We start from the raw sequence: 63,499 nt of genomic DNA, 5'->3' as shown, positions 1-63,499 counted from the left end.
TAACCTAACCTAACCTAACCTAACCTAACCTAACCTAACCTAACCTAACCTAACCTAACCTAACCTAACCTAACCTAACCTAACCTAACCTAACCTAACCTAACCTAACCTAACCTAACCTAACCTAACCTAACCTAACCTAACCTAACCTAACCTAACCTAACCTAACCTAACCTAACCTAACCTAACCTAACCTAACCTAACCTAACCTAACCTAACCTAACCTAACCTAACCTAACCTAACCTAACCTAACCTAACCTAACCTAACCTAACCTAACCTAACCTAACCTAACCTAACCTAACCTAACCTAACCTAACCTAACCTAACCTAACCTAACCTAACCTAACCTAACCTAACCTAACCTAACCTAACCTAACCTAACCTAACCTAACCTAACCTAACCTAACCTAACCTAACCTAACCTAACCTAACCTAACCTAACCTAACCTAACCTAACCTAACCTAACCTAACCTAACCTAACCTAACCTAACCTAACCTAACCTAACCTAACCTAACCTAACCTAACCTAACCTAACCTAACCTAACCTAACCTAACCTAACCTAACCTAACCTAACCTAACCTAACCTAACCTAACCTAACCTAACCTAACCTAACCTAACCTAACCTAACCTAACCTAACCTAACCTAACCTAACCTAACCTAACCTAACCTAACCTAACCTAACCTAACCTAACCTAACCTAACCTAACCTAACCTAACCTAACCTAACCTAACCTAACCTAACCTAACCTAACCTAACCTAACCTAACCTAACCTAACCTAACCTAACCTAACCTAACCTAACCTAACCTAACCTAACCTAACCTAACCTAACCTAACCTAACCTAACCTAACCTAACCTAACCTAACCTAACCTAACCTAACCTAACCTAACCTAACCTAACCTAACCTAACCTAACCTAACCTAACCTAACCTAACCTAACCTAACCTAACCTAACCTAACCTAACCTAACCTAACCTAACCTAACCTAACCTAACCTAACCTAACCTAACCTAACCTAACCTAACCTAACCTAACCTAACCTAACCTAACCTAACCTAACCTAACCTAACCTAACCTAACCTAACCTAACCTAACCTAACCTAACCTAACCTAACCTAACCTAACCTAACCTAACCTAACCTAACCTAACCTAACCTAACCTAACCTAACCTAACCTAACCTAACCTAACCTAACCTAACCTAACCTAACCTAACCTAACCTAACCTAACCTAACCTAACCTAACCTAACCTAACCTAACCTAACCTAACCTAACCTAACCTAACCTAACCTAACCTAACCTAACCTAACCTAACCTAACCTAACCTAACCTAACCTAACCTAACCTAACCTAACCTAACCTAACCTAACCTAACCTAACCTAACCTAACCTAACCTAACCTAACCTAACCTAACCTAACCTAACCTAACCTAACCTAACCTAACCTAACCTAACCTAACCTAACCTAACCTAACCTAACCTAACCTAACCTAACCTAACCTAACCTAACCTAACCTAACCTAACCTAACCTAACCTAACCTAACCTAACCTAACCTAACCTAACCTAACCTAACCTAACCTAACCTAACCTAACCTAACCTAACCTAACCTAACCTAACCTAACCTAACCTAACCTAACCTAACCTAACCTAACCTAACCTAACCTAACCTAACCTAACCTAACCTAACCTAACCTAACCTAACCTAACCTAACCTAACCTAACCTAACCTAACCTAACCTAACCTAACCTAACCTAACCTAACCTAACCTAACCTAACCTAACCTAACCTAACCTAACCTAACCTAACCTAACCTAACCTAACCTAACCTAACCTAACCTAACCTAACCTAACCTAACCTAACCTAACCTAACCTAACCTAACCTAACCTAACCTAACCTAACCTAACCTAACCTAACCTAACCTAACCTAACCTAACCTAACCTAACCTAACCTAACCTAACCTAACCTAACCTAACCTAACCTAACCTAACCTTTTTTTTTTTTTTTTTTTTTTTTTTTTTTTGTTGACGGAGTGGGGAATGCGTTTACGCATCCCTCCCCGGCCGTGGGGCAAGGCCATAATGGGGAGGGTATGTGGGACTCCCTCTTTCGATTCCCTCTCCTAGCGAGAAGGAGCGAAAGAGAATACCCACTAAACCCCACTCCGTTGTCCCCCTCTCAGACGTTGTATGGGGGCATCATGGGCTCGCGCATTCATTCCTCCATGATGCCCCCCGTCTTTTCCCGGCGTCCCCAGGGAACCCGCACTTTGGGAGGGGAGAATCAATGACCATTCTGATTCTCCCCCCAGACGTAGGGCCTAAATATCCATATTTTGTCCCTCACAGGCCCGTTGGTCGATGTTACTCACTGGAGGGGCTCTTTGGGTCTTCGGAAGAGCCTCTTTGCCTTTTGCTGGTGGGGGCGTACAGGAAAAGCCACCCATTATGTGTCCCGCTGGGCGTTTGGCCGCATGACATACCGAGCAGAAGGCAGTCTCCGCCTTGCAGTCCACCCTCTTGTGGTCCGGCCTGCTACACCGGAAGCAGAGCCCGCTCCTGTCTACTGGCGACGGGCATAGTGCTCTGGTGTGCCCCGTGCCCATGCACCTGAAGCACCTCATCGGTGTTGGGTCCAGCGCCACTACCAGAGCCGAGGACCATCCTATTTGAAGTCGACCCGCTGCGGTGACCCTCTTGGCTGCCGTTATAGGGCACTGTGCCAGAGTCGACGTTGTCCCATTATATTGGGCCCTAATCGATCCCACCTTAACCTCATTTATTGAGCACTCTCCCAGTTTAGCGATTGCTCCCGCGATCGCTTCCTGAGTGGCTGCCTCATCTAGGCCCGAAATGCGTAAGTCCGCCATTTTGGTGGGCCTGTATACTCGGGCTTCCTCTCCGATCACCTCCGTCATTTTTCGGCAGAGTTCGTCAGCCGCCCTACCATTGTCGGACCCGGACACCTCAAGTATCCTGGCCCCAGCAGCTGTTTTGCGGACCTTGACGTGCTCTACACCCACATCAGCAAGCTTCACCGATTTGGTGACCTTGTACAAAATTGAGGCGTATGTCGCCTCAGACTCCGGCTTCAAGGCCATCACGATCGCGGCCGTGGCGGGCACAACCAGCTTCCGTGGGCCTGCTGGTGCCGGTTTCCGAGCCGGGGCGGCAGGGGGGGAAGGGGGCTTGGCGGATTTGCCATTGCCCTTCCTGACAACCTGCGTCCAAGACTCAGCAGGCTCCTGCGTTTTTGTTGCCGGCTGCGAGGGTGGAGAGGCACTAGGCTCCTTCACCGTCTTCTGCCTAGGAGCAGAGTTAGCCCTCTTCTTGGTCGCTGGTGCCGAAGGCTGGGCCACAGGGGTTACCTTAGGCTGCCTTATGGGCGGCGCACCTGTCACTGCCTTTGAGGGCGGCGCCCCAGAGAGAGGTTCCGGCTGGTTCGCAATCGTCTTATTCCTGTCCGCAGCGAGAGGAGGGCGGGGGACCGGCTCAGGGAAATGGCCCGTGCGGGCCGAGATCATGTTTCCCATGGTAATTGTAAGGTCCCGCTTCAGGTCCTCCTTTAATTCCTTGAGGGCCTCTTTGAGGGCCTCAGAAAAGTCCGTCGCCTGGTCGCATTGGGCCGTCGGGGCCTGTGAGGGCTGGATCGTCCTCTCAGAGAAGGCTCTACGAAGGGCCTTCATCTCGGACTGACATTGGGCCAGTTGCTCCCGCATTCGGTTATTATCCTCCTTCAAGGCCCGCAACTCCTCGTCCTCTACTCTATCCGCCAGGACGTCAGTCGCCGCCAGGATGTCCCGGCAGGCCTGGTTCAGTTTGCCCCAGACTTGTCCATTTAGGTTGCCGGATTTTCCGGCAGCCTCTAGGATAATATGGGTCGCCTCCCGCACTATTTCTATGTAGTCCGTCCCTGTGTATAGGGGCGGGCTGCATTCTGTCATTTCTTGACTTGGAGAAGGGGACGGGCTCACCATCCACGGCTCCTTATCCCCCTTCTTTTTGTTGTCCCCCTGGGACCTTCTCAGGAGTAAAGGGGGGACCACTCCCTTTCCCTTTCCCTCCTGGCTGTCCAGCACCTCCAAGAGCAAGTCCTCCTTATAGGCCTTCAGTCTGGCCTTGGCTGCTGCCAGGCCGGTAAAGTGGCCTATGGAGGCTTTCTTCGCCATGGCCTTGGCCCTACCCCTCAGCGAGGTGCTAACTTTAGGCCCGCTCCCAACGTGAGTCTCATAATCCAGGACCCGGTTTCCCTCATGGGGCCTCTTCTTGGAGGCGGCCTCAGCCCTGTACTGGCCCTCCATAGGTTCCTCCCAGTCGGGCGAGGTCGAAGAACCCGCCCCTGAAGCCCCTTTATGGGGCCCAGTGATTGGAGCCATCTCCGGGTTCAACCCCTGCGCGGGGTTATCCATACAAATACTACGCGAAGACCACCCCTTATGGGTGGAATTCGCCTAAAAAAGGTGAAAAACCAAAACACCTAACCTAACCTAACTATTTTGGTCAAGTGCGAGTCGCAGCAGAACCAAAACAGCAAAAACAAACTTAAAATTATTTTATGCGACGGGCTGTAGCGTCACTCCTGGTTGAGCTACAGATCTCGAACCAAGGTCAAAAAATAGTTCTAAGTATGTGCTATTTACCACTAATTTTTAAAACTAAAAATATTTAATATTTTACAATTTATTAAATTTCCAACACGAAAACCAACTTATGTTTGCGTTTACCGACGCCTGATAAACAGGAATAGCAATCCTTTAAAAAATTAATAACTACTAAACTACACCCTCTAAAAATATAATTCAAACGGATTTGAATTCCCTACAACTAGCTTAATCTAACTAACCTACTACAAAGAATTTATTTACACAAAAACAGAAGATATGATTTTTTGAAAGTGAAATCTCCTAACGTCGTCAACCGCAAATGGGGTAAACTTTTTGCCGAACTCGTGAGATTTGAACTCCAATATCTCCCGAACCAGAGGTCGGATCGATATGGGGTAAAAAGCTCCGTGTAGAGCAAAAAGCCGACCCAATTACAAAATTAACAGACGTAGGAGAAACACAAAGAAAGAGAAGATGTGAATTTTTCAAAGTGAAAAAGCGCCTGAAGAAAAAAGTGAATTTATATGTAAAGTGAAAGAAATTAAAAATACTATAGAAATCTAGGGAAAGGCTGGGAAAGAACAACGGTATAAAATAGAACTCAATTAGCTTTATCTCGCCACAAAAATTCGCAAAATTCCCTCAATTCTACCTCTCAAATTTACCTCAACCTAACCTAACCTAACCTAACCTAACCTAACCTAACCTAACCTAACCTAACCTAACCTAACCTAACCTAACCTAACCTAACCTAACCTAACCTAACCTAACCTAACCTAACCTAACCTAACCTAACCTAACCTAACCTAACCTAACCTAACCTAACCTAACCTAACCTAACCTAACCTAACCTAACCTAACCTAACCTAACCTAACCTAACCTAACCTAACCTAACCTAACCTAACCTAACCTAACCTAACCTAACCTAACCTAACCTAACCTAACCTAACCTTTTTTTTTTTTTTTTTTTTTTTTTGTTGACGGAGTGGGGAATGCGTTTACGCATCCCTCCCCGGCCGTGGGGCAAGGCCATAATGGGGGAGGGTATGTGGGACTCCCTCCTTCGACTCCCTCTCCTAGCGAGAAGGAGCGAAAGAGAATACCCACTAAACCCCACTCCGTTGTCCCCCTCTCAGACGTTGTATGGGGGCATCATGGGCTCGCGCATTCATTCCTCCATGATGCCCCCCGTCTTTTCCCGGCGTCCCCAGGGAACCCGCACTTTGGGAGGGGAGAATCAATGACCAATCTGATTCTCCCCCCAGACGTGTAGGGCCTAAATATCCATATTTTGTCCCTCACAGGCCCGTTGGTCGATGTTACTCACTGGAGGGGCTCTTTGGGTCTTCAGAAGAGCCTCTTTGCCTTTTGCTGGTGGGGGCGTACAGGAGAAGCCACCCATTATGTGTCCCGCTGGGCGTTTGGCCGCATGACATACCGAGCAGAAGGCAGTCTCCGCCTTGCAGTCCACCCTCTTGTGGTCCGGCCTGCTACACCGGAAGCAGAGACCGCTCCTATCTACTGGCGACGGGCATAGTGCTCTAGTGTGCCCCGTGCCCATGCACCTGAAGCACCTCATCGGTGTTGGGTCCAGCGCCACTACCAGAGCCGAGGACCATCCTATTTGAAGTCGACCCGCTGCGGTGACCCTCTTGGCTGCCGTTATAGGGCACTGTGCCAGAGTCGACGTTGTCCCATTATATTGGGCCCTAATCGATCCCACCTTAACCTCATTTATTGAGCACTCTCCCAGTTTAGCGATTGCTCCCGCGATCGCTTCCTGAGTGGCTGCCTCATCTAGGCCCGAAATGCGTAAGTCCGCCATTTTGGTGGGCCTGTATACTCGGGCTTCCTCTCCGATCACCTCCGTCATTTTTCGGCAGAGTTCGTCAGCCGCCCTACCATTGTCGGACCCGGACACCTCAAGTATCCTGGCCCCAGCAGCTGTTTTGCGGACCTTGACGTGCTCTACACCCACATCAGCAAGCTTCACCGATTTGGTGACCTTATACAAAATTGAGGCGTATGTCGCCTCAGACTCCGGCTTCAAGGCCATCACGATCGCGGCCGTGGCGGGCACAACCAGCTTCCGCGGGCCCGCTGGTGCCGGTTTCCGAGCCGGGGCGGCAGGGGGGGAAGGGGGCTTGGCGGATTTGCCATTGCCCCTCCTGACAACCTGCGTCCAAGACTCAGCAGGCGCTTGTGTGTTTGTTGCCGGCTGCGAGGGTGGAGAGGCACTAGGCTCCTTCACCGTCTTCTGCCTAGGAGCAGAGTTAGCCCTCTTCTTGGTCGCTGGTGCCGAAGGCTGGGCCACAGGGGCCTTAGGCTGCCTTGTGGGCGGCGCACCTGTCACTGCCCTTGAGGGCGGCGCCCCAGATTGAGGTTCCGGCTGGTTCGCGGTCGTCTTATTCCTGTCCGCAGCGAGAGGAGGGCGGGGGACCGGCTCAGGGAAATAGCCCGTGCGGGCCGAGATCATGTTTCCCATGGTAATTGTAAGGTCCCGCTTCAGATCCTCCTTCAATTCCTTGAGGGCCTCTTTGAGGGCCTCAGAGAAGTCCGTCGCCTGGCCGCATTGGGCCGTCGGGGCCTGTGGGGGCTGGATCGTCCTCTCAGATAAGGCTCTACGAAGGGCCTTCATCTCGGTCTGACATTGGGCAAGTTGCTCCCGCATTAGGTTATTGTCCGCCTTTAAGGCCCGCAACTCCTCGTCCTCTACTCTATCCGCCAGGACGTCAGTGGCCGCCAGGATGTCCCGGCAGGCCTGGTTCAGTTTTCCCCAGACTTGTCCATTTAGGTTGCCGGATTTTCCGGCAGCCTCTAGGACAATATGGGTCGCCTCCCGCACTATTTCTATGTAGTCCGTCCCTGTGTATAGGGGCGGGCTGCTTTCTGTCATTTCTTGACTTGGAGAAGGGGACGGGCTCACCATCCACGGCTCCTTATCCCCCTTCTTTTTGCTGTCCCCCTGGGACCTTCTCAGGAGTAAAGGGGGGACCACTCCCTTTTCCTTTCCCTCCTGGCTGTCCAACACCTCCAAGAGCAAGTCCTCCTTATAGGCCTTCAGTCTGGCCTTGGCTGCTGCCAGGCCGGTAAAGTGGCCTATGGAGGCTTTCTTCACCATGGCCTTGGCCCTACCCCTCAGCGCGGTGCTAACTTTAGGCCCGCTCCCAACGTGAGTCTCATACTCCAGGACCCGGTTTCCCTCATGGGGCCTCTTCTTGGAGGCGGCCTCAGCCCTGTCCTGACCCTCCATAGGTTCCTCCCAGTCGGGCGAGGTCGAAGAACCCGCCCCTGAAGCCCCTTTATGGGGCCCAGTGATTGGAGCCATCTCCGGATTCAACCCCTGCGCGGGGTTATCCATATAATTACTACGCGAAGACCACCCCTTATGGGTGGAATTCGCCTAAAAAAGGTGAAAAACCAAAACACCTAACCTAACCTAACTATTTTGGTCAAGTGCGAGTCGCAGCAGAACCAAAACAGCAAAAACAAACTTAAAATTATTTTATGCGACGGGCTGTAGCGTCACTCCTGGTTGAGCTACAAATCTCGAACCAAGGTCAAAAAATAGTTCTAAGTATGTGCTATTTACCACTAATTTTTAAAACTAAAAATATTAAATATTTTACAATTTACAAAATTTCTAAGACGAAAACCAACTTATGCTTGCGTTTACCGACGCCTGATAAACAGGAATAGCAATCCTTTAAAAAATTAATAACTACTAAACTAAGCCCTCTAAAAATATAATTCAAACGGATTTGAATTCCCTACAACTAGCTTAATCTAACTAACCTACTACAAAGAATTTATTTACACAAGAACAGAAGATATGATTTTTTGAAAGTGAAATCTCCTAACGTCGTCAACCGCAAATGGGGTAAACCTTTTACCGAACTCGTGAACTTTGAACTCCAATATCTCCGGAACCAGAGGTCGGATCGATATGGGGTAAAAAGCTCCGTGTAGAGCAAAAAGCCGACCCAATTACAAAATTAACAGACGTAGGAAAAACACAAAGAAAAAGAAGATGTGAATTTTTCAAAGTGAAAAAGCGCCTGAAGAAAAAAGTGAATTTATATGTAAAGTGAAAGAAATTAAAAATACTATAGAAATCTAGGGAAAGGCTGGGAAAGAACAACGGTATAAAATAGAACTCAATTAGCTTTATCTCGCCACAAAAATTCGCAAAATTCCCTCAATTCTACCTCTCAACCTAACCTAACCTAACCTAACCTAACCTAACCTAACCTAACCTAACCTAACCTAACCTAACCTAACCTTTTTTTTTTTTTTTTTTTTTTTTTTTTTTTTTTTTTTTTTTTTTTTTTTTTTTGTTGACGGAGTGGGGAATGCGTTTACGCATCCCTCCCCGGCCGTGGGGCAAGGCCATAATGGGGAGGGTATGTGGGACTCCCTCTTTCGATTCCCTCTCCTAGCGAGAAGGAGCGAAAGAGAATACCCACTAAACCCCACTCCGTTGTCCCCCTCTCAGACGTTGTATGGGGGCATCATGGGCTCGCGCATTCATTCCTCCATGATGCCCCCCGTCTTTTCCCGGCGTCCCCAGGGAACCCGCACTTTGGGAGGGGAGAATCAATGACCATTCTGATTCTCCCCCCAGACGTAGGGCCTAAATATCCATATTTTGTCCCTCACAGGCCCGTTGGTCGATGTTACTCACTGGAGGGGCTCTTTGGGTCTTCGGAAGAGCCTCTTTGCCTTTTGCTGGTGGGGGCGTACAGGAAAAGCCACCCATTATGTGTCCCGCTGGGCGTTTGGCCGCATGACATACCGAGCAGAAGGCAGTCTCCGCCTTGCAGTCCACCCTCTTGTGGTCCGGCCTGCTACACCGGAAGCAGAGCCCGCTCCTGTCTACTGGCGACGGGCATAGTGCTCTGGTGTGCCCCGTGCCCATGCACCTGAAGCACCTCATCGGTGTTGGGTCCAGCGCCACTACCAGAGCCGAGGACCATCCTATTTGAAGTCGACCCGCTGCGGTGACCCTCTTGGCTGCCGTTATAGGGCACTGTGCCAGAGTCGACGTTGTCCCATTATATTGGGCCCTAATCGATCCCACCTTAACCTCATTTATTGAGCACTCTCCCAGTTTAGCGATTGCTCCCGCGATCGCTTCCTGAGTGGCTGCCTCATCTAGGCCCGAAATGCGTAAGTCCGCCATTTTGGTGGGCCTGTATACTCGGGCTTCCTCTCAACCTAACCTAACCTAACCTAACCTAACCTAACCTAACCTAACCTAACCTAACCTAACCTAACCTAACCTAACCTAACCTAACCTAACCTAACCTTTTTTTTTTTTTTTTTTTTTTTTTTTTTTTTTTGTTGACGGAGTGGGGAATGCGTTTACGCATCCCTCCCCGGCCGTGGGGCAAGGCCATAATGGGGAGGGTATGTGGGACTCCCTCTTTCGATTCCCTCTCCTAGCGAGAAGGAGCGAAAGAGAATACCCACTAAACCCCACTCCGTTGTCCCCCTCTCAGACGTTGTATGGGGGCATCATGGGCTCGCGCATTCATTCCTCCATGATGCCCCCCGTCTTTTCCCGGCGTCCCCAGGGAACCCGCACTTTGGGAGGGGAGAATCAATGACCATTCTGATTCTCCCCCCAGACGTAGGGCCTAAATATCCATATTTTGTCCCTCACAGGCCCGTTGGTCGATGTTATTCACTGAAGAGGCTCTTTGGGTCTTCGGAAGAGCCTCTTTGCCTTTTGCTGGTGGGGGCGTACAAGAAAAGCCACCCATTATGTGTCCCGCTGGGCGTTTGGCCGCATGACATACCGAGCAGAAGGCAGTCTCCGCCTTGCAGTCCACCCTCTTGTGGTCCGGCCTGCTACACCGGAAGCAGAGACCGCTCCTATCTACTGGCGACGGGCATAGTGCTCTGGTGTGCCCCGTGCCCATACACCTGAAGCACCTCATCGGTGTTGGGTCCAGCGCCACTACTAGAGCCGAGGACCATCCTATTTGAAGTCGACCCGCTGCGGTGACCCTCTTGGCTGCCGTTATAGGGCACTGTGCCAGAGTCGACGCTGTCCCATTATATTGGGCCCTAATCGATCCCACCTTAACTTCATTTATTGAGCACTCTCCCAATTTAGCGATTGCTCCCGCGATCTCTTCCTGAGTGGCTGCCTCATCTAGGCCCGAAATGCGTAAGTCCGCCATTTTGGTGGGCCTGTATACTCGGGCTTCCTCTCCGATCACCTCCGTCATTTTTCGGCAGAGTTCGTCAGCCGCCCTACCATTGTCGGACCCGGACACCTCAAGTATCCTGGCTCCAGCAGCTGTTTTGCGGACCTTGACGTGCTCTACACCCACATCAGCAAGCTTCACCGATTTGGTGACCTTAAACAAAATTGAGGCGTATGTCGCCTCAGACTCCGGCTTCAAGGCCATCACGATCGCGGCCGTGGCGGGCACAACCAGCTTCCGCGGGCCCGCTGGTGCCGGTTTCCGAGCCGGGGCGGCAGGGGGGGAAGGGGGCTTGGCGGATTTGCCATTGCCCCTCCTGACAACCTGCGTCCAAGACTCAGCAGGCGCTTGTGTGTTTGTTGCCGGCTGCGAGGGTGGAGAGGCACTAGGCTCCTTCACCGTCTTCTGCCTAGGAGCAGAGTTAGCCCTCTTCTTGGTCGCTGGTGCCGAAGGCTGGGCCACAGGGGCCTTAGGCTGCCTTGTGGGCGGCGCACCTGTCACTGCCCTTGAGGGCGGCGCCCCAGATTGAGGTTCCGGCTGGTTCGCGGTCGTCTTATTCCTGTCCGCAGCGAGAGGAGGGCGGGGGACCGGCTCAGGGAAATAGCCCGTGCGGGCCGAGATCATGTTTCCCATAGTAATTGTAAGGTCCCGCTTCAGGTCCTCCTTCAATTCCTTGAGGGCCTCTTTGAGGGCCTCAGAGAAGTCCGTCGCCTGGTCGCATTGGGCCGTCGGGGCCTGTGGGGGCTGGATCGTCCTCTCAGATAAGGCTCTACGAAGGGCCTTCATCTCGGTCTGACATTGGGCAAGTTGCTCCCGCATTAGGTTATTGTCTGCCTTTAAGGCCCGCAACTCCTCGTCCTCTACTCTATCCGCCAGGACGTCAGTGGCCGCCAGGATGTCCCGGCAGGCCTGGTTCAGTTTGCCCCAGACTTGTCCATTTAGGTTGCCGGATTTTCCGGCAGCCTCTAGGACAATATGGGTCGCCTCCCGCACTATTTCTATGTAGTCCGTCCCTGTGTATAGGGGCGGGCTGCTTTCTGTCATTTCTTGACTTGGAGAAGGGGACGGGCTCACCATCCACGGCTCCTTATCCCCCTTCTTTTTGTTGTCCCCCTGGGACCTTCTCAGGAGTAAAGGGGGGACCACTCCCTTTCCCTTTCCCTCCTGGCTGTCCAGCACCTCTAAGAGCAAGTCCTCCTTATAGGCCTTCAGTCTGGCCTTGGCTGCTGCCAGGCCGGTAAAGTGGCCTATGGAGGCTTTCTTCGCCATGGCCTTGGCCCTACCCCTCAGCGAGGTGCTAACTTTAGGCCCGCTCCCAACGTGAGTCTCATAATCCAGGACCCGGTTTCCCTCATGGGGCCTCTTCTTGGGCGCGGCCTCAGCCCTGTCCTGGCCCTCCATAGGTTCCTCCCAGTCGGGCGAGGTCGAAGAACCCGCCCCTGAAGCCCCTTTATGGGGCCCAGTCATTGGAGCCACCTCCGGGTTTAACCCCTGCGCGGGGTTATCCATATAAATACTACGCGAAGACCACCCCTAATGGGTGGAATTCGCCTAAAAAAGGTGAAAAACCAAAACACCTAACCTAACCTAACTATTTTGGTCAAGTGCGAGTCGCAGCAGAACCAAAACAGCAAAAACAAACTTAAAATTATTTTATGCGACGGGCTGTAGCGTCACTCCTGGTTGAGCTACAAATCTCGAACCAAGGTCAAAAAATAGTTCTAAGTATGTGCTATTTACCACTAATTTTTAAAACTAAAAATATTAAATATTTTACAATTTACAAAATTTCTAAGACGAAAACCAACTTATGTTTGCGTTTACCGACGCCTGATAAACAGGAATAGCAATCCTTTAAAAAATTAATAACTACTAAACTAAGCCCTCTAAAAATATAATTCAAACGGATTTGAATTCCCTACAACTAGCTTAATCTAACTAACCTACTACAAAGAATTTATTTACACAAGAACAGAAGATATGATTTTTTGAAAGTGAAATCTCCTAACGTCGTCAACCGCAAATGGGGTAAACTCTTTACCGAACTCGTGAAATTTGAACTCCAATATCTCCCGAACCAGAGGTCGGATCGATATGGGGTAAAAAGCTCCGTGTAGAGCAAAAAGCCGACCCAATTACAAAATTAACAGACGTAGGAGAAACACAAAGAAAAAGAAGATGTGAATTTTTCAAAGTGAAAAAGCGCCTGAAGAAAAAAGTGAATTTATATGTAAAGTGAAAGAAATTAAAAATACTATAGAAATCTAGGGAAAGGCTGGGAAAGAACAACGGTATAAAATAGAACTCAATTAGCTTTATCTCGCCACAAAAATTCGCAAAATTCCCTCAATTCTACCTCAACCTAACCTAACCTAACCTAACCTAACCTAACCTAACCTAACCTAACCTAACCTAACCTAACCTAACCTAACCTAACCTAACCTAACCTAACCTAACCTAACCTAACCTAACCTAACCTAACCTAACCTAACCTAACCTAACCTAACCTAACCTAACCTCAACCTAACCTAACCTAACCTAACCTAACCAACCTAACTCAAAACCTAACCAACCTAACTCCGAACCTTACCTAGCCACTCTCATGGACAAATGACCAGGTATGTCGAAGAAAAATCTTAACACCGCGATCTATCTTTTAGCAATTCAGAGATTAGTGCCATCTATCGTACCTAACATCATCGACTTACGACTGAAGTGAAAACGTCTTTAGCTGAATATACTTTTTAGGGTTCCGTAGCCAAATGGCAAAAAACGGAACCCTTATGGATTCGTCATGTCTGTCTGTCTGTCTGTCCGTCTGTACGTCCGTATGTCACAGCCACTTTTTTCCGAAACTATAAGAACTATACTGTTTAAACTTTGTACGTAGATGTATTCTGTGAACCGCATTAAGATTTTCACACAAAAATAGAAAAAAAAAACAAATTTTGGGGGTTCCCCATACTTAGAACTGAAACTCATTTTTTTTTTTCATCAATCCCATACGTGTGGGGTATCTATGGATAGGTCTTCAAAATGATATTGAGGTTTCTGTCATTTTTTTCTAAACTGAATAGTTTGCGCGAGAGACACTTCCAAAGTGGTAAAATGTGTGTCCCCCCCTGTAACTTCTAAAATAAGAGAATGATTTAACAAAAAAAAATATATGATGTACATTACCAAGTAAACTACCACCGAAAATTGGTTTGAACGAGATCTAGTAAGTAGTTTTTTTTAATAGGTCATAAATCACCTAAATACGGAACCCTTCATGGGCGAGTCCGACTCGCACTTGGCCGCTTTTATTACATAAGTAATTATTGAGTTAGTAACCATCGCGGTAACCGAAGACGATATGATATATGAAGACAATATACATAAATTGCAGTATCGGGTGATGAAACTAAAGAATAATCCATACCTCCAGAGCCCTCCAGTGGCGAGTAGAGAAACAAAAGCCGTACTGCCCAGGGATTCTAGTAGGATCCTTAATGTATGGGCAATTAGGTCGTGTATACATATTTTCGGCAATTTGTCCGTATAGATAATTTTGGACGTGACTTTTCCCGGTTTTCAGTGCTTACGGCCGATTTATATCAATAATTCTGCGCCAACTCGAGCTAAATAAACAAAGAGGCACGGCCGTACCATCCTTTTCTCGAAGCGATTCAGGCCATTTTTGACGTCCTGTAATAATTGTGTGCTGGCTGAAGCTAGAACCCTGAATTTTCAGTGACATATAGGGCTTAACATGCTTTAGATATAATCTCAAAAACATTCAATTTTAACTTGTAGTTTAAGAATTATTGTACGTCAAAATTCCTTAATTTCAACACTGACACACTCACGATCATCATAATTCTAAGGTACTTCTAGCATACCCACAAGCTTCTAATTTTAAACATAAGTAATCAACCCATATCTTATTAAGCCATAGAAACCCTAAAAATATCGCAATATTTTTCACGTTTATAAGATTTAAGAATTGCATAAGTATATGTTTGTAGTCACATATAAATATATGCTATTACAAAGTTACTGTTGCAGTTCCTACAAATAGTAGGTAAAGTAAAGGTCTGTGATGTACGATGTGAGCATGAAGATGTGTATAGTTATTTTTAATGTCTATGTCTCGTTAAATTTTCTATGTCTATGTCTATGTCTATATATGTATAGTATGAGTATGGTATGGGTAATTGGGTATGAGTATTGTATGAGTACAAGTATAGTTTGGTATGGCCATAAGTATTGTATATGTAGGTAGGTATGAGTACGAGTATAGTGCGGGATGGGTATGAGTATGAGCTTTGAGAAAAGTGGTAGTAGACGTACAAGAAGTAGTACCCGAAAAGAAGGACTACCTACCTACAAAAAGAGATGAGATCCCATCAAAAACGTTACATGTAAACAGATGCAAGTCTCGCAACGCAATTCTTCTACTACAAAAAAGTTTTGAAATGTTATGTGAAACCAAGTCGGTTATTTCAGTCAGAGCCAGGGTATGGATGCCCAATTTCTGACTTAGGTACCTACCCTTCATAGGTAAAACATACTCCAGCGTCACGGCGCCTCGGCCCAGGGTTTGGGGGGGGGGGAGGAAGTCAGGGGACAAATAAAACTATTCTTAAGTTTGTAACCCTCATAGAGTTTATTAATTTGTTCTTAGAACACAACATTATACTATCCCGCGCGCTAGGCGCGCTCCTCGGGCGGTGCCGGCGTCGCACCCACAGCCATGCAGGGTCGACGGGGGTCGGAGGGGGTTGCGGGGGGCGGCAATGGCGTCTCTTATCACAATAATAATTATATACATCACTCCTGTCGCTTATTTATTTAAATCATTACAAAATATCAATCATTTTACACGATTTTATCCATTAAGGGGCCCACTGATTAACAGTCCGCCGGACGATATCGGCCTGTCAGTTAGAACAAAAAGTTGACAGTTCCGAACAACTGACAGGCCGATACCGTCCGGCGGACTGGTAATCAGTGGGCCCCTTAATATATAATTAATCCATCACTGTCTTTTACAATACATAAATCTGTTAAAAAAATACATAATTCCATCTGGTATTTATTCGATAGGTACTTTACAGGTACTTGTAGATATAGTTTAGTTGTAATGGTCCGGCGCCTGTCGGTCGGAGTCCTGTCGGAGCTGCTGAGGGAGGGGGTGCGGGAGCGCGGGGGGGGGGGGGGTAAGGGGAGGGGCGGCGCGGCGCCGGCGTTGCCCTCTGTAGGCCGCTTAAAGCTTTACAACTTAACTTTACACTATTAACATTAAATCCTAAGTTGTACTTTGTTTATTTACAAAATAAATAATTTACGTTACGATATCATATCACACTTTAAGAACGTTTACACCGCACCAGCGACGCGACGTCTCGGCTCAACGTACCATAATATTCCATTTCATTCAACTCAAAGTTGTCCTTAATTATATAATAGACAATTTTAACTTTTAATCACCAGGCTGTTATTAGGGATCTTGCAATTAATTGTGTTCGTCATTCACGATGAAATGTTTAAATGTTTTACAAACGATTCGTGGTGGACTGACGGTTAAAAGAGTAACTGACGTTACTGCGTATACATAGTATACTATATTATGAACTGTACGATTGAAAATTGTGTAAAAATATTTTAAACGCCTATTAAATTAATGAAATTAAATATTTTAAAACCTAAACAAAAATATTTAATTATAAACGTCAGTTTTTAAAAAGTAAAACTACTTTATACCTTGAGTTTAAACAAAGTATTTTACTTATAACCAACTTGGTTCGTATTGAATTAGTGACAATTATCCATAAGTCCCGCGGGAACAATATAGGCCATTACCCTTCAGTACACCTGCATGAAATAAGATTTTATCCGAGCAAATGTGATGAAAAATAAGGAACATAAAGCAACATCAGATATTTAATAATAATAACATTAAAACTATGTTTACGAAATAAATTAAAACCATGGAAGTGGAACCCTAAAAATGTAATTTTACATTCCTTGGTGTTTCGTATAGCTTATTCACGTATAAGATATCCACATTATTATAAAGTGTATTTCAGAGTGCGCGTAGTTACCTACGCGCGGGCGTTGAGCCGTTGCCGGGTGCGGGTGCGGGCAAACCTCCGCTACAACGATCACACGAGCCATATTCAGGTACGTAACGTGTATTAAGTCCTACTCAAATTAGATAGGTGTGATATCATACGTGTCTAAAATATGCCACGAGGCCGCACTACGTGCGATGCATACGACGATAGTAAATAGAGGATATTTAGCGACCGCCAGCTGCAAAGTACCACATTCTAGCAAAATAGCAACGCTATAGCCAGTGCCGGCCCGAGCCCTTGAACAGGGTAGAGCGAAATCGGGTTTTGGCGCCCTTTGTTGAAGTTTTCAAGCGTATTTTCCACACTCGCCACACTCGCGTCTTTTAAAAAACTTATATTTTCTCATTTGCCATTTTGGCGCCCCCCTTGCCATCCGGCGCCTAGAGCGGCCGCTCCACTCGCTCTACCCTAGATCCGGCCCTGGCTATAGCTATAGTATTGAAATGCATTATTTGTCGGTTTGCTTAGAATCCAAAGTAACTCCCAAATATGTGTTGTTTATTAAAAATCGGAAAAACGAACTAGCAAATATTCTGTGGATTCTTTAGAAGTGGTGGTCGCTACGTAAATTTATTTTAATATATTTATGATAGAATGAGACTTGTATTAGTTACGAGCTAGAATCACAAGGTGGCGCAAGGCGCGTTACTGTCTAAGTACGACCAGTCCGGTCCGGGGCCGAGGCGCGACCTCGTCCGTCGGCCGGCCGGACTCCTCCGCCTTAACACTTCTAACAAAATATATATAGCTATGAATATAGTCTCTACTAGTCTAGTCTGTCGCCCCGCGGGGCGGGCCGGGCCCGCGCCGCGGGCGCACGATTTTACATCGACGCTATCACGTGTCGATCGGTTCGGAGCTCACTCTAGGAAACGTATTTACAATATCTAAGAAATAATTTAAAAATGTAGTAACAATATATGTCTCATCGTCTAAATATCACTCACATCTGTCAATTTAATCTCAAAAATATAGTCATCAGCCGAGTAGGGCGTACACGGCGGCGGCTAGCCAGCTTACGGCTACACCTGGCCCTGCGGCAGCGTCTTGCGCGGCTGCAGGCGCTCGTCGGCGGCCAGCAGGCGGTCCAGCTCCTCGTCCTCGTAGAAGGTGACGAAGTGCTCCGGCTTGGCCACGGCCTCGAACAGCGAGCACACCGACGGCTTCACGTTGTAGAAGTACAGCGGCTGGCGGCGCTCGTGGAAGTCGGCCGTCAGCTGCTGGATGGACTTGGCGGCCGTGAAGTCGGCGCTGTAGATGTGCGTGCACTCGAGCACCACGGGCAGCGGGCCCGCGCCGGCCTCGCACGAGCGGCCGCCTGAGCCCGCGCACTTGGTCACCAGCTTCTTCACGTAGTCCACGGACGGGAACATCAGGCACCGGTCCGGCGTGATCATCAGGTACTCCACGCCGCGCTCCGTCTGCAAACACGATATTCAACTGTCATTACGGGTGTCCGAACGCAAGGAGATTTGTTTCGTACTTTCAAATTTGGCACCTCAACCCTATCAATATAAAACGTAACTTAATCTCAAAACTTTTACATAATGTAGGTTAGGTACGGAGCCCAGAAAACTGTCTCGAACCTGACGCAACTCGTCTCGTTATATATCTCGTGCTCACCTTTAGCATCTCGACGGAGAACTTGGGGCGCGCGGCGTGGTAGAGGATGAAGATGATGTTGATGATGACGCCGGTGAGGATGCCCATCTCCACCGGCAGCGTCAGGCACAGCACGAACGTGCCGATGCCCGGGATCAGGTCCAGCTCTGAAACAGAGTAAAGGAAATTAACTTCTTGTCTTGTCTGTATATTTATGATAAGGATCGATCCTGACCGATTTTTTTCTGAGATTGATTTATTATGCTCTATACATAGGTACAACAGCATGGCTCAAAAATATGTTGACTAAGAATTTTTACGAATATTTTCAGTTCAAATATATTTATTTCTCTAAGATTATAAATCACTTATACGAGAAACAAACAAAGTTTTAGTAATAATAACATAAATTACAGGTAATCCATAAACGAGCATAACATTTTTTTTAATAGAAATGGATGTCGGTATTTTTAAATTCACTTAATTATAACAACTTAGTTGAGCACTCGTAACATGTTGGTTAGCGACAGCATAGCCGATAGGGCCAGGCCACATGTCAGCGGTGCGACGCCGCCGCCGCCGCGCGGCGCGGCACCGCAGAAATCTGCGGCGCCGCAAACCGCTCTGCGGCGACGCCCGCCGCAACGCAAAATTTTGCGGTGCCGCGCTGCGGCGCCGCAAAGCGGTGAGTTTCGCCGCGCGCGGCGCCGCGCGCGGCGCCGCGCGCGGTGCCGCAAAGCGGTGAGTTTCGCCGCGCGCGGTGCCGCCGAGCGGCGTGCGGCGCCGCAGATTTCTGCGGTGCCGCGCCGGTATTTTCTTTTGAAATGATTTGCATCTTCATTCATTATACGAAGATATGGGTTCACCCAAAATTTTCTTTTCAATTGTTTTTTTATTTCTGCGCCTTCTTAATAGCGCTGGCAGTACACCGAAAAATTCAGTAAAATGCTGCAAATGATGTTAAAGGTATGAAAATCGGTACGATTGATCTTTAGGACATTTGAAACAATTTGACCCGAAGCACCATTAAATAAAAAAAAAACGAGATGAGTTATCTTTTTTTGTATGGAATTTAAAAAAACTGTTTTGAAACCTATCGTGTGTGGTATTAAACGAAAGGGCTTTCTGAGCCGATTCCAAAAATATCATATCATTACATTTCAGTCATTTTTTTTAATTATAATAAAAATAATTTTGTAAATTGGCAGCAATGCACTTAGTACTCATCTGTCAGAGATGACAATTAAAATTAGGTTGGCAACAATGTATTTCATACAATATTTTTTAAGTGGTGATTACACGAAGTATCGTAAAAGTATCAAAAGGATACTGCGTGTATGCACAAATACTTTTTTGGGGAATAGACTAAAGACTTGTCTTGACAACTATAACATAGGAGTTTAACGGTGTGTGTACGACCTTTTAAATGACAAATAAAGGTACGGGAGTAGAAAAAAATTAAAACAAATATACTAAATGTAAATATTTTCAAAATTGCTTTATTAGAATTAGATATGAGGATATTAGGTATAATTTGAGTTATATTTAACAAAAATAGTAGTTTATGTGACTGCTACATAATGAGAGGCATCAAAATACGAGTGTGGGTTTAAGAAACGAACGTTAGTGAGATCTACATACCGTAGGTAGAAGTCCACTAGATGACATGAAAAATATTTGTTAAATTTACAATTTTATTTCAAAGTAAGTGTTTGCTCGTAGAAAAAGTATTGTATGCAACGTTGTTTAACTAAGTCAAAAAATACTCGTGGCGTCTTTATTAACAATGTTCGGCTTCGCCTCAAATTGTTACTCACGCCACTCGCCTTTTTTGACCCCTCTTAAACAACGGTTGCATAAAATACTATTTATTATAATTGAAAAAAAATGACTCAAATGTAATGATGTGATATATTTTTGGAATAGGCTCAGAAAGCCCTTTCGTTTAATACTACACACGATAGGTTTCTAAACAATTTTTTTTTAAATTTCATACAAAAAAAAGATGACGTCATAACTCCTCTCGTTTTTTTTTTATTTGTTGGTGCTTCGGGTCAAATTGTTTCAAATGTCCTAAAGATCAATCGTACCGATTTTCATACCTTTAACACCATTTGCAGCGTTTTTTGGCGAACCGCTATCGCTATAACAACAGCAAGAGCAGAACACGTGTGAAGGGATCCATGTCTGATTAAACAACTGGTAGTCGAATTTTATTCTTTACTATGCAGCGTGGCATCGCACGCGGCGCCGCACGCCGCTTGGCGGCACCGCGCGCGGCGGAACTCACCGCTTTGCGGCACCGCGCGCGGCGAAACGCACCGCTTTGCGGCACCGCGCGCGGCGCCGCGCACCGCTTTGCGGCGCCGCAGCGCGGCACCGCAGAATTTTGCGTTGCGGCGGGCGTCGCCGCAGATTTCTGCGGTGCCGCGCCGCGCGGCGGCGGCGGCGCCGCACCGCTGACATGTGGCCGGGCCCATAGCGCGCGGCGAGCATGCATTGAACCGGTTGTAGCAACTATTATAAGGCGGGATGCATACTAGGCATAAGTGCATTGTTATGAATGTTATGATACTTGTAAATTATATAGTTTAAGATGGCTTATACGTTATTAATAATATTTTAATAGTCATTGTTAATATTTTAATTAGTAGGTTATATTATTAATGGTAATTAGGTATATACGATAAATATTATTATTGTAATTTTACTTGATTAGGTATTTAAATATATATTTTTGCTTGATTTTTTATTGCATTCATGATTATTATGTTAAGTATGTCTCAAGTATTATTAGATTTTAGTTTAGTTTTTTTTTCTATATAAGTATATTTATGAATACCTAGGAAACGAGGCCTCATCTAGTCATCTTACATGGGGCATTTAAAAATGTGGCATTTAAGTTACTTTTTGAAAATAGTAACTGACTTAGAATTCGTTATATCCTTTGGTAGATTATTATCAGGGGGCACGGCAGTGCCCCCGCCAAGTCGAGCAAAACAAAGAGGCACGGCCGTACCAGCCTTTTCTCGAAGCGATTCAGGCCATTTTCGACGTCCTGTAAATTTGTGCTGGCTGAAGCTAGAACCCTGAATTTTCAGTGACATATAGGGCTTGACATGCTTTAGATATATTCTCAAAAACATTAAATCTGAACTTGTAGTTTCAGAATTATTGTACGTCAAAGTTCCTTAGTTTCGACACTGACACACTCATTCACTCACCTACGATCATAATAATTCTAAGGTACAAATTTTAAACATAAGTAGTTTTCAGCTTATCAAGCCATAGAAAATCTAAAAATATTGCAATATCAGTCACGTTTTAAAGATCTAAGAACTGCATAAATAAGTTTGTAATCCCATATAAATATATGCTATTACAAAGTTACTGTTGCAGTTCCTACAAATAGTAGGTACTAGGTATAGTAAAGGTACACTAGTTACGATGTACGATGTGAGTATGAATGAAGATGTGTTTAGTTAAGATATGTATACATAGTATGGGTATGAGTACCCGAAAAGAAGGACTGCCTACAAAAAGAGATGAGATCCCATCAAAAACATTACATGTAAAAAGGTGCAAGTCTCGCAACGCTTCTACTACAATAATGTTTTGAGATGTAATGTGAAACCAATTTGGTTATTTTAATCAGTGCCAGGGGGTGTTAAAACCGTATCAATAAGATATATATCTTTAATTTGTAATACATATAATGACTTGGCAATCGCACATAATTCTTTACTCGTACCGTACTCGTATATATATATATATGTGTAGTGCTCACACTGCAATTAGCGCTAGCGTTATGTTCAATTAGAATTATTTTTAATAGGTGACGATGATCCTTATGTCATTATGCAGCTGTGCGATGGCCAAGTCATTATGTATATGTATTACAAATTAAAGATAATATCTTATTGATACGGTTTTAACACCCCCTGGCACTGATTAAAATAACCGACTTGGTTTTACATTACATCTCAAAACATTTTTGTAGTAGAAGCGTTGCGAAGACTTGCACCTTTTTTACATGTAATGTTTTTGATGGGATACAAGTACTTATTATGAAAGGTTAAGAAACCGGGACGGTTGTAATACAGAAAACTGAGTTTCCCATGGGTATGCTTATTGCTTATTTTTTAATATGATAAAAAATTGCTTTGCACGTTCGAATAAGTCCTTGCCAAAAACAACTTATGCCCAAAATAAAGCACCAGATAACTTTTTTAAAGATATATTATATACCTATACATATAGGAGGCGAATCCCCTGATGGTTATAAACTTTTTCTACTCGTCGACTGCAATGCTTGAATTAAGACTTCGTATACTAAAGTGAAATCGCATACTTTTTTCACTATGGGACCCCAACTCAACTATAATATTCATTTCGATACAGTTTAGTCAACTATAATGAAATTGACCAATCACAGCTCGCCTCGGTCAAGAGGACTAAACAAAACGATAGCTCAAATTAATTATTTTAGGTTGTATAGTAGAAACAATTGCTTCATAAGTCAGAAACGTGCATGTGACACCCTTCATATAGGTCAATCGAGAAAAAAGCTCTCTAAAAATTGAATTTAGCGCGGAGCAAGTACCAGGGCCTCATGAGTTACGAGAAGGTGTCGTTGACCAACCGGCCGCGGGGCGCGGGGCGCGGGGGCCGGGTCGCGTACGAGTATGAAGGTATCGCGGCTGCTCGCGCATCTTAGCTGTATACTTTTGGTTTTTTTACCTACATATATGATTCTTCTACTAGTTTTAAGTATTTTTTTTGTTGACTCGTAGAAAAAGTATTGTATACAATAGTGATATAATCAAGCTTTTCAATCTCGTAACCTTACTTAGGCAACGAAGCTTCTGAAAAGCTCTCCATTATATCACGATTGTATAAAATACTATTAATTACCGTCGCTTAAGTGAGTAGGTACGCTTATTCTTTTTTAATGGATTTAGAAAGCAAATATGAGCTTTGTGTGTGTGATAGATTAAACCTGTACTGGCTGTACTCACTTTTAGCTCTCCACATGGGCTTGACGACGTGATACTCCACCATGAAGACGATGGCGGAGATGATGACGGCCGCCAGCGCCGCCTTCGGGATGAACTCGAAGTACTGCGTGAAGAACTGCAGCGCTAGGATCACCATGATGCCTGCGGGAAGGAATACACGTGTGAGTGAGGTCAGCATGCAGACGGATGCACGCGTTAGGGTCGCGCTACTTATAAGTACAGACGTTACGGGCACACGTACCGGTGTAGAGGCCGTTGAAGGGCGTGCGCACGCCGGAGCCGTTGGAGACGACGGAGCGTGCGAGCGAGCCGCCGCCCGGGTACGCGCCCATGAACGAGTTGGCGATGTTGGACGTGCCGATGGCGATCATCTCCTGCGTGGCGTCGATGGTCTTGCCGTCCGAGAACACCTTGCAGATGGCGATGTCCTCCAGCAGCACGATGAGCGGGATCACGATGATGCCGGAGCCCATCTCCGCGATCATGTCGAGGAAGTCGGCGGTGGAGTTGTCGGCGCGCACGTAGCTCACCGGCGGCAGCGCCGGCACCGGCACGCCGGACGGGATCGAGCCTGCACACGCACACAAGGCGGGTTACATCGAGTCATACGGGTCAACAATAGGGACCGGTTGCACCACGCACAGTCGGAACCGATAAACCCGGACGTTGTTATCACGGGGTACCTGTTAAACACTCCAAGGAAGCAAGTTTTAACGAACTAAGATTACAGACTGTGTGGTGCAACCGGCCGTGTGGATAGGTGAATAGGCCAACACTACCGACTGTCGCAGCGAGATGAATGGAATAAGAGAGTCGGATCTACTGTCGCTACGCTACTCTACTGTAAATATGGTGGTCATGATGGTGACATGAGGCTGATCAGGTGATTTACTAACCGCCTCTCACGTTATCAGCTGACAGCATAAAAAGAAACATAACATCAGTTATTGTGATTGTTGGTTGTCCTATACCTATAAACTATAAAAAACTTAGGTAATGTTCTTATACTTCTTATGATGAAGCGGGCCAAGACGCATATTATGTCAAAATATTTTTCGATCGAGTGAACTTTAAGTAATCGCATTTTAACGGTATGAGACTATTGACTCGTCCAAAAGGTTAAGTAGCAGTGTTAGTGCTATACATGGACACGATTACGTGAAGTTCACGGCAGACAATAGAATCGATGATATAGGCCACCAAACGAAGGAATTACAGCGGAAATAATACATGTGTAAGCCAATTTTAGCATGGGTGTGGGGGTGAAGCTAACGGGTAGGGGGGGGGGGGTTTTGAGGTCCCTTTTTATAGTTTTTCGTAGATAACTCTTAAACGGTGGCACGTAGCAAAAAATGTTCTATCACGTAACGTAAGTAATCTACATAAAATTTTCTACAAAAAAGATTCAGTGCACTTTTTCGCTAGGATCAATATTTTAAAATGTATTAAACTGGGAAAGTTACGTATAATTTGTTCTAGGGTCGTTTTTTTTTAGTTTTCCGTAAATAACTCGTAAACGGTATAGTGTTGAGTCGCTCACTCGTGAGGCACCTCATTTGTACCACTCATTTTGTTAATTTGTCGCAGTACTTCGTACCGCAAAAATGTCTTACTTCACTCCTCTATTCATTTTACTTGATTCTAAAATTATCTTTCTCCTAAAAGTTCTATTCTTAACCTCCAGAATTGCACTCCAATTAAATGTTACTATTTATTTATTTATAAAGGAAGTGATGAATACATAAATATGTATATACATTAAATATTTTTGTCGCCGTTGGAATTAATGGAATAGTCGACGCTGAAAATATGCTAGTACCTCACCTCATTTGAAGTAAGACATTGTAACACCTCATTTTAGTAAATGAGGTACTCATACAAACTCATTTTAAATTGATGTCCTACCCATCACTAAAACGGTAGCCCACAGCAAAAAAATATCTTTTACATAAATAATCTATTTGAGATTCCTTATAAAATAAATGATACGTTCCTTCGCTAGGATCAATATTTAAAAAAATATTTAAAGGGGGAAAGGGTATACGCCTGACAAGCCTGGTTTAAATATTGATTCTAGAAAAAAAATTGAATAACCTTTATGTAGGAAATTTTATGTTAATTATTAATGTTATAAAACATTTTTTGCTATTGGCTATCGTTTACGAGTTATTTACGAAATACTAAAAAAGGGGATCTTCGAATTAATATTCTACCTTTAATATTGATCCTAGCGAAAAAAAGCGGCCAAGTGCGAGTCGGACTCGCCCATGAAGGGTTCCGTATTTAGGCGATTTATGACGTATTAAAAAAAAACTACTTACTAGATCTCGTTCAAACCAATTTTCAGTGGAAGTTTACATGGTAATGTACATCATATATTTTTTTAGTTTTATCATTCTCTTATTTTAGAAGTTACAGGGGGGGAGGCACATTTTACCACTTTGGAAGTCTCTCGCGCAAACTATTCAGTTTAGAAAAAAATGATATTAGAAACCTCAATATCATTTTTGAAGACCTATCCATAGATACCCCACACGTATGGGTTTGATGAAAAACATTTTTTTGAGTTTCAGTTCGAAGTATGGGGAACCCCAAAAATTTATTGCCGTTGTGATGGTTCCCTGTGAAAGCCCCACGAATGGTTCCGGACCTATAAGGTTACTTACAGATTCGGCTCTGGCAAGTTCATCTGCATTTTCATTGTCTATGAATCCCTCATGCCCTGGGATCCATACCAGTTGCACTCTATTTTGCCTTCCAAGCTGGTTTAGAACCTAATAGTTACTCAACGATACGTTGTTGGTTAACGTTATGTCATGTCCCATATTTTTTAAATAACCTTATACATTTTTATTATAGTTGATGGCTTATAGGCAAAAAGCCTTGGCCCTCGAACGCCAATCGTTGCAATTAGTCTATCGCTATCATCCAAACAAACTTCCACAATTCAATGTTGCCATTGTGTAAACTTTATTAGTGACATTTGCTATACTCAAAACAGTTAACACAGCTTCCTTTGCGTTATGAAAAAAATTTCTGCACATCGTAGGTGGAAACGCTGTCTATATTACAACTATAGATATCTCTCGGTGATCGGCTTAACTATCCTAATGCTGTATCGCTGCTCAAAAAGTGAGTACTACTAACGCCATCTATCGGCAAGTAGTGTTTTAGGGCAATCGTTTTCATTAGGAGCGGTAGGGAGATACGTGGTCGGAGTGGTCGCCGGTTCGCGCGGAGTTGGACGCGGACGGCGCGGCGCGGCGGACACTCACCCATGAGGCGCACGGGCGCGGCGCCGTGTGTGGAGACGAACCAGAAGCCGAGCGCGCCGGACGCCACAACGACGACGGCGTTGCGGCACGTGCCCAGCAGCCAGCAGCAGCGCGTCACCCAGCGCTGCCGTGCGTTCGGCGCCTCGCCGCCCAGCTGTACCATGCCGATGCGCTGCCGGAGACAACCAACTGTTACACCATTACGTTTACAACTTCTGTAGTCTTCAATATAACAACTTAGACACTCGTATACTAAACTTTTAAACTACGTAGATAAGGTCGCTGCGGGCAAGACCGTCTACAAGGCAAGTCCGTCAACACGTTATAACTTTTGAATTTGAAGGCGTATGCCGCTTTGGAGTCTATAGTCGATTAATCAGTTTTGCGCGTTAGTTCCCTCACTCTAAAACAGCTGGCGCTGTGACAACCAATTTCAGAGCAATCCGCTTAAATAAGTCATTCACGTATTTTGAACTCGAAGTCATAGTTCGACAGCCGTTCGAATTTTTTTTTAATAGTTTTTGAAAAGATTGTGCATCAGAAATTACCTGTACCTACGTAAGTAGCATAAGAACTAGTTATCTTTATTCTGTGTTTAAAATATCAGAAATTGGCTTAGTTTTGTAATTATACGTTCCACCATTTATCACATTAAAATTTGACTAAGTTGGAAAGTTCGTCTATTATGTACCTACAAGGCAAGTCCGTCATATGGACTTTCGTTAAATCAGAGATTAACCAACTGTTTTTGCGAATTTAATAATTATAACGATTTGATAAGGTATCGACAAATCCTCCTGACATTGCGCATGATGTTAGTTTCCTAAATTTTCATCTCAGTAAATTAAATGAAATGAATAAAGTACGTTTTAAAATATTGGTCTTTTATTTCGGAAATCCTAAAAAATAATTACGTGTAATTATTAGGCATAAAAGGTTTACCACCCCATTTTCGAAGTATAGCCGGACTTGCCTTTATATTAGAAAAATGGCGTTTATTTCGAATCTGAACCCTATATTAACAAGTTGAAAGTACACTTTTCATTGTCTTGATTCATTCTTTTTAGGAATTCGACTACGAACATATACTCACCCATAGATTGGCTGATATCATTACTAGACTTAAACTACAAGGGAAGTCGGTCTACTCGCCGATTTTTTAAAAATACTAATGTTTTTGCTTAATTTTTGATTAAAATGATCTGTCACTATGGCTAAACTATTAATTATTAAATTCTTCATCGTATGCGATTACAAACGGTAACGTAGGTGAATAATTAACGCAACTAGATCACTCCAAAGTAAAAAAAAAAAGTAGCCGGTCTTGCCCGCAGGGACCTTACTATATATACAGACATAAAAACTTTGAAAGAACTTTTTTTAAAGTCCAAAGAGCAGATTTTTACTTACAAGATAACAACATCAATCAATCAATCATTTATTGCACCATGGTTACAACAAGAGATATTACAACATTTATACAAGTAAGTACCTCATGGACCCTAAAAGGGTATGACAAACATTTCCTTAAACTAAGATTTATAATATTTACATATGTCATGCAATAAAGCACAAAAAGTAGCATCGTATTAAACATACCTAATAAATGAACAAACAGCCATAAAAGAGAATTGAAAAATATAAATATTTTAAGGGTGCATACAGATTACGCCATCTAGCGACCAATAGATAGTATCACAGTACTATCTGTCCGTTGCTAGATGGCGTAAGCTGTACACGTTTTTCCTTCAAGCACATTGTGTTTTTATAACTGACCGAAGCGTAGCGAAGGTCTACGTTTTGACTCGGGCATTTTGCTTTTGTATGTCCGGATGTTCTCCTCTACAGGTCGCAATTCTTAACCGATTTTCGTGAAATTTTGTGACCGAATTTTATGTCTAAATAAATTTTTTTTGTCGATCCGGTTTTTGGAATTTTTTCAAAATGGCGGAGTCGTGATAGCTCCCGCCTAAACAAATAGTCGCTAAATTTCGTCAGCTTTAGTAAGAACTATAATGGCGTATTTTGCAAACGTTCGCTTTTTTTGTTTGCATCGGCAGGTCCCTGGTTCCATCCCCAGTAATTGTATACTGCTACATAACTTTTTGTATTTTTTTTATACTTAAATTTCGTATAGTTGTTTTTTATTTTATTTTTTATTTTGAAAAAATTAAACATTTCGTATTTTTTGTTTATCAAGCGCGGGTTAAGCGTATTCGTTTAATTTTTGTTTGTAGCTTTATGTAGTTTTTAATTTTGTGTACATGTACTATACCTATATTTTAATAAATATTTTTGCCATACATTTATTCAGTTTTAAGCTCTGCTCGCGAGGTCTACAGCTCACAGAGCCACTAGTTATTAAACAAATTCGTTTCATGCATATTTCGTACCTACATAATTTATATACAACAGCGTTATCTAATTTCTAATTGTATCCTTTTATTAACTGTTAGAGTGTGTACGGACAGAGAAGAGTCGTAGAATGTAACTACTTTAAACAACACATATAGTTATAAAAGGATTTTTAATACAAATAACATACTTAAATTTAAAGCGGCTCTACATGATATAGAATGGAAAAACATTTTAGTTCAGAACGATAACATAAACGCTAACTATAATATATTCCATTACCATATACTTACATTATTGAATAGATTCTTTCCACGAAAAAACACTAAATGTAATACTAAAAAGAAAAAGAATTGGCTTACAAAGGGTCTCAAAATATCGTGCGCTCATAAAAGGCAGTTAAAAATTATGGTTAATCAAAATAATGATATAGTATTAAAAAATCATTTCAAGTTATATTCCAAAATACTCCAAAAATGCATAACAAAATCAAAACGGCTTAATTATATACAAGAAATGGAAGAATCTTCAAACAAAACTAAGACAATGTGGCAAGTAATCAAAAATATAACCGGCAAAAACACACAAACACAACATACAAATATAGAGCTATTACTTAACAACACAAAGATTGAATACCCACAAGCGATAGCTAATGCTTTTAGTGATTATTATACCTCTGTAGGCCACAGCGCAGGGCCTAGAAACCCGCTAGGGCGCCCATGTCCCAAGCCTTCTGTCAACTCAATATTCCTCCATCCTGTTACCGAACAAGAAGTCCAAAAAGTTATTCAGAACCTCCCTAACAAACATAGCTGTGGATATGATGAAATTCCACCCAGTCTGATAAAAACCTGTAATAGCGAGTTAACACCACCTATTACATTTCTCATCAATCAATCATTCAACGAATGCTCTTTTCCAGAGAAATTAAAAATAGCAGCAATTAAACCTATCCTCAAAAAAGGCGGGAAAAAATCCGATCTCACAAATTACAGACCTATCGCGCTCTTACCGTCCATATCGAAAATATTTGAAAAATGCATGGCAGACAGAATCTATAATTTTTTAGAAAAATATCACCTACTAGAAGAAAATCAGTTCGGTTTCCGTCAGAAACGTTCAACCACCCTAGCAGTCTACACATACATCCAAAATATATTAGAATATCTCAAAAACAAAAATTATGCCATTGGCCTTCTGCTAGATTTGTCCAAAGCTTACGACAGAGTATCCCATCCAATACTACTTAACAAATTATACGAAATAGGTATCCGAGGCAATGCTTACAACTGGTTAAAATCATACCTTGAAAACAGACAACAATTCGTGCAAATTGACCACTACCATAATGATTCCGGGCAGCTCCAAAAAATCCAGTCAAAGTGGCAAACTGTCAACAGCTCAATTCCACAAGGCAGCGTACTGGGATGTGTGCTCTTCTTAATATACATAAACGACCTCCCAAAAATTACTAACCATAAATGCGTAGTATTTGCCGACGATATCTCACTCTTATTTAAACACGATAATGACCCAAACAATAACTTTTCACATATAAAGGAAACCTTCTTCGACATATCACAATGGCTACAAGACCATAACTTAATTATAAATACAGCAAAAACAAAGACTATACAATTTAGACCACACCAAAAACGACCGACTGACTTGACACCACTATTACAAGATTTAAACATAATAGAAGAGACTGAATGTACCCTGCTAGGACTAACTATTGATACCCACCTAGACTGGAAAAAACACGTAGCCAAAGTCAAAGCAAAATTATCTTCCTTCCTATACGCGTTCAGCATTTTAAAATCAAACACACATATCCATTGCGCCCTGTCCGCTTACTACGCATATGCACAGTCTTGGCTCAGTTATGGTTTGCTATTGTGGGGCCATAGCAGCGACGCCCACGACCTATTTATAATGCAAAAAAAATGCATCCGTATATTGGTAAATATTCCACAGACCGACAGTTGCAAACCCCATTTTCAGGAACTTCAATTATTGACTCTCCCCTCTCTGTATATCCTGGAAATAACTTCATTTGTCAAAAATAATTTACACCTATTTGAATTTAACAAGAGTGCGCGTCGCAAAGATAATCTCATCCTCCCAGAACCAATCTTAGATATTTATAAAAAAGGACCGTACTACCGAGCAATAAATATATATAATAAACTACCTACTGAAATAAAAAACATACAAATAAATCATTTATTTACACAAAAACTCAAGTCCGTTCTATTGCAAAAATCATACTATACCATCGAAGAATTTATGCAGGATGATCTATTATGATAATATTTGTAAACAAAGTTCCTAAACATAGAAAATAATAATATGTAGCAAGTAGCAAGCAAAGTATGTTTAAGTGTACTAAATATTATATTTAGTTAATGTAGTCTTAAGGATAATTGCCATACCCTACCAGGGTGCCATGTGATCTGTTTCTTATTGTAACATCTATTATATTGTACCATGGTTTGCAATAAACGATATACGATATACGATGTATTGGATCCCATACATTTCACGACTATTCTCTTTCCGCACTCTAAACCGGGAGGGATTGAAGAATAGTGAATGTATCGCGGTATACGCGGTATCGTTTTATAGTAATGAAATGCGACTCACCCGCATAGAGAGCAGCAGTGCGATGCAGACGAAGCCTAGGATGGGGTCCCAGAGCGCGGCGCCGTGCAGGTTCTTAAACACTGAGATCCACTGCTGCAGGAACGTGGTGCCCGTCATGCTGATCGCGAACAGGTCCTTGACCTGGCTGGTGGCGATCATCAACGCCACGGCCGAGGTGAAGCCCGACGAGACCGGGCCCGACACGAAGTCGATCAGGAAGCCGAGCCCCAGCACGCCCATCAGCAGCTCCACGAGCCCCGACAGCATGGTCAGCAGGATCGCCTTCTCGATCACGCCACCCGCCACCTGCCACGTGAGCAGCGAGGCGATGGCGGTGGGCCCGGCCGGCACGGCGCGGCAGCCGCCCAGCACGATGTACACGAAGCAGCCGACGAACGAGCCGTAGAGGCCGTGCTGCGGCGGCAGGCCGGCGATGTTGGAGTAGGCGAGCGACTGCGGGATGACGGTGAGGCCGACGCTGACGCCGGCGATGAGGTCGCCGAACGCGTCCTGGGTGGAGTAGCGCGGCAGCCAGCGCGTCACGGGCACGCGCTTGTGCAGCGTCTTGCGGTTGAGGCGCCGGCGCAGGGCGGCGCGCCAGCCGCCCGAGCACTTCTCGGACCCCGCGTTCACTGTATAAACATCAAATAATATATATAGCTGTAATAAGTGTATTTCCATTGGGGAATATCAAATAATTTGGGTGAAAGCCAACAATAGTAGCACAGTTAGGTAAGTAGTTAGAGTCGGACCAAAAAAAGTCTGCAGCGGATTTGATAGCCAGTGCAAGTGTCATTTATACGTCATAATTTCATAGAAGTTTGACGTTTAAAATAACACTTGCACTGCGTGGGCTATCAAATCCGCGGCAGACTATTCTGGGTCTCACTCTAGAAGAGAGCTCTTAGACCACATTACATTACAGTTGTAATATTATTAACAAACGAATAAGTCATCATTACATTATAGTGCTTGATGGGAGATGAGTAGATGACCCACAGTGGAAAGGGTTTTTTACTACGGCAAAAATATGTTTGGTGCCATACATTGCATAAATGCCATAAAACCCGGATTTAAGGAGTGACTTCGGCGACCGTAACCAAGGCAACAATAAGTGACAACAAAAAGTTGATTCATCCACTTATCACAACACATACTCGTAATTATATACGCGCCCCCCGCGCGAGCGATCGCCCCCTGTCACCTCGAAGTCACGTCAGCGTGCATATGTTGACGTCGCCGGTCAGCCTGTCGCAGCTAACCGGGTCAACCCGCCTGTCAAGGCGAATGAAGCACGGGCTCCACTTAAGGAGAAGTCCTCCCGCACCGATGTGGATAAGGAGGGATTCACACTGGTGGAAAGGAAACGCAAAGCGCGCAGGGCGCCTCGTAAGATTCTGTGTGGCACTGCGGAGCCGGTTAATTCTGGCCTACGAGTTGCGACACCGAGTAAGGCGCTTTACGTGTCACGCCTACATTACTCCGCCGTGTCCGAAGAGGTGGTGGAGTACGTCCGCCGGAAGACTGGCTACACGCTGAGGGTGCACCAGCTACAGTCGCGTCACTATGTGCACTTCAGTTCATTTGTGGTGCGCGTGCCGCGGCCGCTGCAGGACACCATCGCAAGCGCGGACTTCTGGCCGAAGGGTGTGGTGTTTCGGCGGTTTCGGGGCAACCTGCCGAACCCCACGCCGAATCAGACGACGCTACGGAGCCACGCTGTTACGTCGTCGCCCAAATCTAATATTTAGTTAATTTCATTTTTATGTATATTGTTTTTCTTTGTATCTTTATATTTTGTAGTTTCACAGTGCCTTGGTTTTATACTGTAATGCTGTGTTACTTATTTGATCAATAAATAAAAATAAAAATAATGCATACTAATATTATAAATGCGAAAGTGTGTGTCTGTCTATTACCTCTTCACACTTAAACCGCTGAACCGATTTAGTTGAAATATGGCATATAGACACTTTGAGTTCCGGGAAAGGACATAGGATACTTTTTATCCCAGAACTCACGCCTCAAGGGGGTGAAAAGGGGGGTGGAACTTTGTATGGGAAATCAATAACTGCTGAACCGATTTAGATGAAACTTGGTATGCGGATAGTATGAGCTGTGGGGAGGGATATAGAATAGTTTTTATACCCGAAATCATCCCTTTAGGGTGTAAAAATGGGGTGAAAATTTATAGAGTGCACCAATTTGGGGATGAAATGAAGGATGCATAAAAAGCAGATTTGTTTAAAAAGTAAGGTACCCAAATTACTTATTCCACGCAGATGAAGTCGCGGGCAAAAGCTAAAAAAAGTAAAGTAAAAGTAAAGTAAATTCTTTATTTGCATTAAATGTGGTTAACAGTAGGTTAGTATTTAATAACCGAAGAAAATCAGAAGCTGACTACATTTTGAAACATGTTAAATCAGCAAGTGGCCGAGGTTGTATGTAGAAGAGGTTATTTTCCTTTACCTTCTAACATCTGACTGTGCTTATCAAACATTTTATAGCACGTAAGTAACATTTATCACATCAATATTAACTATATTTTGCAATTAGGTACCAGGACTGTTAGTACCTACAGATCTGGATGTGGTAATGAACAAAATGTTGGTTGTTAATATACAACTTACTATCCTGATCCCGACTGTACTGTGAGACGAGTACGTGGTGTCTGCAGTTTGGTAACCTCTCATTATACGCCGGTCGCTCGTTGCACTTCCCGCGTCGCAAACAAAACATGTTCTAATCAACTTCAGTTTCACCGAACAATTATCCAAACGCGATCTAATCTTGGCAATAAATTCAGTTAACGTGCACGTTCAGTCAGCCTCGAAATTGACTAAGCATTGTATAGGTACCTATCGTATTTAAATTAAGTAGTGTTACCTAGGTACCTAAAAATAGCGCGAGTGTAAAAGCGTATCAACTTGTGTACTGGCTGCACAACTGGCTGCCATTGCTTAGCGAGTCGGACTTTCAGGGATCCGATAACAAACGAAACTGAGTTTGGTGACAAACCTCTTTGAGTAGTTTTTGAAGTGAAAACTTCTTTAGCGGCGCTGGGCACTTTTTGAGGTGGGGAAAAAAATGATAAACTCGAGACAGCGTAAGGCGATCACGTGAGTAAAAGTGACATTTCTTGCCCGAATTGAGCTGCATAAGAGAACTAGTTGAAATCTAAACTACAACGTACCTATCTAGTAGGTACTTATATATCGTATCGTTCTCTAGTCTAGAACGGATCTTGTTTTCCGAATACCGCGGCATATAATGAAACACCTTAAGTGTAATTACTAAGAAGGTATATTCTCTAAATACCTATATACATGTTAGGTTGCACTGACACAAGCAATATGCGTTTATGTTGCAGTAAACCAATATGTTACTACGAAACACTGAAAGTGGCTAATTGCCATATTACAGGGAGGAGCAGTATATGTTTTATCAACTGATCTGACTCGGCCGATTGTGAGTCTCGCCTGCACCCGGTTAGCTATTGCAATCACATTCCATATCAGTAAAAGTTGCAAGGTCGTGGTCGGAGGCTGCGCGCTGTGGAGTGTGGACACCGCGGCGCTGCAGGGCAGGCGAGAGGCGCTCGGCGCGGCGTGTCAAGCGTGTACATGTACGTAGCACGGCCCTGAACTTGACCACCGCCGTAATGTACTTACGGCCACGCGACAAGGCGCAACGCTCCCGGCTCGTGTTGCCGCTTGACCGGAGTGCGGCCTCCGGCCACTCGGGTCGGACTGATATCGGCGATTAGGCGGTGAAAGGTGACAGGAGCCGAGACGACTGACGCGGTGGTGTAAGTTTACCATTAAGCACGCGGCCGTACCGACGATAGCTGTTGTATATGTTGTTGATGTACTCACGTATGTAATCGTTGCTGGCGGTCTTGTCGTCGGGGGCGGGCAGCGAGCCCGAGGAGGCGTTGTGTTTGCGTCGCGGAATCATCCTGGAACAGACACCCACCATATAAGTAATGGTACATATTTTAATAAGTAAGTAATACAAGAAATTATTTAAAACATATTAGTTAAAACAAATCATCCAGTCTAATAATGATGTTTCAACACACATAGATCACTAGATAAGTTTTGCAATAGACAAATAAGTATGAAACAAAAAGGTGGCCTGTTACATATACTTTTTAAAACTATATTTCCATAGACAATGATTGGCCGGAAACTATAGCTGGTCAAGCAAATCTTGTCAGTAAAAAAAGGTGCGAAATTCAAATTGTCTATGGGACGATACCTATCCCTTCGCGCCTACATTTTTCAAATTTGCCACCTTTTTGTACATACTGACAAGATCTGCTTGACCAAGTTTATTTAATTTATTTTTAAATCGACCTATTATTTATTTATTTATTTAGAAATTTAATTCAGGCAACAATGCCCATATTACAAATACCTTACAGACTAACATACATATGTATTATAAACTTAAAACTAAACACTAGTTATTTAGTCGATAAAACGGCGTGGCTCCGTTGCATCGGCTGCTCCTGTGTCGGATTCGGCAGTTTGCCCCGGAACCTCCGAAACACGACACCCTTCGGCCAAAATTATTATTTATATGTATTATGGTAGTAATTTATTTATTTATTTAAACTTTATCGCACAAAAGAACAACTAAATGTATAAAAGGCGAACTTAACGCCATGAGGCATTCTTTACCAGAAGCAGAAAAGATTGTAGGCGGTGAATTCGAGTTGTCAAGCGGACCCCATCAGGCTCCCATGAGCCGTGGCAAGATAGGTACCGGGATAACGCGAGGAAAAAGAAGATATATCACATAATTCTTTAATAAATATAGCATTAATACATCTAATACCTTTAAACGAGCAATTCTTGCATATTTATTTATTTATATATATATATATTTCGGGGATCTCGGAAACGGCTCCAACGATTTCGATGAAATTTGGTATATAGGGGTTTTCGGGGGCGAAAACTCGATCTAGCTAGGTTTTATCTCTGGGAAAACGCAAATTTTCGAGATTTTATATGTTTTCCGAGCAAAGCTCGGTCTCCCAGATATTAAATATAAATTAATAATACATATATATATATATACCTACTCATACATACATATAAAATATATAGATATTATAGGACTTGTCAGACAGATACTTAATACCACCAAAGAAAGTAATGGTGGTACAGTCACCAGCAGAAATAGGTATATGATGATTGTGGGCAGCCGTGCAAAAATATCTGATGCTCCATTGGAGCCATAAGTATATGACGACACTACCTCGTAAAAATATGTGATGCTTTGTGGCCGGTAAAAATATCGTTAGAAAGTCTGTATCCGCATAATCGGATCGGGTCGCTTAAAAATATTTATTTGATTACTCATAAAAATCAAAATTATGTTATTACTCTCATCTGGCATAATATCTCTCCACTGTGAAAGATTGGATGGACGTCGAACCGCCTATATATCTATTGATATATTGATATAATATCCTAAAATGATAAAATATATATATTTGAGATCCTTACAATGAGCTCTTTCATTTGATATGTAACACGATATAGTTTGAAAAACTTTATTTTTTAATTTTCTATTACCCCCCAAAAATGGTCTCCATATTTAAAATTCATTTATTTACGTTACACATCCATCTTTGGGTCACAAACTTACATATGTGTGGCAAATTTCAAATTAATTGGTCCAGTAGTTTCGGAGAAAATAGGCTGTGACAGACGGACGGACAGACAAACGAGTGATCTAATAGGATCAGGTTGGGTTCCGTGTTTTCCTTTTGAGGTACGGAACCCTAAAAAACGTTACGCAGCGGTGTGGTCGGACCTTAACACGAACCACGCCACGTAACGTGGAGTTATTCTGTGTCAATGTCAGTGGCAGCTATCGCTATCTCCGTAATTACCATCAGTCGAGTCGAGTAGAGTCGCGTCGTTAAGCCTGCAGGTGCGACGTCGACAGAACTAATTACCGGTGTGAGGGTGGAGTCACTTCACTACTCGCTCGTCGCTTACGATTCTATTAGCGGAATGAGAATCAACAATAATTAAACGCCAGCTTAGCGCCGCCGCCAGGAACTTCCCGCCTCCCTTCACTATGTAATAAATTTGTACCATGTTATACTTACATTGTGTTCAATTAAATTTTAGGATACAAGTGTTTAGTAATTTGCATTCTTGAATACATTTCAGGTACCTAAGTATCGTTTTCTTTGTTGGATCTGGACTAAAATAATTAGGGATTCCGTTTTAATAATTATTCGAATGTGAACCTAGTTGCTGGGTATGAATATGAAGAGTAGAGACATTTGTTAAATAAATCGATGATTGCTTAAATGTACGTACCTAAATACTAATAATTTTTGTATAGAAAATAAAAACAGCTGTAAGGCCTGTAAGGACCGATGGAGTAAGAGAAACATAGTTTGTTTTGTTCGTAGCAAGAGAAATAGTATGATTAAGTACCTGTTCCCTGCAAGTGCGTTACTCTTGCCTCGGTGTTTCTCTTATCCTATCTAACTCTAAATTAATCTACAAGACTTCTTTATGTGATAATATGAATTTCCCCAACTCGATGAAATGCTAAATACGCATATATCCTGTTATTCCAGTAGGTATATTAATATACTGGAAGAGATCCCATACAGGGATAAGTTCGCCTTTGTTGTATCTAGACACGCGGTAGCGTGTCCAGCCAAGTTCAAAGAAAAAGGAACTGGCGGCGCAGCAACCGTGTGTAATATTACACGAACCATTTCGAGCTACTTTTGACCCCTTCGCAACTTGAAACCTACTTAACCTACACACATGAAATTTGGCACATGTATTCAAGTCCCTTAGCTTGTCCAAAATACACAATTTCATAAACATAGCTCAAACAGTTATTGATGAATTAACGTTTAAAAACCGGCATTTTTGTGACTGACTGACATATAGATCAAAAACCTAACCCACTTCCAGATGACCTAGAAACTTGATATTTGGCATCAAGGTAGACTGTTAGGTGCATATAGAGGGAAAAATCTGAAAACTGGAAATTATTGATATTTCGATGGAAAAAAAATAATTAATACTTATAGACCAAAAACCTAACCCACTTCTAGATCACTTAGAAACTTGATATTTGGCATCAAGGTAGACTATTAGGTGCATATAGAGGAAAAAATCTGAAAACTGGAAATTATTAATATTTCGATGGAAAAATAAATAAATAATACTTATAGACCAAAAACCTAACCCACTTCTAGATGACTTAGAAACTTGATATTTGACATCAAGGTAGACTATTAGGTGCATCTAGAGGAAAAAATCTGAAAACTGGAAATTATTGATATTTCGATGGAAAAAAAATGAATACTTATAGACCAAAACCTAACCCACTTCTAGATCACTTAGAAACTTGATATTTGGCATGAAGGTAGACTATAAGGCGTATACAAAAGAAAAAATGTGAAAACTGAAACTTTTTGACAATTAACCGCGCGTTAGCGAGGGTCTCCTTTTCAGCTTAGGCAAACTGGTTTCATGATGAATACTATAGTAATTTCTGTACAAAAAGTAATGATATCCCAACAAAAACATAAATGTGAAATGAGAGCCAAGTTCAATATTGAGAATGTGTCGTTGTTGAGTCGCCGACAAAAGAATTGAGATCTATATGGGTGCCAAGTTCTGTGCTGTGTAGAAAATCCTGAAATTATAAAGGATTTGTCTTGGCTACTTTTTACGTATAGGCATATAGGTAATATACAAAAAAAAAATTATGCCAAATAAGATAAAATTACCCAGTATGTTCACAACTTCAAGGGCGCTTAGAAAAATAAAACATACTGGGTAATTTTATCTTTCTTGGCATTAATTTTTTTTTTAATTCCATTCAGAGATCTAACGATAGTAAATGTTACCATACTGAATTGGCCTATCTATCAGCTTAGCACACAAAAAAAATCAAGCATCTACCGCAATAATTCACGTCACCATAAATAAAAATCTCATCGTACTCGGCGATAGGTGAAAAATTAAAAAAAATCATAACTCCGAAAATACGAAAAATCGCGGAACATACATGGGGGTGATTCAGATAGCCCCCTCTAGGGGATACATAGCAGAATGTGCAAGTCGCAAAATGAGCACTAGTGCAAATCGCAGAAGGTGCAGGTAGTAAAACGTGCAGATCGTAAAACGAGCAGGTCGCGAAATGTGCAAATCGTACAAAGTGCAGGTCGCGAAATGTGCAAATCGTAAAAAGTGCAGGCCGCATAATGTGCAAATCATAAAAAGCGCAGGTCGCCAAATGTGCAAATCGTAAAAAGTGCAGGTCGCAAAAGGTGCATATCGTAGTGTCGTTTGCTTTGTGTGTCGTCCCTAGTTTAACTGCATGGTACAAAGTCCAACGGGCACATTTCAAAGCACTGCACAGGTTTGTTTCAAAATATTTTAACATTCGGTAATCAACAGAAGCGTTATTGGCAACGATTACGCTCTTTGGACCTGTAGAATCTGAGCTCTATTTCAAAATCTACACATTTTGCGACCTGCTCATTATGCGATCTGCTTGCACATTTTGCGATCTGCTCATTATGAGATCTGCACATTTTGCGATCTGCTCATTATGAGATCTGCACATTTTGCGATCTGCTCATTATGAGACCTGCACATTTTGCGGTCTTCTCATTATGAGATTTGCACATTTTGCGATTTGTTCATTTTACGTAGCCTGCACATTTTGCGACTTGGACATTCTGCTATGTATCCCCCTCTAGGTCCTCTACCTCCCAGCTTCAGTATATCACTACTTCTTGGGACACCCTGTATGGGAACACCCAAATATTCCGAAATATGTTTTTCCGACTTTCATAACCTCGATTTTCATAATCCCGATTTTTTATATGTCCGAAATATCGAAATTACGACTTTAAAAATCACGAAAGAAGAAAATCACGACTATGATATTACCGAAAACTTAAAATCCGATTGTCATATGCACGAAAGCTTAAAGATCCGATTTAAAAAAAATCCGAAAATATTTTTTCCGAATTTGTCTATTCCGAAAAAAATCATTGACCGATCGAAAAAAAAGTAATTCGGTATTCAGAAATTCGATCTTTTGTAAACTCGGAATAATGAAATTCGTGATTTTCAAAATAAGATTTAAACGCACTTAGACTTAAAACTCTTAAAAGTCTATATGTATAAATAACGAAAATCCGAATCGGAGCACCCCACTATCCACGTGGTCTTGTCTGTCCTACCCCTAGAGTGTATGTAAAAAGCCGGAGGCGCGGAGGGGAAGCAGCCCTCGCCCGCCGTAGCAAAGCGCAGAGCACAACGCGAGCCGTAGCGGCTGAGGCTGGTCGCCGAAGGCGACCAGCAGGCCGAAGCTGCGGAGGCGAGCATTTGTGCCTGCGCTTTGCTACGCAAGGGCGAAGGGGCTGCTTTGCCCGTAGCGCCGGAGCAGATGCGGAACGACTCGATAAATTCGGAATTTTAAAAATGGGGATAGTTAAAATAGGAATCATGTCAAATCGGAATACAAAATTTCGGAATAATGACAATTCGGAATTCGTGATTTCAAAAATCGAAAATGTTAAATTCGGTGTTTATCACTATCGGAATTTTTATATTCGGAATTATGTTGTTCGGAATTTTAAAAAATCGGCCTTTTTGCTGTTCGGAAATATATATCTTCGTGATTTTCATCCTTCGTAATTACGACAGTCGGAATTTTGATAGATCGAGCATTTAAAAATCGGAATAATAAAGTTCGATATTCTAAAATTCGGCATTAAATATTTCGGAATTATGTAGTGTACCCACCCTGTATATTTTTCTGTTAGTTTTTCAAAAACTTGGTGTGTTGTTAAAAACTAGCCAAGACAAATCCTTTATAATTTCAGGATTTTCTACACAGCACAGAACTTGGCACCCATATAGATCTCAATTCTTTTGTCGGCGAGTCAACAACACATATTCATTCACATTCATACACATATTCTCAATATTGAACTTGGCTCTCATTTCAAATTTATGTTTTTGTTGGGTTAAATTTACTCTGTAACTATGTTTCTCGTGTTTTTATTTCCATGTGCAATAAAGTTTATACATACATATATTAATTACGAGCAACATTTGAATGTGCACAGTTTAAAGGTCTCTACTATGTAACATCCTAACCCTGCCCACGACGTCCGACGCGAGCAAAGCAGCCTATAGAGGTAGATCGTTTCACTGCCCGTCAGGTCTGACCGCCGATCACCTACAGTCTACACGTAGTTTGTTTGTACAGCTGTCTGGATCAAATGAATCGAGACAAGCTTACAGACGAGTCGCCTAGCGAGACTGCCCCCCCTCCCCCCTCCAGCGCTTCCCGCCGGGTCCCGTGACTGCGCACAAGGATCTGTTGTCGTTGAATTAATTATACCCGTCGTAATCAAGTGATCACGTTGCGCAACTTCTGCGGGTTCACGCTTTCTCGAACTAACGACCGGTGGTGACGTGACACAGACACAGCCAACACAGTAAACAAAACACACATGTGTGTTGTGTTGTTCTAAATTATTACTTCTGTCTTGATATTAGTTTAGTAGTATAGGACTACTAAACTCTATAATATAGACCTGAGTATCGACAGAATCTATAGCTAATCAGTGTGAGCGGTATCGTTCTTAACAACTTTGGCTATCTCTTACTTTCTGTGATTACCGTTACTGCCTCATTCATTTAGAATTTTAGACTTACACTGATTAGGCAAAAATGTCCGAAAACCACCTGAGGTCGCCACTATATACCGGTGTTACAGGTCGCCGCAGCGAATCGTTTTCCAAAGGATTAACTCAACCTAAAGAAGATTGCATTATGTACTTGGAAGTGGAAACTATTGTTCAAAACGGGGTGAGTCAATAATGACCTGGTCACCGGGTAGTCCGGTGTGGTCTCGCGGCTGGCGGCAGATAACTCGTCATGCAGTAGGTAATGGGTAATACATGGTAAGTAGGAGGTCGTGCAGCGTGGAGTGGAGGAAGCGGTACACCCCTGAGACGGTGGAGTAGACGCCGTGGCGGCGGCCGGAGGCCTTCAGCCAGACAACTGTAGGCAATAGTTAAGCTAGAATGCCAAAATTCACTACATCAGCACTGGTGTTGGGTAAATAGGAATACTTAGTCAGCTACTGACGCAGCTTGAAGGACAAGGCGTTATAAAAAAGCGGCCAAGTGCGAGTCGGACTCGCCCATGAAGGGTTCCGTATTAAAAACTACGTATAAAAAAAAACTACTTACTAGATCTCGTTCAAACCAATTTTCGGTGGAAGTTTACATGGTAATGTACATCATATATTTTTATTTAGTTTTATCATTCTCTTATTTTAGAAGTTACAGGGGGGGGACACACACATTTTACCACTTTGGAAGTGTCTCTCGCGCAAACTATTCAGTTTAGAAAAAAATGATATTAGGAACCTCAATATCATTTTTGAAGACCTATCCATAGATACCCCACACGTATGGGTTTGATGAAAAAAAAAATTTTTGAGTTTCAGTTCGAAGTATGGGGAACCCCAAATATTTATTGTTTTTTTTTCTATTTTTGTGTGAAAATCTTAATGCGGTTCACAGAATACATCTACTTACCAAGTTTCAACAGTATAGTTCTTATAGTTTCGGAGAAAAGTGGCTGTGACATACGGACGGACAGACAGACGGACAGACGGACAGACGGACAGACAGACAGACATGACGAATCTATAAGGGTTCCGTTTTTTGCCATTTGGCTACGGAACCCTAAAAATGGTCTGTACAGTGTACATGCTTTATTCTGTCAACAATAAGGTCGTGTTTAATTGACTTTGGGCACCCATACATCTATCTATCTAATACCTTTAAACGAGCAATTCTTGTATATTTATTTATTTATTTATATGTATATATATTTCGGGGATCTCGGGAAGGGCTCTAACGATTTCGATGAAATTTGCTATATGGAGGTTTTCGGGGGTGAAAAATCGATCTAACTAGGTTTTATCCCTGGGAAAACGCGAATTTTTGAGTTTTTATATGTTTTCCGAGCAAAGCTCGGTCTCCCAGATATTAGTTTGTTAAGAAACTAATGGTTTGACAGTTTATTATTTGGAATAAATTTATATTTAAGGACGATGTGTTAAAATGGTTAAGTAAGTATTGTGACCGTATCTGTGTGTTACTTTGTTACTAGGTAAGTGAAGGATTCATCTGTTATTGTTACGTGACTCATGCTGCGGGTGTCGCTCGGGGTGGATAGCTACAGGAGGGAGGAGGTCGGAATGCGGGCGCTCGTCGGCCCGAAGGTGGCTACAATAGATCGCCGGGTTTTTACAAATAGCACACGTCATCGGCAGGAACAGGCGAGAGGGCCGTGGCAGTGACAGGTAGAAGGAAGCCTGCCCGCAGGTAGCCCATATATATTTTTTACGAACATAATTATCCTCCTAGCGCTGTCCCGGCATTTTTACGAATATCATTTCTCCGTATGGGAAATGCCCGAGCGCAGGTACCCGTATCGTGTTTGGATTGTATTATTGCCCCATGCTTTACACGTTTTAAAATGACCTTGCTCTCTAAATAAAATTATCTAAATATATATACATATTGTAGTGACTGATGCAATTTTACTCTCATAGTTTAACACATTGCAACAAATCTTCGAATAAATTGGCAATCAATCATTGCCTAATTAATAGTAGTATTTTTGAATCGTGGAACCCCTTCATTGTGTCAATTAAGGCAGTAAATATGCCGTAACAATGGTAATTACGCGAGTTCCCAGTAAAGTTACACCATTGCTTTGCATTGTCACTATAATTTATTCCTAATCGAAGTCATTATCGACTTGTAATGGCTCCAAATTTAACGCCATTAATAACGAATTACTACGACTTACTGTGTCACTAATATATATTTGGGATGACGCGGAAAGTGAAAAATTGGGAAAAAATAAATGAAAACAAACTTATGTAGTTTGTTTTAACATATGCATGTATACCTATTTAAGTATTACCTACGTACGTATTATTATTGATATTCTTGCTCATGGGCGATATAAACAAACCCTATTGCAGATATCGGTGACAGATTGGTAATGCTGATGACTGCAATTGACAGCATTGCATAATACGCAAGGTGCATGAACCGCACTGTACTGTAATCGCCTCCATCGTGCAAATAGCTACGCAAATAAGGTTACTTTTCAGTGCAGTTGACTGTACCAATACCTAATTGGTCTTAGAATGTAAGTAAATATCTAGTTACTTTGTAGTTACATTATTGATTCATCATCAGCGAGTTCGTGATTGCGTGTCACCGTCGCGGGCCAGCACCTGCCGTCACTGCTCGCTAACTAGCTAAACATCGCTTAATGCCCCGATTCTCATTATGTAATTATTAAAGCGATCAGACAATCCTGTAATTAGGCAGGTTATAGTCAATAGCGATTACTGGCTCGGCCAGAGCGGCACGTTCGGTCGTGGAGCAAAATCTGCACACGCGTGAGCGCGACCAATGCGCGTAATGGATTCAATGAAGCGTGCCCGCCGCGCCGCGCCGCGCCGCCACCGCGATAATATCGGACGCCGCGATACGATTGAGTCGATGGACACTAATGCAGCGTATATTGTAAACAACTAAGTACCTGTTAAATACTGCGTATAAACATTCTATGGTTTACTACTTAACGAATGGCCCAAAAACGTTTCCCAAAGTATCACATCCCAAACTATTTTATCCAAATTATCATTTCCCAAAAAAAAATTTGGCAAAACAACTTATCGCAAATTTACAGTTAGCATAACTCTTTTTTGACAAGTTATTGTTTAACAAAAATTTACTTGGTCCAGCTTCATTTTACCAAGTATTATTTCGTCAAATGAATCGTTAATAGGCATAACTAACATTTTCCAAAATATTGCATGGCATACGATTTACATCTCTATTGCAATAGATAATATTTTATTTGCCTGGTATTTAACTGATCACCATTTTAATGTGAATGTGAAATGACAAATTTGTTACATCTTGCTATCATATTAAAGCAAATGACACCAAATTAATCATTGTTAACCCTAAAATTGTAAATGACTACCAAAAGTTTAACCACATATTTTAATTAAAAATGCCATGAAAATATTTAACATCTCGTTATCCTATTAAATGAATTAATCCACTTCGTGACTTTTTCTAGTACCTATTTGGTTTCTGTAAGGGTCGCAGACCAGTTCTAACCTAACCTAACCCACTTTTCTAGTAGCATTTCGTTTCTGTAAAGGTCACAGTTCTAACCTAACCCACTTTTCTGATAGCGGTTAGGTTTTGTGAGGATCGCAGTTCAAACCTAACCTAACCCACCCAAATTACGTAGACTTACCGTACCTACTTATATTAACACAACAAATTTAGGTACTAAATTAAATAGAGATGCCTATTTGTCAAATTTGCGATGTTACAATTTTGATTAAACATATTTTTGGGATATAATATTAGCCAATAAAAAACGTTTGCTAAATTATTTAATTAATTAATTAAAAAGTCATCTTATACATCAACTTACAAATATTAACATACCTAGCCTTATAGCCTGAAACAAACAGTATAAAAAAATATTTCCAGTACAGACGGACTTCTAATCATTGATAGAACTCCGTCTGTACGTCTATTTTATGTTAGATCGATGGTCGATTTGACGCTCCAAAAAGAAGTGTTTGTTTCAGGCTCGCCTATACATAAGTATTATTGAAATACGCAGCTTTGTCAAGCCTACAATTGACTGGTTATTGAATCAACGTTTTCCAAGTGGCAATTTTCCATCGTCAATGGGTAGCGGTTCTGGCGACAGATTTGTGCAATGGTGTCATGGAGCACCTGGTTTTGTACCCTTGTGTACCCTTCCACGGCCAAGTTACACAACATTAACTATAATAATAAAGAAATCGCAGTAAGGAACTTTAGACTTGGCACGACTTTGTCTAGATTTCATTACTTTTTAGAGATAACCAAGCAGCTCCATCGAGACTTGGCTAGTTTTTTACAGAATGTTTTTGGTGGGATAAGTTTGTTGGGAAGTAAAATTTGGCGAAATGTATTTGGGCCAAACGGGAGTACACCCTTCATATGAGTATGAAATTTCATGGTCTGGTAAGAATTGAGTATTGCAGAAATATCCTAATAAGCAATGTTCCTTGTAATAAGATGGAAAGCTGTAGAGATTTATGTAATGCAAAAAAAATTGGTTACTGTTTGGTGATTTATTTGCGCGGCTGGGTTTTGATTCGACGCATACAGGCATACATCCACTCACACTTGCTTAAAACGCAGCCACCAAGCAATTAAACTTGACTAACATCTTCTCAAAAACGCCGCTTACAGGGTTCCTGTGGAACTGCAGTATTTTCTGATTCTGATTTCTGATTCTGAAATGAACACCCTTTAGCCTTCCAAGTAGATGGTCGAGAAAAAAATTTCGGTTCATAAACTTTTAGCTAAAATGACAGCGACTGAGTGATTAAAAGTATTTCCAAAAATTCAGAAACAATAGGTAAGTATGTATTACGTAGCACGGGTAAGGTAATCCCCAGCGCCTGCTGTCGCGGCGTGCTACGTCACCGTCGGCATTCAGCACCGCACCGGCGCGGATCACGGGATGGCCGGCTGTGCAAACACTGCAAACACGCTCTGACTCCAACGACAAACCTATTTGCGTTCGCACTTGAGCAAGCACTGATGAGTAACTTCGTTACACAATCAAAACAATCCTACTGCTAAATGATACAAAGCATTTACTTGTTGACTTGCGGGTCGTGTTTACCTTAAACACGGTTCAAGGAAGAGATGTAGCTATGTATGTATAAATACATATTTCCCACTCTTTGTTGGTAAGTTTTATAATTGCAAAAAAAAAAACGATTGGGGCTCAATGGGCTCATTGTTACAGGTAGGTATTGTATTCCGTGGTTACATCTTATATTAGCTTTGTCCAAACCTTCGGTTCGTGTACGGTGGAGTGTACCGTTATTGCCCCTAAATACGAGTGTTGCACATGTTTGGATAGGGCCGGCTAAAAACAACCTTGCTCGTGACACGTAAGGGTCGTTCGTATTCACGATCGGCATTTATCTTTGGATTCCTCTATGTTGGCCATACATACATATTTACAAAACTGTTGATAGGTACATGGTTGATAACCAATAAGTATAATATATATCTGATAGATATGAATTATCATATTCTCCGAGAAAACTTTCGTTAATCCTTTATTAGATCTATTGCAGCACTTATTCAGGAAATATGTAAGGATACCCTAACTACTACTTAGTAAATAAATTAAAAGCACATTATTAGATCAAATTATTTCTGGTCAACATAAACTAAACGCGTCAAATCCACGGTTGAATGAAACGTACCGACCGACTTAAATCATATACATATCAATATTAGTCAGGTTAAGTATTACTGCTATTTCGCTAATAGTTAAATCACTTTATAAGTGCAAGCGAAGGAAGTCATTTGGACAAAAGGTGTGAATTTTTGACGGCGAATGTATGAAAATGTAAGGGGGATTCCTAGGGGCTGGTGCGGGTTATGGCACCAGTTTTTAGCATGGCAATGTTGGGTTTCTTTAAGCCTTCAAACAAGCAGTCTCAATCAATACATAATTAATAATTATGCCTAGGACACTGCACTTTAACTGCATGAGATATCTGAATTCGAAAAACGCTAAATACGCAAACAGCTAAAAATTGTACAGCATCAGTATTTTCGTAGTTATAAGACACATGTCAGCACTCAGCAGGCTGTATCAGCTGTCGAGCGTCGAATGGTGGCCCGCAGGCGACCACGTGTCGCCGAATTCCTCGGCAACCCGCGACCGTGTGAAATCAATGCACACCATCGCTCGCCTGAAGGTTCAATCATTATGTACCCTCCACACATGTGGCTCTCAGCAGTCATTTATTAATAAACATTTAACGTTCGTGTCGGTCAAGACTGAGAGAGTGGCATAAGTATTTATTAGGCTTGGTTGTAATGTAATTGGTTGTATTGTAAAATATCTGCTTTTTTAAGAAGGTAGGTAGGTACTTATGCTAATATTGCTGGTGTCATGGTATAATAATATACTCCACCTGGTACTCTCTTCCGAGATTCGTGAATGACCTAACTGTCACTTGCCTACGTCATCATGCTGTTTACAGGTTCTCAAACTTTAAAATGTGGGAGAATTTTAACCAACGGTGAAAATTATTTTAACGCCATTAATTTTAAGTTATTCATGTAGAAACATAGTAAAATAAAACAATTCTATACTGCCCTTTTCACTCCTACTCTTACAGTTCCGAATAGAACAGCCAACCATTTTTGTAACAAAACATTAATTACCAAGCTTACGACGTGAAAAGTTTGGAAAACACTGCGACTGCTGACAATGAGCGAGAAGGAAATAACAATTAACACGCGTTCGACAAGGATGACGGTCAGGGACAAAATGGCGGATTGTCATATGTGACAGCACTATCCTGTGTTGCCAGTAGTGTAAACAGAATTACCCGAACGTCTGAAATTTCTTTCGTGAATCGGAAGATATTGCTAACGAATAATTAAAAATGACGTGTTTTTGTAAAATTTAAGATAAAATACATATAAATGAAAATTATAAAATTATAAAGAAATATTTTAACTTATTAACCATAGATATAATGTACCCATGTAACATGTTATGTTGAAATAAAGTGGCAATGTTATTGTGACGTAGGCAAGTGACACTCTGGGAAGAGAAGACCATGGCTGGTGTCAAGTTTTTGGATTGGATATCGGGTTCTTGAGACGGCAGGTAATTGCGCTACAAGTCACGAGGAATGTGTGTCAACAGAGCGGATCTGCCTACTCTATCTGCCAAACGCGATCGCCTCGTGTTTACTTTCTCTGAATCTAATCATTCCCCTGCATTGTTTCCGCGCGGATCGGAATAAGGTAAACGATCGGAGATATTGTGTGTGTTCCCACTGTTCCCAGTCCCAGGCGCAGGCCCCCGCCAGGAGGGGGGTGGTGACGTCACGTCGGGTCCCGGCTCCGGTGCCGGCGCGACTCACTGGACTTCAAGGCCTGGACTGGCTTTTGGATTAACTCCCAGTACTCTAATTGATGTATCCATTTTTAGGGTTCCGTAGCCAAATGGCAAAAAACGGAACCCTTATGGATTCGTCATGTCTGTCTGTCTGTCTGTCTGTCTGTCCGTCTGTCCGTCTGTCTGTCCGTCTGTTCGTCCGTATGTCACAGCCACTTTTTTCCGAAACTATAAGAGCTATACTGTTGAAACTTGGTAAGTAGATGTATTCTGTGAACCGCATTAAGATTTTCACACAAAAATAGAAAAAAATATTAAATTTTGGGTTCTCCATACTTACAACTGAAACTCAAAAAAATTTTTTTCATCAAAACATACGTGTGGGGTATCTATGGATAGGTCTTCAAAAATGATATTGAGGTTTCTAATATAATTTTTTTTCTAAACTGAATAGTTTGTGCGAGAGACACTTCCAAAGTGGTAAAATGTGTGTCCCCCCCCCCCCCTGTAACTTCTAAAATAAGAGAATGATGAAACTAAAAAAATATATGATGTACATTACCTTGCAAACTTCCACCCAAAATTGGTTTGAACGAGATCTAGTAAGTAGTTTTTTTTAATACCTACGTCATAAATCCCCTAAATACGGAACCCTTCATGGGCGAGTCCGATTCGCACTTGGCCGCTTTTTTTGGCAGTTAAGTAGTTACTTTAAAATATAATTCAGAGAAACAAAATAAATGGCAGGTGAAGTTACACATTATCGTATCAGACGAAACCTTAAAACTCCAATTCTAAGACTCGATTCTGCACCTATTAATATTATTCTATTTTTATTTTTAGATAAGTTTCTAGAATACCAACAGATGTTACCTATACATAATTGAAAATGTATAAACGCAGTATTTATTTGATTAAATTAACTCGTTTACATGATTTACGTCACCTACCCATTAAATATTTTAATTAATTGTACCTAAACAAAAACCTGCGACAGTCGTTCGTGAACGTGATTCGCTAAAAACAGGGGATTTTGTTGTATCAGAGCTCTTGCCGTAACGTAACCACGGCAGACACGCGACCAATTTTATTAATATTATTTACTGCAGCAATGAAAATTACCGCGGGTTCGCCGTGTGCTGTACATTTGCGTATTACGCATACATGTACTCGGTGGCTTTTGCCCGCGACATTATTTATTAGGTAACAAGTGCGAACAGATGATGGAACCTGTGTGCTGTATGTACCTACCTACCTACGCTGAACTTTATACAAATCCGTTCAGAAGGGTGTCTCTTAATATTTGACTCATATTTTCAGAAATTAGTAACTCAAACCCCAAAACACTCTAAAAATCAATTTTAGGTCTTTTTTAGGCTTCCGTACCCCAATAGGAAAAAACGGAACCCTAATAGGATTACTCGTGTGTCTGTCCGTCCGTCTGTCACAGCCTATTTTCTCCGAAACGAACTGGACCAATTTAGTTGAAATTTGGCACACATATGTAAGTTTGTGACCCAAAGATACGGACGTATAACGTAAATAAATGAATTTTAAATATGAAGGTCATTTTGGGGGGGCAAATGAGAAAATTAAAAAATAAAGTTTTTCAAACTATATCGGGTTACATATCAAATGAAAGAGCTCATTGTAAGAATCTCAAATATATATTTTTTATAATTTTAGGATAAATAGTTTAGCAGTTATTCAAGAAGATAGGCAAAAAATGACCATTCCCCCCTTATCTCCGAAACTATACTGGGTCTAAAATTAAAAACAAAATACACAAAATAGTTCTTTACCTATAGATGACAGGAAAACCTATTAGAAATGTGCAGTCAAGCGTGAGTGGGACTTAATGTACGGAACCCTTGGAACGCGAGTCCGACTCGCACTTGGCCGGTTTTTGTAATAGGTACTTGTACAATAAGTACGATGTGAACAGAAAACAAACCAAAAGGAAAATAATTTCAGATGCAAGTCGGCAGGGTTGTTAGGGTTCCGTAGCCAAATGGCAAAAAACGGAACCCTTATAGATTCGTCATGTCTGTCTGTCTGTCTGTCTGTCTGTCCGTCTGTCGGTCCGTCCGTATGTCACAGCCACTTTTCTCCGAAACTATAAGAACTATACTGTTGAAACTTGGTAAGTAGATGTATTCTGTGAACCGCATTAAGATTTTCACACAAAAATAGAAAAAAAAACAATAAATTTTTGGGGTTCCCCATACTTCGAACTGAAACTCAAAAATTTTTTTTTCATCAAACCCATACGTGTGGGGTATCTATGGATAGGTCTTCAAAAATGATATTGAGGTTTCTAATATCATTTTTTTCTAAACTGAATAGTTTGCGCGAGAGACACTTCCAAAGTGGTAAAATGTGTGTCCCCCCAAGTTACAGAACTTCTAAAATAAGAGAATGATAAAACTAAAAAAAAATATATGATGTACATTACCATGTAAACTTCCACCGAAAATTGGTTTGAACAAGATCTAGTAAGTAGTTTTTTTTTTATACGTCATAAATCGCCTAAATACGGAACCCTTCATGGGCGAGTCCGACTCGCACTTGGCCGCTTTTTTATTAGGGTGTTGAGGTAGTAACAAGACTAACAAGTAACAATGTTTATATTTACAGAGTAATGCGTTGTTAATTTTTGTAGGTAATCGTTAAATAAGGTAAAATGGGGTTGTTTGTGTTCGTGGTAAAGTAACGTGACGCCGGTGGGAGACGAGTCGTCAAGCTGCGAGTGGTGCACAGTGCAACGGAGTGTCCAACTACGCTACGGGTCGCTAGTAATATGTTTAGCGGCCTTGAGCCCGCCGGGCGCAAGGCCGCGGCCCATCGACCGCGGGCCGCGAGCCGCGCCAGGGAGCCCCACACCCGGCCGCTTCCAGACCCCATTCGATACGTGCACTATATAACGTACTTACCTACTTCCTTACGTACTCGTGACTGCATGTCAACATATACTATTATTTACAGTAAATACCTATATTTCCGAACTTATTTGCAGACCCTGGGAGATGGGGTAGGTACCTAATTCTCTACATATTTTAAGGTGATTTAAGAAGATTGTTGGATCGATTTTTTTTTATTATGAGTATTAATATAGCTCCATTTTAAATTGGAATAAGTACATTATTTTTGTAGCAGTAGCCTTAAAAATCCATCTCACCCCCCTTTCATCCCTTCTCTCCCCATTCATAACCCAACTCTCCCCGCGAACCCTACTCACCCCATTTTACGGTATATCTTCTAATACGTATCTTCTTATTCTCCTTGACGTAACTTAATGACCCGGTTAATCATATTTTAACTACACTCAGGGACAGTGATAACGGGTCTCTTTGTATAGCTATTTTTATGGCCGTGGCCCGTTTTCATTGTCTGTAAGTATTTATTTTATTTATTTATTTTATTTCAAAACAAGTTATACAGCATAACAGTATAAATACCAAACCACTGCTAACTTACACAGAATATTATAAGAAAAAGAAAACAGTATACAATTAATCACAAATTACACAATATTAACACACGATAATGTACCATTTTAAACTGTAGAAGGACGTGCATCCATCTTCTCACAAAACCTCAAACATTCATCACGCACAACCACCTGTCTGCCTGCAAACAAATCACACTGAGAGGCTGATGCAAGGAGCGCATTCAAAAGGAGCAAAGAACGAACCAGAGGGGAATTCCTACGTGCTACAGTACGCGAAGACGGGACTGCCAGGAGACAACGGTCACGAGGTCTGAACTCGATTCTGGTCCGTGAGGGAACGTACAGACGTACTAGTTGCCCCGCCAGCTCAGTACAGTCTGACTCTCCGCGCAGGATACCGCAAGCAGTAGTGAGAAGTCCAAAATTACGTCTTATCTCCAAAGAGTTGAAACCCGGAGTTCCATTTTGGACGCCGTACCGAGTGGTCGTGCCCAGAGCGAACAAATAAACCTCATAAACGCGCAACGAAACAATAGCACCCATCGCAGATGGTCGAGCATCGCCGCGCCAACATCTAAGAGCCATCTCGCGCTAAAGCTCTCGGGTCGCTTGCTTACTAAATTACAAAATCCCGTGAAAGTGTTTATAGTTACGGTTATCAGTGCACCCCAATTATAAAATATTTACGTGTACAAGTGCGTTAATCTGTGTGCGGTCCGTGCCTGCGCAAGCCCACCGTGACGATCGTAGGTGCGATCGCTGCTTCATCAGCGGTCCAACGTCAAGACGCGGTGTCTGTCGTCCCCGCCTACACCACGGCCAAACTTGGTGAGATCGCTCCGAATCTGCTTGCTCATAGGCTAAAGGCGCCCATCAGGCCCTAAACCTATATCCCTACCCTAGGTAGGCAACCTAACTACGACTAAAGCTAGGCCCATAATACTACCCTAATCTACATAATAACTAGACATATTTTGACAGGTCTACTCTTCGACAGCCGCTTGTTAATCCTAAAGAGCCTTAAATAAGCGAATAAATAACATAGGAAGGCACACATATTTACCTTCAACCGACTACCAATTGTTAGATAGTACTCCATAAACGGTATAGTATATAGATCAAGTATTGCACATCGTTTTCCCAGCTTTAATTTATACCAGCACCAACAGGCCACTGTTGGCTTCTACCGACTCATATCGTTTTAGGTATATAAGGAAGGCAGATCACTTACCTACCAGTTGATTTCAGTTATATCTAGTTTCATCTACCTAGTCTTTTATTAATAAGTTTTATTATGTTACATAAATACACAAAGTTTGATGACTAGCACGGAACTGAGAGGAACTTCACACCAGAGATGTGCGAGGATGTGTTACGACGGATGTGTTTGTTAACAACCAAGATGTGTTTGTATTGACCACTGTTGTCAAATATTTTGAGAATGGGTTTTAACTAAGTACTTGGCATATATATAACTAGACTAGGCGTTACTAGATCTATTAATTGGACACTTTCTGCTAGGGATACGTGTAGGTACCTTTCTCTTCCGAAAAAGACTAGCTGATGTAGATAATAACTCCTTAAACGGGATGTTAACCGAGTGGGGTCCTCGTTTAGTGGGCACCTGTCACTTGAGCCTGTCATGGCTGTTACTCTGTCAGTCCACTCTAGGTTTAATCTAACGCGGTGATAAAGTCTCATTTTTGTGCAAAAAATCAGTCAGACCGCATCGAACCGTACATAATACGTATTAACTTTTTAATTAAAACCTGTTGTTCTTGGGATGCTGTTATGAGCCGTTAAAAAAAAAGAAATAACGATCGGATACGTTTTAATTTAGCGTCGCGTGACAAATTACATACATAATACAAGTTTTATGCTTATTTAAAAAATGTACAAAAATAACAAATTAAAAGGGAAAATAATATTGTAATATTTTAAGTTAGGTTTTCCCAGTGTTCCAACAATATTAAGTTAATTATGAAATCAGTAAGTACAGGTGGTTCCAGGATAAAGTTATCAGTGAGGGCCCTAATCGCAAACCGCCGCCGACGGCGCCGTAACTCACATTCGTTGGTAAATATTACGAGGAAACCGTTGTTTTCCTTGTAGAAGCTACATATATACCTAAGTACATTAAGTGATATCAACTTTCCTTCCCCAACCCACACGAAATGGTGATAATACGTGTTCAGGACTTGAAGATGACTTCGGTATTCATGCATTAGATAACCAATAACCGTTGGGTCAGCTGGGTCACCTTTCTCAACTTACTCGTACGTAGTAGTAAAGTAGGCCCTACGGCGGTCGGCGCGGTGTCGATGACGGTGTGTTGACTAACATCTAGTCTACGTATATGTTTTTGGTTTGATGACATTGAATGTCTAATAGTAGGTCGTAACGGTTCATTTTTGTTTTTGGCTTTCATTCAATCTAAAATTTGAGACGATAGGTATTCGGTAAGGTACTTAAGTGGGACAACCGCGGAGACAACACGAAACGAGAATTCGGAGAGAAACCCAAAAAATTCATTGCAATTAACCCATTCATGGCCACGAACCGCCGAGCGTACACAATACGCCAGGCCACCATACAAATCGTTTTTAGCTAAAACGCATGACTCAGCTTATGGGTCTCGAGCCTGGCGCGAACGGTAAATAAATCGCCGCTTATGAAGCCGGCCAGTTGGACAGCATTATGCAACATTTTTACTAACCACCGATTTTCTGTGCCTATCAAAAAAGAAACTAATTATTGCAGTTTGTAGGAGTGAATATTTTTACTTTCTACAAGCGTTTAATGTCTGACCAAGCTAAGTTGGTAGCAAATTTTATAGCCCAGCCTGTGCAAGTGTTAATTTAAACGTCATAATTTCATATAAGTATGACATTTAAATTACACTTAGGTACTCAGCCTGTGCTATCAAAATCGCTGCCAACTTAGCTTAGTCTGATTCTATTTAACTTGCCGTGTTTTTTGTTGTTGTTTTTTAGGGCAAATCTTGGAAGTTAAATTAGAACCGTTTCCCGATTTAGATGAAATTTTGCATACGTATGTAAATCGAATGCAATATTATGATGAACAAAATACGAAATCGCTAAACAGCACAGGAGGAGTATAAAGTCGCCAACGAATAAATCGTGACTAAATAATATTTCCATGTTACTCCAAAATACATCTCTAATAGGGGGGATGGGATGAATCACATCTTGAACTCTTGTGACAAATACCACATGAAAGATAATACCGCCGCCGCCGTTCGGATGCATTCCTTGTTTATTGTCCAAGTGTGTCCGATAAGCTTACACCGTCGGTCATTATCTTTGTTTTGGTAAACGCCATTATATTAGTAACAATAGAGAACTTAAAATGTATTATAGTACTTACTTTCTAATCTGCCGTAGAAACCACGATGTTTGAAAAAACTTGTAAATATTTGTCACAAACTATTTGTTATACAATACATATTAGTTAGTGGTGACTGTTTCAACCGCCTTGTTCTATATTGAAACGAAAAAAAATTAACTTTAACATCATTGTTAGTAGGTAATTGCCTAAGATACAATACAACGATCACCAAATATTATGACATAAAAGTACAGTGGGGAAAAATCCTCGTTGCCTTACCCCTCATACAAAACAAAATATTATTATACTACGGCTTGGTTCCTACAAATTGTTGCTTACCATCATCCAAACAGTAATCAGTTGTAAAATGGTACAATATCAAACAGCTTCAACATGAAATAAGCTTTAAAACCAGCCAATAAAGTTTATTTTAGCCTGCTACGGAAACATTAGCAGTTTTTACAAGTAGCGCCAGGCCACGGTGACCCATACCTTGAGCCCTGTCAATAACTTCTGAAATATATATATTTTTTGTATTTTTTCAATATAGATTTTTCTGTTTGCTTGCATCGCATTATGTATCTAGAATTTCAGTATATTTACTATATTGCACTGATAGTAAACCGAACTTGAATATTCGAGACCCTGTTTTCATTAAAAAAAACGTGTTTATAATTTTTATCCTAATATGCCTTATAGAAATGATTGTTAGCTTATATGTTACTTACGTTATTACATCAAATTACGTTTCGTTTAAGTTTAAATCAGAATTTATTCAGGACTCACATGTGAGTCACTGGCCCTGCGGAACTGTTTGAGCATGACCCATACGCTGAGTCGCTGGCCCTGAATGGGTTAAGTAGTCACTTCCGAATGCAAATTTCGCACGACGTTGATTAAAACATTGAAATTGATTTTTAGGTTAATTAATTCCGTAAAGTAATAATGGTATTAGGGTATTTGCGTTTGAGTTAGGTAACTGTTTAAAATATATAGTAGTGTCGGCGGGCTCGGCACCCGGCGTTGCCGGCGGCGGCGCCACGGCGAAAGTTCGCGGCGAACATCATCCGCGATCTGACAGGTTATCTATTTATTGTAGGTATTAGCACTTTCTCAATTTCTTCGCAAACAATAAATCAATAGGATACGACAAGAGCTTTTAATTAATAAACTTTTCATTGGGGTCCCGCGCTAATTTTATAGATTCAATAAGACTTTTGGAATTGGAATTGGAGGCGAAAAGAATATTATTTTAGGGTACCTTTATAAATTAGTAGGGTCCGTATTTTCGAAACCGCTGATCGATCACAGAAAGGTGAGGGGCACTGCAGATACTCACTTGCGAGGGGCTGCGGGCTGACCGAGCACGGCGAGGGGTGCACTGGGCGAGTTGTGGTCGTGGTGTCAGCTACCAAGTGACATGCCGCGAGGTCGGTAGCGGGATTGGGCCGGCGAGAGCACGGTGGAGCGCGCCAGGGACGTGTTGTGCGGAGCGCGGTCGGCGCGCGACTGAGTGCGCCGGGAGGCTGCGCGGCGCTCCGTCCCGCCGTGTCCACTGCGCGCTCCGCACCACGCCGCCGAGCTCGCGGCGCGTACGGCGCGCGCAGTGCACGCCACGCAGCGATAACAGATTGCGTGAGTTATCAGCGCGCGTGTGTGCGTGGTGCACCGCGTGTACGTGTGCGTGCAGCCCTGCACCGGCGATCCCGGGCCCTCATCGCTGATCGATTATTAAGTGAGCTTAATTACCTCACTATAAGTCGATTCGATACATGTGGGTAATTATTGTATTTCTTGAAATTGACAATGACACTGTTTTATACGTTTTTATTAGCGATAATGCCAATTTACGGCAGTGAAAGCGAACTCTTCTCTGAAGTGGGGTCTTTGTTTACCTAATATTGCACAACTAAAATCCAATTGAAATTGAATTGAATTTGTAATCAACTGAATTGGTGTTAGTGTCAGATGTATATTTAAACGAGAACCAATGTGCATGTGTAATTATAACACAATATAGGTAATGTATAGTCATAGACAAGACATCCTCTAGACCAGCGGTCGGCAACCTTTTAGCAGCCAAGGGCCACATAGTAGTTGAGGGCGATTCTCAGAGATGACGTTCGGTGCCTGACTTCGGTGCCAATTATTTTTTTTACTTATTTGATACGCGACTTTATTTCCTAAAATCTAGCCTTAATATAAAAAATATTGGTAGTGGAGGCCTCCATTAGAACCTTATAGTTTTTATGATATTTAAGATTTAAAAAACACCGAAATCATGTGCAGGCACTGAAGTCAATTTGCGTCACCGAATTCAAAAATGCTTACACATAAATCACACTTCAAATATATATCTAAATTATATCATAATTTATTCATATTTTTCATTCTTATTTGTTGATAAGCGATGTAGCGAGGCTAATGATATCGTAAGCTTAAATAAGTTTAATAAATAGTACCTTTGTTTACTCAAGATTTTAAAATAACCAAGTTACGGCTTATGAAACAACATCTCTAGAAGTTATCCCACAGACCCACACTAATTGACTATCCTCATATCATACAATAGGGCAATGTATGGTCCTGAAACGAGTTTCAGATATGTCGACCACAAATGCGCACATAAGTGCCATGAAGGAGAAAATTTTTGCTTCATACAATCCGACGGCACACTCATCAAAAATAAACTTATATTATCTACACCTGATCAATAGAAACTTTTGAGTGGTGTTCAATGCTCAAAGATATTTAATGCACTTATAAAACAATGTAAACAATACGGAAAACAAGTATTTTTGCTAGACTTATAAATAGTATTTTTGAATGACAGAGTTTTAAAGCGTGAACTCCCTCAATTTAAAACTATATGAAGTGGTTGACTAATGCCTAAATATCTAGTCACCTGTTAATTATGTTCTCCTGTACCCTCAAACACTTCTATGTTCAATTTGTGTTCATGACCATGCTTTAAAAATATTGAGCAGTACGCTCAGTGCCTTTGGAGCGATCTCGACATCAGAAGGCCACTTTATTTTTAATCTCTTGTTCTGTGGGTGCATCTTGCATAGTATATACATACACAAGTTATTTAAAAAGAAGTGGGATCGAATTGACTGCATTTATTTAATATGGCTGACACGTTTAAAGGTATCGAGGTGTAGGGCGTCAAGTGATACAGAGGACAAATTCACATAATTTACTCCATTGGATTGAAGAGAATATCAAGACAACAGCGGAAAGAGAAAAAGAAAAATCGGGTCTACAATTTTCAACATACGTCTGGTGAAAAAAAAAACTACTCATTGTAAACTAGTGATTTTGTGTACCTATACTATGACTTAATTTACGTACAAGCATAGTTTTACGTTTATACAACGTATCTTGTACTTTTTAGGTGTGCTAAGTTAGAAAATAAAGTACAAGAAACTAGTTTACAAAGCAGGGTTTGAATTCGGTGATCACTTTCTTGATATCGGTGGTCAAAAATTCCACCGAAACCAAGGAAATCAACACCAGTGATATCAAAATTGATCGCTTTTTAGGAATTACAGAATTAGCATGAATGATACAGAGATGATGTACTAATGATGAATTCACGTACTTTTAAGGATTTCTTAATCACTTGCATAACGATAAATGCACTAAAACTGTGGGAGAAAATTGCACCACCGATCTCAAAAAAACATAGGACCAAACCCACCGAATGACAGAGAAACTTTAAAAAAATCACCTTAGTATACTGTGACTGCACCTGTACTTTATTCAACGGTTAAGGCACAACTAAAGCATACTATGTTTGAGCCACTCAGTTCCTGGTCTACAAGTTTGTAAGAGTACAGACATGGTTTACAAATTGCACCGAAATCAGTCACTAGCCCGGGACACATCGCAAATTTGGTTTTATTCAATGTGTCAAGCAAACACATTATTTTGATATAAAGAATATGATCAGTTAACTAATACCTTATGCGTGAATACCGATAATAACTCCGATCTAATGCCCCATCTTGAGTAATATTTTTTTGTTTCAAACAATCTGGGTGCGGGACACGCCCACCGAACATCATTTTTCGCATTTGAATTTTTTTTCGTGTATTATATAAATAATAAATAAATAGTTTGATAGTGTTCCAGACAGAATATATGCTGGAGATTATGCCTGAATTAATTCAGATTTATTGAACAGTAAATTCAATGTTTTTTTGCCCCGGACACGTAAAAATGGCCCTCCTGAGAAATGCCCTTTACGAAGTTGACGCGGGATACAGCCGCAATGGTTTACGTGAAATTTGGGTGTGGATGTCTAATGCAAAAGCCGAAGGCCGAGCTCCATGTAGGGCCGAAGCGTCCAGGCTGTCAGCGCTTAAACACAGAACAATAGTATGTCTAAATGCAAAGGCCGAAGGCCGAGTTCCGCGTAGGGCCGAAGGCCCGAAGCGTCCAGGATGTCAGAGCTTAAGTCGTAGGTGGTCGTAGTAGTAGTCGCTCGGTAGGGTGCCCAGAGGTGCCACCTTTATCAAATTAGGCTTAACCTTTAAAATCGTATTAAAAACGCGGGCGTAGCGACCGCGAAATTTTTATGATAGAAAAAAATTGAGAGAGGCTAGGGACACAGCCGCAATGGTTTACGTGAAATTTTGGTATAGATATCTAATGCGAAAGCCGAAGGCCGAGCTACATGTAGGGCCGGAGGCCCGAAGTGTCCAGGCTGTCAGTGCTTAAACACAGAACATTAGTATAAGTGTAAAACAGAAACATCGATGAAATATCAAGACGTATCGCCATTACATGGTCTAAATTCTGGAAATACAAAGAAATTTTAAAATCAAGTCTACCAATGAAGCTGAAAAAAAGATTACTCGATACCTGCCTGCTGCCTAGCTTGACATATGCGTGCCAGTCATGGATATACAACCGACAAGCGTGGAATAAAATAGAACGCTGCCAACGTGCCATGGAAAGATCCATACTTAATATAAAATTAATCCATAAAAAGAGAAGCAAAGACATAAGGCAAATAACTGGTGTAATCGACGCATTATCATTTGCGCAAAAATTAAAGTGGAAATGGTGTGGCCATACAGCACAAATGCATAAAGACAGGTGGGCAAAAATAACCACCCTATGGCGGGGCCCTTCGGGGACAAGGAATAGAGGGAAGGTAAAAGAAAAATGGCTCGACGAAATCGTGGCTACAGCCGGACAAGACTGGTCACAGAAGGCAAATGACAGGAAAATCTGGCTGAATCTGGAGGAGGCCTTCACCCGAAGAGGGGTCTCTACAAAATAACAATACTTTCTTAAACTTTTTTTTAAAACATTTTTAATTTTTTTATGTAATATTGTAGAGAATTAATAAAGGCTTTTTATTTTATTTTATTTATTTATTTTATAAGTGTCTAAATGCGAAGGCCGAAGGCCGAGCTTCGCGTAAGGTCGAAGGCCCGAAGCGTCCAGGATGTCAGTGCTTAAACACAGAACAATAGTATAAGTGTCTAAATGCGAAGGCCGAAGGCCGAGCTTCGCGTAGGGCCGAAGGCCCGAAGCGTCCTGGGTGTTAGTGCTTAATCACAGAACAATAGTATGTGTCTAAGTGCGAAGGCCGAAGGCCGTGCGCCGCGTAGGGCCGAAGGACCGAAGCGTCCAGGCTGTCAGTGCTTAAACACATTCTAACAGTATTAAATGTAGGTTAATGTGTGTGCTGGGAGTCCTAAAGCACTCAATGAGTTTAGGAACTCCAGAGGGTATGTTGTGACGTTGCCTTCATCCAAGACAGTGTTAATGGATTTAGATATATACTGCCTGTTCACCTTCGATTTCCGTCAATATCCGCGCATGTGTAGGTAAGTACAGACGTACTTCAGTACAGACGTCGTTTGTCAATATTACATACAAAATAGCCAGGGAGGCTCGCGGGCCGCAAGCGACAGGTTCACGGGCCGCATGCGGCCCGCGGGCCGCCGGTTGCCGACCGCTGCTCTAGACTGAGCATAGTAACGCTACCCCCTCTGCCACAAATATACGGTAGTTTTACTCCATCTTCGAGTCAAGTGTCAGAATCCCGTGCCGTGATTGGTCCGTGTCTTTGAACGGACCAATCACGGCACGGGGATTCGCTCACCTCGTCCCCCGCACCCCAGTATTGTTGGCAGCATCGGTTTCATGAAATAATTGCTCTAAACTCCGTCTAGAGGATTCCTAGTCTATGTGTATAGCAGCGGTTCTCAATCTTTTTTTTTTGACGGAACCCTTTTGGAAAGCGAAATACTTGATGGAACCCTACAAATATTAACTCACATTTATAGACGGGTCTAACGCGAAATTTATTCAATTACTTTACCCTACAATAAAACAATAGTTTTTAGAAGTGTATTTTTGAAGTGAAAACTTCTTTAGCGGCGCTGGGCACTTTTTGAGGTGGGGAAAAAATGATAAACTCGAGACAGCGTCGCGGCGATCACGTGACCGTAAGGACCGGAAGGGGCGTAAGGTTTAGATGGCCACTCATAATCAGGGAGCGGTGCTCGGGCCCGGCACCGCGGCGCGGAGGCGGACAGCCTCGCGCGCCGCGGTAGGGTGCCGCGCTTTGGGTCAGGGGACCTCCTAAGGTGGGTCAGGGGACCTCCTAAGGGCCGAGGTGGAGACGCTTCTCAACTCCTTCAGGGAGGAACTAGAGCAGAAGCTATTTGCCTCCATCGGAGGGATGGTGAACACCAGGCTGCAGGAGATCCAGAAGCGCCTCCCTCCGGAGCCGATCATCCGGCCGC

General features: G+C 42.2%; 4 protein-coding genes across 4 annotated transcripts; all 4 read right to left on the bottom strand.

The window, feature by feature from the left end:
- Positions 1-5,893: 5,893 nt before the first annotated feature.
- Positions 5,894-7,978, bottom strand: LOC134650878 (uncharacterized). Its single transcript, XM_063505812.1, has one exon. It carries the CDS (start codon positions 7,976-7,978, stop codon positions 5,894-5,896), a length of 2,085 nt encoding a protein of 694 aa, XP_063361882.1.
- Positions 7,979-9,250: 1,272 nt separating this feature from the next.
- LOC134650876 (uncharacterized) lies at positions 9,251-9,799 on the bottom strand. Its single transcript, XM_063505811.1, has one exon. It carries the CDS (start codon positions 9,797-9,799, stop codon positions 9,251-9,253), a length of 549 nt encoding a protein of 182 aa, XP_063361881.1.
- A 457-nt stretch (positions 9,800-10,256) lies between these two features.
- Positions 10,257-12,341, bottom strand: LOC134650875 (uncharacterized). The gene has a single exon (XM_063505810.1). The coding sequence runs from the start codon at positions 12,339-12,341 to the stop codon at positions 10,257-10,259; it is 2,085 nt and encodes a 694-aa protein (XP_063361880.1).
- Positions 12,342-17,973: 5,632 nt separating this feature from the next.
- LOC134651244 (sodium-independent sulfate anion transporter-like) lies at positions 17,974-58,267 on the bottom strand. The gene is made up of 9 exons (XM_063506311.1): positions 58,069-58,267; positions 35,726-35,808; positions 31,851-32,482; positions 26,847-27,018; positions 24,468-24,485; positions 23,813-24,142; positions 23,572-23,712; positions 18,575-18,720; positions 17,974-18,372 (listed from the first exon to the last, which is right to left on the bottom strand). Exons 2-9 carry the CDS (start codon positions 35,805-35,807, stop codon positions 17,974-17,976), a joined length of 1,920 nt encoding a protein of 639 aa, XP_063362381.1. The 5' UTR covers position 35,808; positions 58,069-58,267.
- Between the last annotated feature and the right edge of the window lie 5,232 nt (positions 58,268-63,499).

Source organism: Cydia amplana, chromosome 9, assembly GCF_948474715.1.
Source record: "Cydia amplana chromosome 9, ilCydAmpl1.1, whole genome shotgun sequence".
In the NCBI taxonomy this organism is placed as follows: Eukaryota; Metazoa; Arthropoda; class Insecta; order Lepidoptera; family Tortricidae; genus Cydia; species Cydia amplana.
This window is presented reverse-complemented; position numbering and strand designations above follow the sequence as displayed.

What these genes read in the sequence shown, in the direction of transcription:
- LOC134650876 (XM_063505811.1), bottom strand. Translation starts at nt 9,799, where the DNA reads ATGGCGGACTTACGCATTTCGGGCCTAGATGAGGCAGCCACTCAGGAA.
- LOC134650878 (XM_063505812.1), bottom strand. Translation starts at nt 7,978, where the DNA reads ATGGATAACCCCGCGCAGGGGTTGAATCCGGAGATGGCTCCAATCACT.
- LOC134650875 (XM_063505810.1), bottom strand. Translation starts at nt 12,341, where the DNA reads ATGGATAACCCCGCGCAGGGGTTAAACCCGGAGGTGGCTCCAATGACT.
- LOC134651244 (XM_063506311.1), bottom strand. Translation starts at nt 35,807, where the DNA reads ATGATTCCGCGACGCAAACACAACGCCTCCTCGGGCTCGCTGCCCGCC. An exon ending in CACTGCTGCTCTCTATGCGG is followed by an intron (nt 27,019 to 31,850) that starts GTGAGTCGCATT and finishes TGTCTCCGGCAG; the next exon opens with CGCATCGGCATGGTACAGCT. An exon ending in TCTCCGTCGAGATGCTAAAG is followed by an intron (nt 18,373 to 18,574) that starts GTGAGCACGAGA and finishes TCGTGTTTGCAG; the next exon opens with ACGGAGCGCGGCGTGGAGTA.